The following is a 72,089-nucleotide window of genomic DNA, read 5'->3' as shown; positions in this document are numbered from 1 at the left end:
GGGCCGCACCCTCCTCGTCTCCTCTCTACCCCGTGTGCCACGACCTCGTCCGTCGCTCGACGTTGCCACCTGACCCACGCGCCGGATGCACCCAGTGCATGCGCCCGCGCCCACCGGCGGTGCTCTGTCCGCTGCTGTTGCGGCCCACGCGCTGCCTGCGCCCCACCTCGGCGCCTCGCCCCGCGACCATCTCCGCCTTCCCCTCGCCGCGCCGGGGGTGCGCCTTCGCCACCGCACACGCGCCCCACGCCCGTGCCTCTGCACGCGGCCGCTCACCCCGTTCCCCCCCCCCCCCCCCCGCACGCCGCCCTACGCGGCCGCCATCGGCCGAGGCCATGGCCTCGACGACCCTGCTGGGTGCCTGCGCCCGTAACCCGCGCGCCCGAATCGCTGTGGCCCCTTGGGCCACTGACATGTGGGGCCCGGCCCCAGAACGTTTTAATTAAAAAAAAGAGAAGAAAAGAATTTTAAAATAATAATAATAATAATAATAATAATAATTAATTAATTAAGGAATTGATTAAGTTAATTAATTATAATTAGATTAACCTAATCACTAATTAACCTAATTAACTGTTAGTTAATTAAAACAGAGTATGACGATCGGGACCCACACGTCAGTTGACTGCTGACGTCATGCTGATGTCAGCGGGCACTATTCTGGATAATGTTGGTTAAATTAAATAAATAAATCCAAAAAAATGATTTAAATCTTTTAAAAATTAATATAAAATAAACCGTAAATCGGATGGAAAAACTTTGTACATGAAAGTTGCTCAGAACGACGAGACGAATTCGGATACGCAGCCCGTTTATCCGCCACGCATCCCTAGCATAGCGAACACGCAACTTTCCCCCTCTATTACACCGGTCCGAAAACGCGAAACACCGGGGATACTTTCCCGGATGTTATCCCCCTTCACCGGTATTACCTACTACCGCGTTGGGGCACCTCTAACGTCGTAACTTGACATGTCATGCATCGCTATGCATCTGTTTGCTTAAATATTTATTGTTTCTTCCTCCTCTTCTCTCCGGTAGACCACGAGACCGACGTCGCTGCTGGGGCCCCGACCGACTACGCTGTTGACGACCCCTCTCTCTTGCCAGAGCAACCAGGCAAGCCCCCCCTTTTTGATCACCAGATATCGCCTACTCTTCTCTATACTGCTTGCATTAGAGTAGCGTAGCATGTTACTGCTTCCCGTTAATCCTATACTGATGCATAGCCTGTCCTTGCTACTACTGTCGTTACCTTTACCTGCAATCCTAATGCTTAGTATAGGATGCTAGTATTTTCATCAGTGGCCCTACATCCTTGTCCGTCTGCCATGCTATTCTATCGGGACGTGATCACTCGGGAGTTGATCACGGGTATATTACTTACTTTCTACAGGATACATGTGGTGACTAAAGACGGGTCGGCTTATGGAGCACCCGCGAGTGATTCATGGATTGGGGGCTGAAAGGACCTTTGTCCCAACGGCCCTCTGTGTGGATCTTTGAGGCGGAGCGACAGGGCAGGTTCCGACCACCTAGGAGAGAGGTGGGCCTGGCCCTGGTCGACGTTCGCGGATACTTAACACGCTTAACGAGATCTGGGTATTTGATCTGAGTCTGGCCATTTGGTCTATACGCACTAACCATCTACGCGGGAGTAGTTATGGGTATCCCGGCGTCGTGGTATCAGCCGAAGCCTTCTTGACGTCAGCGACGGAGCGGCGCGCGCTGGATTGGACTGGAACGCCACTAGGCTAGGTCTGCTTCCGGCCGCCCACGCAACGTGCAGGTGTGCTAAGGGCGATGGGCCCAGACCCCTGGGCGCTTAGGTTTAGACCGGCGTGCTGACCTCTCTGTTGGTCTAGGTGGGGCTGCGACGTGTTGATCTTCCGAGGCCGGGCATGACCCAGGAAAGTGTGTCCGGCTAAATGGGATCGAGCGTGTTGGGGTTGTGGTGCACCCCTGCAGGGAAGTTAATCTATTCGAATAGTCGTGATCTTCGGTAACAGGACGACTTGGAGTTGTACCTTGACCTTATGACAACTAGAACCGGATACTTAATAAAACACACCCTTCCAAGTGCCAGATACAACCGGTGGTCGCTCTCTCACAGGGCGACGAGGGGAGGATCATCGGTTAGGATTATGCTATACGATGCTACTTGGAGGTCTTCAGTCTACTCTCTTCTACATGCTGCAAGGCGGAGGCTGCCAAAAGCGTAGTCTTCGAAAGGATTAGTTATCCCCCTCTTATTCTGGCATTCTGCAGTTCAGTCCACATATGATACCCTTACTCCATTTGATACCCATGCACATATGTAGTGTAGCTCCTTGCTTGCGAGTACTTTGGATGAGTACTCACGGTTGCTTTCTCCCCCTTTTTCCCCCTTTCCTTTCTTCCTGGTTGTCGCAACCAGATGTTGGAGCCCAGGAGCCAGACGCCACCGTCGACGACGACTCCTACTACACCGGAGGTGCCTACTACTACGTGATGCCCGCTGACGACGACCAGGAGTAGTTAGGAGGATCCCAGGCAGGAGGCCTGCGCCTCTTTCGATCTGTATCCCAGTTTGTGCTAGCCTTCTTAAGGCAAACTTGTTTAACTTATGTCTGTACTCAGATATTGTTGCTTCCGCTGACTCGTCTATGATCGAGCTCTTGTATTCGAGCCTTCGAGGCTCCTGGCTTGTAATATGATGCTTGTATGACGTATTTTATTTGTAGAGTTGTGTTGTGATATCTTCCCGTGAGTCCCTGATTTTGATCGTACACGTTTGCGTGTATGATTAGTGTACGGTCAAATCGGGGGCGTCACAAGTTGGTATCAGAGCCGACTGCCTGTAGGAACCCCCCTTCCACACTCCTTGGCCGAAGTCGAGTCTAGACATTACAAAACCCTTTTACTAACATGGTTGTGTGCCTTACGGGCCCACGTCGCCATCTGGGTGGTATTAGGATCTTTTACTCCTCGACCTTTACCCTGGGACTCTGAACTCTCTTCTACTCGGGTTAAACGAATTTACTAACTCTGACACTAGGATCCCGTTACGACATTCACCCCAAAGTTGGATAAGCCCTAGTTATTCTTTAGAATTGTATTTAAACATTATCCACATTGTCATTTGACTCCTGTGAAAACATCTGTGTTTTCAGATGGAACCCACGAGGCAGGTCGTGCGCCACACGACGGCCATTGGTACCTCGGGATCACCTGCCGTGCTAGCTGAGATGATGACCTATCTGGGTTATCGCTGGCACCCTGAGTACACCGTCTATGAGGAGTATCAGGACTTCAACCAGGAGCAGTACCGTGCCATCGTCCACCTCTACTCTCGAGAGTATGACTCCACTACCGTGCTGCACACTGCTCATGGTGTTGGAGTGACTATCGATATGGCGGTCCACGATGCTGCTTATGCTGCTCTGACACGTCTCCGTGGCGAGTATCAGGAGTTGGACACCTCCCCCTTCAGGCACATCGCTATCGCATCCGATGTTGGTGCGGAGGGTTACTACACTGCTGCCTACTCCACTGTCACCCGAGAGCCCTTCTACCATCAGAACCTGGTTCTGCATGCTGATGGGCTGGATCGAGCTAACCGAGCTCTTCGCCACGAGTTGTACACCACTCGTCAGCACCTCTACCGTGCTCTGACGATGTTGCACCCCTTCGTCGGATCTGGGGAGCTGTCGCGTTCTGCTATCTACCCAGCCAGAACCGTGATGCCCCAGGGTGTCAGTTGGCCAGAGGTGGGAGGCTACTCTCCCGCACTTGGTCCTCTTCTGCCACCTGAGCGTCAGGTTCTGCACCAGAGTACCCGCGGACCCCAGGTTGCCGACGTGGTGTACCCGATGCCACACTACCAGCTTTCAGGCTACAGCTACCTCCGCAGTACCGCGTGGGACTGATGTAGACTTGCTTGTTAGTGTTAGATGCATTCGCCGCGAGCCTGCGTGCCGCCTGTGATGTCTTAGTCTATGTACTGAACACTGTGTAACGAACTCTATGCATGATCTCTTTTGTAAGATATGCCGACTACTATGTGGTATCTATCGGGCTGCTTTCGTTGTGCATGTTTCATCATGAATGATTCTTGTTTTTACAATTCCTCAATGTTGAACTACCCCTGTTAAATATTAGCAGGATGGTTAGACCAGGTGGTCGTGGTCGTGGTGGCAACGCCCCACCACCGCCTGAGTACATGGCTGGTATGATCCAACAGCTTGAGATGAATCGCCAGTTCATGGAGAATATGATGGCTCAGTTTCCTCGCCCCAATATGAACCAGCAGCCAACCCCAGTAACTCTGCAGGATTTCATGTGCCTGAACCCAACAGTGTACCACAGCTCAACTCAGCCTCTGGATGCTGATGACTGGCTCCGTGACATCACCTATGAGATGGAGTCTGCTGATGTAGCCCCTGCCAGCTATGTCACCTTTGCTTCCTTCTTCCTGAAGGGACCCGCAGCTCAATGGTGGGACAGCCACAGGCGTACACTGCCAGCTGGAACAATCATCACCTGGCCAGACTTCCAAGCTGCCTTCCGTGCTCGCTTCATTCCTCAGGGAGTTACGGACCGGAAGAAGCGTGAGTTCCGCAACCTCACCCAAGGCAACAAAACTGTGGAAGCTTATCAGCGGGAGTTTCTGGACTTGTCCCGCTATGCTGAAGAGGACATTGCAACTGATGCACGCAGACAGGAGAAGTTCCGGGATGGCCTTCAAGCTGACATCAAACTCGCACTTCTAGTGCATGATTTTGCTGATTTCGCCACTCTGGTGAACAAAGCCATCAATGTCGAAACTGGTCTGCAGGAATACCAGAGCTCTCACAGGCGCAACCGTGACACGGGCTCATCTTCGGGCCCGTCCTCGCAGAAGCGCAAGATATGGATTCCCAATAGCTTGTACCAGCCGGATGCACCTACCCCAAGGCAGACCTATGCTGCACCTCGTCTGCCTACTCCTCCGACTAGGCGGCCAAGACTCCCAGCTCCACCACCACAAGCTCCTGTTCCCACTCCCAATAATGGATTGTGCTTCAGGTGTGGACAACCAGGGCATCGTGCTAGGGAATGCAACTAGAACCCGAATCAACTGGCCCTTCCAGCAACTGGCCGTGGAAGCAACCAGCCCCGCAGCAACAATGCCAAGTCTTATGGTCGTGTTCATGCCAACCACGTTGATCTGAGCGAAGCTCAAGACCAGCCTGCTACTGTGATGGGTACCCTCCTCGTAAATTCAGTACCAGCATCCGTTTTATTTGATACAGGTGCATCGCATTCATTCATGTCAGAAGGTTTTGCATGCTTGCACGACATTAAATGTGAGAACATGGATGCTTCACTATTAGTACACACCCCTGCGGGCCAATGTCGAACCTCCATGATTTGCAACGAAGTCCCTGTAGAAATCGAAGGGCTGGAATTCCTTGTCTCTCCCATCGTACTGAAGTCCTGTAGCATTGATCTCATTCTGGGAATGAATTGGTTAAAAGCGCATACTGCTTCTATAGTTTGCGCCACTAAGGTCGTCCATTTGCTACACCCTTCTGATGAAATAATAGCTTATCGAGCTCATCTAGTTCAGAACGCCGAGGCACGACTTTATGCCTTGAATGCGTTGAACGCTGCACCACTCGAGGGCATTGAAAACATTCCCGTCGTTCGTGAATTCCAAGATGTCTTCCCAGAAGAACTTCCAGGGATTCCCCCTGCTAGAGCTGTCGAATTCATCATCGACTTGAAACCCGGCACCACCCCTATAGCTAGACGACCCTACAAGATGCCGCCGCATGAACTCCTTGAGCTTAAGGAGGAAATCGACAAATCTCTTGTCAAAGGTTTCATTCGCCCAAGTTGCTCTCCTTGGGGAGCACCTTCTCTCTTTGTTAGGAAGAAGGATGGGACAAACCGATTGGTCCAAGACTACCGTCCTATAAACCAAGCTACCATTCAGAATAAATACCCTCTTCCTCGGATCAATGATCTTTATGATCAACTGGCTGGTTCATCAGTGTTCTCCAAACTCGACTTGAGGTTGGGTTACCACCAGATCCGTGTTCGTGAAGAGGACATCCCAAAAACTGCCTTCGTGACTCGGTATGGATCATACGAGTACACCGTCATGTCATTCGGTTTAACGAATGCTCCAGCCACCTTCTCTCGTCTGATGAATTATATATTCATGGATTACCTCGACAAGTTCGTCGTGGTTTATCTGGACGATATCCTTGTATTTTCCAAGAACGAGGAAGAACATGCTGGACATCTGCGTCTTGTGCTAGAGAAGCTTCGAGAACATCAACTGTATGCTAAGTATTCCAAGTGTGAATTCTGGCTCCCCGAAGTAACCTATCTTGGGCATGTCATCTCCAAAGATGGTATTGCCGTCAACCCTGAACGAGTTCAGGCTATTCTCGATTGGACTCCTCCGAAGAATGTGAAGCAAGTCCGAAGTTTTCTCGGTCTCGCCAGCTATTGCCGTCGATTCGTCGAGAACTTCTCCAAGATTGCCAGGCCTCTGACTAATTTGTTGCATAAGGGTGTCAAGTTTGACTGGACAGACAAGTGTCAGGAAAGTTTCTAGGCGCTCAAAGACAAGTTGACTTCTGCCCCCGTGCTTGCACCACCTGATACTAAGAAGGACTTCGTCATTTACTGCGACGCTTCCCGCCAAGGATAGGCTGTGTCCTAATGCAGGAGCGCAGAGTGATTGCTTATGCCTCTCGTCAATTGCGCCCTCACGAAGAAAACTACCCGGTTCACGACCTCGAGCTTGCTGCTGTCATTCATGCACTGAAGCAGTGGCGACATTACCTTCTCGGTAATCGTTGCGAGATCTTCACCGACCATCAAAGTCTGGAGTATCTGTTTACTCAGCCAGATTTGAACCTACGCTAGCAGAGATGGATGGAGACTGTTGCAGACTTTGACGTGGATATATCATATACCCCCGGCAAGGCTAATGTGATGGCTGATGCCTTGAGCCGCAAGTCTTACTGCAACCACCTCCAGGTTCATAAAGTTCAGCCCTCGCTTACCGAAGAATTTAGAAGGCTGAACCTCCATATTGTTCCTCCGGGATCACTCGCTCCCCCTCCCGAAGATTTCCCCAAACGGAACCTCCATGTTGTTTCCAAGGGTTCTCTCAATACCCTGGTTGCGAAACCAGATCTTGTGGACACCATCAAATGGATACAGAAATGTGACGATGAAGTCCTCAAGATTAAGCGCGGCCTCAAAAGGGGAAATCCCTCATTCTTCACGATCGCCGACGATGGCGCCTTGTATTTCAAAGGCCGCCTAGTGGTACCATGTTCGAAGAGAAACCTGGATAAGACTAAAAGAGTTATGCAAGAAGCTCATGATACGCCTCTGTCCATCCATCCTGGTAGTACAAAGATGTATCAGGATATTCGTCAAAGATTCTGGTGGTCTAATATGAAGCAGGACATTGCTCGTTATGTTGCTGAGTGTGACATTTGTCGCCGAATCAAAGCAGAGCATCAAAAGCCTGCTGGAACTCTGCAACCTATCTCTATTCCTGAATGGAAATGGGACCATGTTGAAATGGACTTCGTCACTGGATTTCCCAAATCGCAGAAAGGTAATGATGCTATTCTTGTCGTCATTGACCGGCTTTCCAAAGTTGCCCATTTTCTGGCGGTCAAAGAGGCAATCACTGCTAGTCAGCTTGCTACTCTCTACATGGCCAGAATTGTTTCACTTCACGGTATCCCACTGGTTATCAGTTCAGACCGTGGCAGCTTATTCACTTCAAGGTTTTGGGCGAGTTTCCAAGAAGCTATGGGGACTCATCTGTCGTTCAGTACTGCGTTCCATCCTCAGTCACAAGGGCAAGTTGAACGTGTCAACCAAGTTCTCGAAGACATGCTTCGAGCTTGTGTAATCTCATTCGGCAAGAAATGGGAGGAATCTCTTCCATATGCCGAGTTCTCTTATAATAATAGCTATCAAGCTAGTCTGAAGATGTCCCCCTTCGAAGTGCTATATGGACGTAAGTGTCGAACCCCTCTGAACTGGTCAGAAACTGGGGAACGTCCACTCTTTGGTCCGGATATTATTCAACAGGCCGAAGAACAAGTTCGCATTATTCGTGAGAATCTCAAGGCTGCTCAGTCACGTCAGAAAAGTCAGTATGACCGTCATCACCAAGACATGGTCTATCAACCTGGCGAAAAGGCTTATCTTCGAGTTACACCAATGAAGGGTGCTCACCGCTTCGGGATCAAAGGCAAGCTAGCTCCTCGCTATATCGGCCCCTTCACTATTCTCGAAAGGCGTGGAAAGGTGGCATATCAACTGGAGCTTCCGCCGAACCTTTCTCAGGTTCACGATGTGTTCCACGTGTCGCAGCTTCGACGCTGCTTCAAGGACCCAATCCGAGCAGTGGATCATGAAGTGCTTGAATTGCAACAAGACCTCTCCTATAAAGAGCATCCAGTCCGCATTCTCGACCAAGCTGAACGCCGCACACGTCAGAAGGCGATCAAGTTCCTCAAGGTCCAGTGGTCGAATCACTCTGAAGACGAAGCCACCTGGGAACGCGAGGATCGTCTTCGTGATGAATACCCCGCACTGTTTCCTTCTACCTCCTAAATCTCGGGACGAGATTTCTTGTAGTGGAGGAGTTTTGTAACGCTTGGGTAATCAAGCTACAGTAATCCAACGATAATCATGCCACGTCACCCCGGTTACTATTGATAATCTACCGTTAGGCCAAAACCGAGTCAAATTCAAACATTAAAATAAAGTTAAATTATAAAACTTTTCAAAATTTAAAACAAAAATGTTCGGGGTGTGCAAATAAATGCCTAGGAATTTATGGTGTGGGATCCATGCCTTTATAAAAGACCTAAATACTTAAAATGGATCAAACAGAAAAAAAAAACAGAAAACAAACAAAAAAATATATAAAAGGCCCCCCCCCCACTGGGCCAGACGGCCCAGCCGGCCAGGCCACCACCGGCCCAACTGGGCAAAGGCCCAGCCGGCCACCCCCCCCCCATAACCCACACCCCCGAAACCCTAACCCCACCCGTCGCCCCACTCACCCCCCCACTCCCCACCTCTCCTCTCGCCCCCACTCCCCCCCCGATCCAATCGGGATCGGGCCCGAACCCATCGCCGCCTCCCCGACGCATCACCGGCGCCGCCCCGCCCGTCGCTCGCCGTCGTCCTCACCCTCCCTTCCTGGACGAAGGCCCCCTTCTCGCCGCCCACGCCAACCCCCGCCGTCGCCGCCTGCCCTCGCTCAAGGGCCCGGCCCCGTGCCCCTGACGCCATTCCGGCGCAGCCCCGCCACCTCATCACCATCGCCGGACCTCCCCACGGACTCCTCATCTCCTCCCCGTTGGACTGCCTCCCCGCCACCGTTGCCGGAACCGTCCCCGTCCTCTCCCCGCCGGACCACATCGAACCTCGCCGCCACCTCTGCTCGCCAACGCCGGTGAGGGCCGCACCCTCCTCGTCTCCTCTCTACCCCGTGTGCCACGACCTCGTCCGTCGCTCGACGTTGCCACCTGACCCACGCGCCGGATGCACCCAGTGCATGCGCCCGCGCCCGCCGGCGGTGCTCTGTCCGCTGCTGTTGCGGCCCACGCGCTGCCTGCGCCCCACCTCGGCGCCTCGCCCCGCGGCCATCTCCGCCTTCCCCTCGCCGCGCCGGGGGTGCGCCTTCGCCACCGCACACGCGCCCCGCGCCCGTGCCTCTGCACGCGGCCGCTCGCCCCGTTCCCCCTCCCCCCCCGCACGCCGCCCTACGCGGCCGCCATCGGCCGAGGCCATGGCCTCGACGACCCTGCTGGGTGCCTGCGCCCGTAACCCGCGCGCCCGAATCGCTGTGGCCCCTTGGGCCACTGACATGTGGGGCCCGGCCCCAGAACGTTTTAATTAAAAAAAAGAGAAGAAAAGAATTTTAAAATAACAATAATAAAAAAATAAAATTAATTAATTAATTAATTAAGGAATTGATTAAGTTAATTAATTATAATTAGATTAACCTAATCACTAATTAACCTAATTAACTGTTAGTTAATTAAAACCAGAGTATGACGATCGGGACCCACACGTCAGTTGACTGCTGACGTCATGCTGACGTCATGCTGATGTCAGCGGGCACTATTCTGGATAATGTTTGGTTAAATTAAATAAATAAATCCTAAAAAATGATTTAAATCTTTTAAAATTAATATAAAATAAACCGTAAGCTCGGATGGAAAAACTTTGTACATGAAAGTTGCTCAGAACGACGAGACGAATTCGGATACGCAGCCCGTTTATCCGCCACGCATCCCTAGCATAGCGAACACGCAACTTTCCCCCTCTATTCACCGGTCCGAAAACGCGAAACACCGGGGATACTTTCCCGGATGTTATCCCCCTTCACCGGTATTACCTACTACCGCGTTGGGGCACCTCTAACGTCGTAACTTGACATGTCATGCATCGCTATGCATCTGTTTGCTTAAATATTTATTGTTTCTTCCCCCTCTTCTCTCGGTAGACCACGACCGACCGTCGCTCGCTGCCCCGTACGACTACGCTGTTGACGACCCCTCTCTCTTGCCAGAGCAACCAGGCAAGCCCCCCCTTTGATCACCAGATATCGCCTACTCTTCTCTATACTGCTTGCATTAGAGTAGCGTAGCATGTTACTGCTTCCCGTTAATCCTATACTGATGCATAGCCTGTCCTTGCTACTACTGTTGTTACCTTTACCTGCAATCCTAATGCTTAGTATAGGATGCTAGATTTATCATCAGTGGCCCTACATCCTTGTCCGTCTGCCATGCTATACTATCGGGCCGTGATCACTCGGGAGTTGATCACGGGTATATACTATATGCTTTATACATGATACATGTGGTGACTAAAGACGGGTCGGCTTGTGGAGCACCCGCGAGTGATTCACGGATTGGGGGCTGAAAGGACCTTTGTCCCAACGGGCCTCTGTGTGGATCTTTGAGGCGGAGCGACAGGGCAGGTTCCGACCACCTAGGAGAGAGGTGGGCCTGGCCCTGGTCGGCGTTCGCGGATACTTAACACGCTTAACGAGATCTGGGTATTTGATCTGAGTCTGGCCATTTGGTCTATACGCACTAACCATCTACGCGGGAGTAGTTATGGTATCCCGGCGTCGTGGTATCAGCCGAAGCCTTCGTGACGTCAGCGACTGAGTGGCGTGCGCCGGATTGGAATGGAAGGCCACTAGGCTAGGTCTGCTCCGGCCGCCACGCAACGTGCAGGTGTGCTAAGGGCGATGGGCCCAGACCCCTGGGCGCTTAGGTTTAGACCGGCGTGCTGACCTCTCTGTTGGTCTAGGTGGGGCTGCGACGTGTTGATCTTCCGAGGCCGGGCATGACCCAGGAAAGTGTGTCCGGCCAAATGGGATCGAGCGTGTTGGGGTATGTGGTGCACCCCTGCAGGGAAGTTAATCTATTCGAATAGTCGTGATCTTCGGTAACAGGACGACTTGGAGTTGTACCTTGACCTTATGACAACTAGAACCGGATACTTAATAAAACACACCCTTCCAAGTGCCAGATACAACCGGTGGTCGCTCTCTCACAGGGCGACGAGGGGAGGATCATCGGTTAGGATTATGCTATACGATGCTACTTGGAGGTCTTCAGTCTACTCTCTTCTACATGCTGCAAGACGGAGGCTGCCAGAAGCGTAGTCTTCGAAAGGATTAGTTATCCCCCTCTTATTCTGGCATTCTGCAGTTCAGTCCACATATGATACCCTTACTCCATTTGATACCCATGCATATGTAGTGTAGCTCCTTGCTTGCGAGTACTTTGGATGAGTACTCACGGTTGCTTTCTCCCCCCTTTTCCCCCTTTCCTTTCTCCTGGTTGTCGCAACCAGATGTTGGAGCCCAGGAGCCAGACGCCACCGTCGACGACGACTCCTACTACACCGGAGGTGCCTACTACTACGTGATGCCCGCTGACGACGACCAGGAGTAGTTAGGAGGATCCCAGGCAGGAGGCCTGCGCCTCTTTCGATCTGTATCCCCAGTTTGTGCTAGCCTTCTTAAGGCAAACTTGTTTAACTTATGTCTGTACTCAGATATTGTTGTTTCCGCTGACTCGTCTATGATCGAGCTCTTGTATTCGAGCCTTCGAGGCCCCTGGCTTGTAATATGATGCTTGTATGACGTATTTTATTTGTAGAGTTGTGTTGTGATATCTTCCCGTGAGTCCCTGATTTTGATCGTACACGTTTGCGTGTATGATTAGTGTACGGTCAAATCGGGGGCGTCACAGTGGCCACGAGGGTCATGAGCACGCCCAGGGGGATGGGGCGCGCCCCCTGCCTCGTGCCTCCCTCGGGCACTGTCTTGCGTGGATTTTTCTTCCCAAAAATCATATATATTCCAAAAAAATCTCCATCAGTTTTTATCCCGTTTGGACTCTGTTTGATATGGATATTCTGCAAAACAAAAAACATGCAACAAACAGGAACTGGCACTGGGCACTGGATCAATATGTTAGTCCCAAAAATAGTATAAAAAGTTGCCAAAAGTATATGAAAGTTGTAGAATATTGGCATGGAACAATAAAAATTTATAGATATGATGGAGACGTATCAGCATCCCCAAGCTTAATTCATGCTCGTCCTCAAGTAGGTAAATGATAAAAAAAGATAATTTTTGATGTGGAATGCTACCTAGCATAATCTTGATCACATATCTAATCATGGCATGAATATTAAGATACGAGTGATTCAAAGCAATAGTCTATCATTTGACATAAAAACAATAATACTTCAAGCCTACTAATAAAGCAATCATGTATTTTCAAAATAGCATGGCCAAAGAAAGTTATCCCTACAAAATCATATAGTCTGGCTATGCTCCATCTTCACCATACAAAATATTCACATCATGCACAACCCCGATGACAAGCCAAGCAATTGTTTCATACTTTTGACGTTCTCAAACCTTTTCAATCTTCACGCAATACATGAGCCTGAGCCATGAACATATCACTATAGGTGGAATAGAATGGTGGTTGTGGAGAAGACAAAAAGGAGAAGATAGTCTCACATCAACTAGGCGTATCGACGGGCTATGGAGATTCCCATCAATAGATATCAATGTGAGTGAGTAGGGATTGCCATGCAGCGGATGCACTAGAGCTATAAGTGTATAAAAGCTCAACAAAAGAAACTAAGTGGGTGTGCATCCAACTTGCTTGCTCATGAAGACCTAGGGCATTTTGAGGAAGCCCGTCATTGGAATATACAAGCCAAGTTCTATAATGAAAAATTCCCACTAGTATATGAAAGTGACAAAATGAGAGACTCTCTATCATGAATACCATGGTGCTACTTTGAAGCACAAGTGTGGTAACTGATAGTAACATTGTCCCTTCTCTCTTTTTCTCTCATTTTTTATTTTTTTTATTTGGGCCTTTTCTATTTTTTATGGCCTCTTTTCTTTCCTTTTTTTTATTTTTCGTCCCGAGTCTCATCCCGATTTGTGGGGGAATCATAGTCTCCATCATCGTTTCCTCACTGGGACAATGCTCTAATAATGATGATCATCACACTTTTATTTTCTTACAACTCAATAATTACAACTCGATACTTAGAACAAAATATGACTCTATATGAATGCCTCTGGCGGTGTACCGGGATATGCAATGAATCAAGAGTGACATGTATGAAAGAATTATGAATGGTGGCTTTGCCACAAATACGATGTCAACTACATGATCATGCTAAGCAATACGACAATGATGGAGTGTGTCATGATAAACAGAACGGTGGAAAGTTGCATGGCAATATATCTCGGAATGGCTAGGTAGGTATGGTGGTTGTTTTGAGGAAGGTATATGGTAGGTGTATGATACCGGCGAAAGGTGCGCGGTATTAGAGAGGCTAGCAATGGTGGAAGGAAGAAAAGTGCGTATAATCCATGGACTCAACATTAGTCATAAAGAACTCATGTACTTATTGCAAAAATCTACAAGTTATCAAAGCAAATTATTACGCGCATGCTCCTAGGGGGATAGATTGGTAGGAAAAGACCATCGCTCGTCCCCGACCGCCACTCATAAGGAAGACAATCAAAAAATAAATCATGCTCCGACTTCATCACATAACGGTTCACCATATGTGCATGCTACGGGAATCACAAATTTTAACACAAGTATTTCTCAAATTCACAACTACTCAACTAGCACAACTTTAATATCACCATCTTCATATCTCAAAACAATTATCAAGCATCAAACTTCTCATAGCATTCAACACACTCATAAGAAATTTTTTACTATTCTTGAATACCAAGCATATTAGGATTATTTAAGAAAATTACCATGCTATTTAAGACTCTCAAAATAATCTAAGTGAAGCATGAGAGATCAATAGTTTCTATAAAACAATTCCACCACCGTGCTCTAAAAAAATATAAGTGAAGTACTAGAGCAAAACTATATAACTCAAATGATATAAGCGAAGCACATAGAGTATTCTAACAAATTCCAAATCATGTATGGCTCTCTCAAAAGGTTTGTACAGCAAGGATGATTTTGGTAAACTAAAAATCAAAGACTCAAATCATAAAAGACGCTCCAAGCAAAACACATATCATGTGGTGAATAAAAATATAGCTCCAAGTAAAGTTACCGATAGAAGTAGACGAAAGAGGGGATGCCTTCTGGGGCATCCCCAAGCTTTGGCTTTTAGGTGTCCTTAGATTATCTTGGGAGTGCCATGGGCATCCCCAAGCTTAGGCTCTTGCCACTCCTTGTTCCATAATCCATCAAATCTTTACCCAAAACTTGAAAACTTCACAACACAAAACTTAAAGTAGAAAATCTCGTGAGCTCCGTTAGTGGAAGAAAACAAAAGACCACTTCAAGGTACTGTAATGAACTCATTCTTTATTTATATTGGTGTTAAACCTACTGTATTCAAACTTCTCTATGGTTTATAAACTATTTTACTAGCCATAGATTCATCAAAATAAGCAAACAACACACGAAAAACAGAATCTGTCAAAAACAGAACAGTCTGTAGTAATCTGTAGCTAGCGCAAGATCTGGAACCCCAAATATTCCAAAATAAATTTCTGGACGTGAGTAATTTATCTATTAATCATCTTCAAAAAGAATTAACTAAATAGCACTTCCCAAATAAAAATGGAAGCAGTTCTCGTGAGCGCTAAAGTTTCTGTTTTTTACAGCAAGATATCAAGACTTTCCCCAAGTCTTCCCAACGGTTCTACTTGGCACAAACACTAATTAAACACAAAAACACAACCAAAACAGAGTCTAGGTAAATTATTTATTACTAAACAGGAGCAAAAAGCAAGGAATAAAAATAAAATTGGGTTGCCTCCCAACAAGCGCTATCGTTTAACACCCCTAGCTAGGCATAAAAAGCAAGGATAGATCTAGGTATTGCCATAATAGTAAGATAGATCATTAAAACTCATTTCATATTCTCTATGTTCAGCAGCAAGTTTTCTTTGAGGCAAGCAAAAGTAATCAAAAGGGCTAAATTTAATGGGACAAAAGTCCCCAAGATCAACCTTGGGAGGTATAGGTTCCTCCTTTGGTCCTTCGTATTGCACAACCAATTCATCATTATAAGCATTCTTTTGACAGAACTTTGTGAGCCTATATTCAAGAGAATATCCTAGTTCATTATTTCGAATGGCCAAATCATCATTAAGTTCAGAAATTCTATCAACTAAAACATTGGTAGGAACCCTTTTTCTAAGATTTTCATTGAAAGCAACATAGTCTAGAGATTGAAAACGCATTATTTCTTCTTGATCAAAAAGGATAGCCTCTATGGGAGGATAGCAAGCGTCCACCCTATAATGCGCAAAGATTTCTTTGGCCTCTTTTATTATGAATCTAAACTCATGAGCCAAAAAGAAAGTAGCGGCACGCTTAACAGAAGAATGCTCAATATTAGAAAATTCTAGGAAAATCCTTTGTATGCAAGGATGCATGTGCATAAATTGTCTTTCAAGTTCAACTACAAACATGGCAATAGCGTCCGCAAGACTACTAGTTCTATGAAGGATAGAACTACCCATAGAAGGTAAAGCACCGGCACAAGTAAAGAAATCTTGAATAACTCCTTTTCCAATAATATTACCACTACCAACACGGAATTTTTTGTATGTAAGATGGGGGGTTCTTTAGCAGGAGCATCAGAATTTTTCATGATATTATTATTGTCCATATCGACAATAATTTCCCCAATTTCAGACATAACGGCAGAAGGTGCAAAGGGCAAAAAAAGGAAAATAGATAAAGAGAGGGAGGATAGAGAGAGAGGGCGAATAAAACGGCAAGGGTGAAGTTGGGGAGAGGAAAACGAGAGGCAAATGGCAAATAATGTAATGCGGGAGATAAGGGTTGTGATGGGTACTTGGTATGTTTGACTTTTGCGTAGACTCCCCGGCAACGGCGCCAGAAATGGCTCGTTGTCGGGAGTCAAATCTTGAATTGCGCGAACCTTCCCGGCAACGGCGCTAGAAATTCTTCTTGCTACGTCTTGAGCACTGCGTTGGATTTCCTTGAAGAGGAAAGGATGATGCAGCAAAGTAGCGTAAGTATTTCCCTCAGTTTTTGAGAACCAAGGTATCAATGCAGTAGGAGGCTACGCGCGAGTCCCTCGTGCCTGCACAAAACAAATAACTCCTCACAACAAACGCGATAAGGGGTTGTCAATCCCTTCACGGTCACTTATGAGAGTGAGATCTGATAGATATGATAGGATAATATTTTTGGTATTTTTGTGATAAATATGCAAAGTAAAATAAAAGTAAAGTAAAAAAGCAAAGGAAATAACTAAGTAACGGAAGATTAATATGATGAAGATAGACCCGGGGGCCATAGGTTTCACTAGTGGTTTCTCTCAGGAGCATAAGTATTTTACGGTGGGTGAACGAATTACTGTTGAGCAATTAAAAGAATTGAGCATAGTTATGAGAATATCCAGGTATGATCATGTATATAGGCATCACGTCTGAGACAAGTAGACCGACTCCTGCCTGCATCTACTACTATTACTCCACTCATCGATCGCTATCCAGCATGCATGTAGAGTATTAAGTTCATGAAAACAGAGTAACACCTTAAGCAAGATGACATGATGTAGAGGGATAAATTCATGCGATATGATAAAAAAAACCCATCTTGTTATCCTTGATGGCAACAATACAATACGTGCCTTGCTGCCCCTACTGTCACTGGGAAAGGACACCGCAAGATTGAACCCAAAGCTAAGCACTTCTCCCATTGCAAGAAAGATCAATCTAGTAGGCCAAACCAAACTGATAATTCGAAGAGACTTGCAAAGATAACCAATCATACATAAAAGTTCATAGATAATCTTGATCATAAACCCCCAATTCATCGGTCTTAACAAACACACCGCAAAAAGAAGATTACATCGAATAGATCTCCACAAGAGAGGGGGAGAACATTGTATTGAGATCCAAAAAGAGAGAAGAAGCCATCTAGCTAATAACTATGGACCCGAAGGTCTGAAGTAAACTACTCACACTTCATCGGAGAGGCTATGGTCTCCTGGATCATGTTCAGTGAGAAAATCACGTTCCCGAAGGTTTCATTCCGTTTAGACTCCGTTTGATATTCCTTTTCTTCGAAACCCTAAAATAGGCAAAAAAACAGCAATTCTGGGCTGGGCCTCCAGTTAATAGGTTAGTCCCAAAAATAATATAAAAGTGGATAATAAAGCCCAATAATGTCCAAAACAGTAGATAATATAGCATGGAGCAATCAAAAATTATAGATACGTTGGAGACATATCAATACCCACCGCGAGCCTCAACACTCATCGGACCGCATACATTAGTATGTATTATTTCCAATAAGTCAGTTGCTCGCTCCATTGTTCCGGAGAACGGAGTCATAGTCATCTTGCCCATGAGGCATGGTTCGCAAGCATCAAGTGATTCATAATCAAGTGATTCCAAAAGCCCATCAGCATGGAGTTTCTTCATGTGCTTTACACCAATATGACCTAAACGGCATGCCACAAATAAGTTGCATTATCATTATTAACTTTGCATCTTTTGGCTTCAATATTATGAATATGTATATCACTACGATCGAGATTCAATAAACCATTTATATTGAGTGTATGACCATAGAAGGTTTTATTCATGTAAATAGAATAACAATTATTCTTTGACTTAAATGAATAGCCGTATTGCAATAAACATGATCCAGTCATATTCATGCTCAACGCAAACACCAAATAACATTTATTTTAGGTTCAACACTAATCCCTAAGGTAAAGGGAGTGTGCGATGGTAATCTTATCAACCTTGGAATCACTTCCAACACACATCATCACCTCACCCTTAACTAGTCTCTGTTTATTTTGCATCTCCCGTTTCGAGTTACTACTCTTAGCAACTGAACCAGTATCAAATACCAAGGGGTTGCTATAAACACTAGTAAAGTACACATCAATAACATGTATATCCAATATACCTTTGTTCAGTATGCCATCCTTCTTATCTACCAAGTATCTAGGGCAGTTCCACTTTCAGTGACCATTTCCTTTGCAGTATAAGCACTCAGTTTCAGGCTTGGGTCTAGCTTTGGGCTTCTTCATGGGAGTGGCAACTTGCTTGACATTCTTCTTGAAGTTCCCTTTCTTTCTCTTGCCCTTTTGCTTGAAACTAGTGGTATTGTCAACCATCAACACTTAATGCTTTTCTTGATTTCTACCTTCGCTGATTTCAGCATCGCGAAGAGCTTGGGAATTACTTTCGTCATCCCTTGCATATTATAGTTCATCACGAAGTTCCAGTAACTTGGTGATAGTGACTAGAGAACTCTATCAATCACTATTTTATCTAGAAGATTAACTCCCACTTGATTCAAGCAATTGTAGTACTCAAACAATCTGAGCACATGCTCATTGGTTGAGCTATTCTCCTCCATCTTGTAGGCAAAGTACTGTCAGACGTCTCATATCTCTCGACACGGGCATGAGTCCGAAATACTAGTTTCAACTCTCGGAACATCTTATATGTTCCGTGGCGTTCAAAACATTTTTGAAGTCCCGGTTCTAAGCCATAAAGCATGGTGCACTAAACTATCAAGTAGTCATCATACCGAGCTTTGCCAAATGTTCATAAGGTCTGTCTACTCTTGCAATAGGTTCGTCACCTAGCGGTGCATCAAGGACATAATTCTTCTGTGCAGCAATGAGGATAATCGTCAGATCACGGACCTAGTCCGCATCATTGCTACTATCATCTTTCAACTTAATTTTCTCTAGGAACATATAAAAAATAAAACAGGGGAGCTAAATGCGAGCTATTGATCTACAACATAGATATGCTAATACTACCAGGACTAAGTTCATGATAAATTTAAGTTCAATTAATCATATTACTTAAGAACTCCCACTTAGATAGACATCCCTCTAATCATCTAAGTGATCACATGATCCATATCAACTAAACCATGTCCGATCATCACGTGAGATGGAGTAGTTTTCAATGGTGAACATCACTATGTTGATCATATCTACTATATGATTCATGCTCGACCTTTCGGTTTCAGTGTTCCGAGGCCATATCTACATATGCTAGGCTCGTCAAGTTTAACCCGAGTATTCAACATGTGCAAAACTGGCTTGCACCAGTTGTATGTGAACGTAGAGCTTATCACACCCGATCATCACGTGGTGTCTCAGCACGAAGAACTGTCACAACGGTGCATACTTAGGAAGAACACTTGTACCTTGAAATTTAGTGAGAGATCATCTTATAATGCTACTGTCGAACTAAGAAAAATAAGATGCATAAAGGATAAACATCATATGCAATCAATATAAGTGATATGATATGGCCATCATCATCTAGTGCTTTTGATCTCCATCTCCAAAGCACCGTCATGATCACCATCGTCATCGGCTTGACACCTTAATCTCCATCGAAGCATCGTTGTCGTCTCATCAACTATTGCTTCTACGACTATCGCTACCGCTTAGTGATAAAGTAAAGCAATTACATGGCGATTGTATTTCATACAATAAAGCGACAACCATATATGGCTCCTGCCAGTTGTCGATAACTGTGTTACAAAACATGATAATCTCATACAATAAAATTTAGCATCATGTCTTGACCATATCACATCACAACTGCCCTACAAAAACAAGTTAGACGTCCTCTACTTTGTTGTTGCAAGTTTTACGTGGCTGCTACGGGTTGAGCAAAAACCGTTCTTACCTACACATCAAAAACCACAACACGGTATAGTGATTGATTTTTGATCTTCAGAAAGAACCCTGCTCATTGAATCCGATTCAACTAAAGTTGGAGAAACTGACACCCACCAGCCACCTGTGTGTGAAGCACGTCGGTAGAACCAGTCTCGCGTAAGCATACGCGTAATGTCGGTCTGGGCCGCTTCATCCAACAATACCGCCGAATCAAGAATCAACTAGTGACGGTAAGCAAAATGTATATACCCACGCCCACAACTCCTTTGAGTTCTACTCGTGCATATAACATCTACACATAAACCTGGCTCGGATGCCACTGTTGGGGAACGTAGTAATTTCAAAATTTTCCTACGCACATGCAAGATCATGGTGGTGCATAGCAACGAGAGGGGAGAGTATTGTCCATGTACCCTCATAGACTGTAAGCGGAAACGTTATGACAACGCGGTTGATGTAGTCGTATGTCTTCACGATCGACCGATCCTACTACCGAAGGTACGACACCTCCACGGTCTGCACACGTTCGGCTCGGTGACGTCCCACGAACTCACGATCCAGTAGAGTGTCGGGGAAGAGCTTCGTCAGCACGACGGCGTGATGACGGTGATGATGAAGCTACCGGCGCAGGGCTTCATCTAAGCACTATGACGATATGACCGAGGTGGATTATGGTGGAGGGGGGCACTGCACACGGCTAAAAGATCAATGATCAACTTGTGTGTCTATGGGGTGCCCCCCTCCCTCGTATAAAAAGGAGTGGAGGAGGGGGAGGGGGTCGGCTGCCTAGGCGTGCCCCAAGGGGAGTCCTACTCCCACCGGGAGTAGGATTCCCCCTCCTTCCCTAGTTGGATTAGGAGAGAAAGAAGGGGAAGGAAGGAGGAAGGAAAGGGGGGCGACCCCCCTCCCAATTCGGATTGGGCTTGGGGGGCGCCCCCTCCTTTGCTTCCTTCTCCTCTCTCCCACTATGGCCCAATAAGGCCCATATACCTCCCGTGGGGTTCTGGTAACCTCCCGGTACATCGGTAAATGCCCGATCTCATCCGGAACCATTACGATGTCCAAATATAGTCATCCAATATATAGATATTTATGTCTCGACCATTTCGAGACTCCTCGTCATGTCCGTGATCATATCCGGGACTCCGAACTACCTTTGGTACATCAAAACACATAAACTCATAATACGATCATCACCGAACTTTAAGCGTGCGGACCCTACGGGTTCGAGAACTATGTAGACATGACCGAGACACGTCTCCGATAAATAACCAACAGCGGAACCTGGATGCTCATATTGGTTCCTACATATTCTACGAAGATCTTTATCGGTCAAACCACATAATGATATACGTTGTTCCCTTTGTCATTGATATGTTACATGCCCGAAATTTGATCGTCGGTATCTCAATACCTAGTTCAATCTCGTTACCGGCAAGTCTCTTTACTCGTTCCGTAATGCTACATCTCGTAACTAACTCATTAGCTACATTGTTTGCAAGGCTTATAGTGATGTACATTACCGAGAAGGCCCAGAGATACCTCTCCGACAGTCGGAGTGACAAATCCTAATCTCGATCTATACCAACTCAACAAATACCATCGGAGACACCTGTAGAGCACCTTTATAATCACCCAGTTATATTGTGACGTTTGGTAGCACACAAAGTGTTCCTCCGGTATTCGGGAGTTGCATGATCTCATAGTCATAGGAACATGTATAAGTTATGGAGAAAGCAATAACAACAAACTAAACAATCATCGTGCTAAGCTAACGGATGGGTCAAGTCAATCACATCATTCTCTAATGATGTGATCCCGTTAATTAAATGACAACTCGTGTCTATGGTTAGGAAACATAATCATCATTGATTCAACGAGCTAGTCAAGTAGAGGCAAACTAGTGGCATTCTGTTTGTCTATGTATTCACACATGTACTAAGTTTCCGGTTAATATAATTCTAGCATGAATAATAAACATTTATCATGATATAAGGAAATATAAATAACAACTTTATTATTGCCTCTAGGGCATATTTCCTTCACATGCCCACTTCCCATCCCTCTCCCCATGAGTGAGCTCGGGGAAGGAGACACTGCCGGCGAGCCACGTGGTTTAGGTCAGGGGCTTAGGGTTGTGTAGAGAGGGGGATCTCAACGAGCGGCAGCGCAGGAAAAAGAAGTGCAGGAGATGCAGTTTTGCGAGCGAGCAAAGGGAGGAGGTGCGAGCGATCGGGATCGCGTGGCTAGGGAGTCGTTTGGTAGTTTTGCAATTTGCCACACGGTTGCCACATACATATTTCGTTTTTCTTTAGCTTGTCTTTTTTTCCTATCTTCTTAGGCCTTCTATAATAAGTTGTTTAAAATTGGATGTCATGGACAATATACTACTCCCTCGTGCATAAATATAAGATATTTTGGATATTTTAATATAAACTACATACAAATTGAAATGAGTAAACAAACACACTAAAACGCGTCTATACACATCCGAATCAGGAAAAAAAACAATAAAACATTATATATTTGTGAAAGAAGGAAGTCCGTATAGGATTCTTTTGTTTTTGTTTTTGCGGGTGTGTATAGGATTCATCCAACCCAAAGATTAGAATCAATGCTTAACTTGGAGTCTGGCATTTTAAGTGAATTTATAGTGTTTTTCTCTCCAACCAATGGTAGACTAGAGAGCATCATGTTTTCATCGAGAAAAATTTAGAGCTAGTTTGGTTGGTGGCCTGGATAACATGCCTGGAAAATTTTGATGCCTGGCCCGGGCCTGAGTATTTGGAATTTTTTACGTGGCCAGGCAAGTAGCATTTGGTCCATGACCTGGCCTGGTGGTGTATTCCCTCTTTTATATCCTGCTGATTGCCTCATTTTTTGTAGCCTTGCCTGTGACAAGTTCAAGCTAGCACGTCCAGGCACGCCCAGGCCAGGTCCAAGCGACATTTACTCGATGTCTGGTTCAGGCTAATTAGGTTTGCAGGCTAATCATATTCTTCAGGCCAGGCTCACCACTCCTCATGAGGCCACCAACCAAACAGGAGCCAGGCAGCTCACAGGGAGAGTCCAGGCCAGGCGTCTCAAGCCGTGGAAGGAAACCAAACTAATCCTTAGACTATGTACCAAGTGGCTATGTTTTATCCTTTGATTACCGGAAATCCCTAAAAACCTTTATTTAGGGGGGCGGGGGGGGGGGGGGGGAGGGGATATCCCCTAGGAACTTGCTTTTTATTGTTTTGTAAAATTGTCTAAACGATCCTTAGAATAGTAATGACGCCTTTTTTTGAGATGTTGTATTGTTTTATTTATTCAAACGTCTATGTAATTTTTGCATTGGATACGGGGAGATGGCCTGTGGTGATGTGTAGAGAACTACTTCCTTTGTCCCATGATATAGGACGTTTTTTGACACTACACTAATACAAAAAAAACGTCTTACATTACGGGACATAGTAGTAGTTTTTGTATTTAGGCAATATGGAGTTTTTTTTGAGAAAAATGTAAAGTCCAGTTTTTTGTAGGTGTTAGAGCATCTCCAGTCGTCCGGGCCCCCAGGGCGTCGAAAAAGAGCCTCCTGGGAGCGAGCCGGTGCTAGATTGGCGCGTGGGGCGACCTAGCTCCTAGTCGTCGGCCCAACGGTCGCCCCGGGTGCGGTGATATTGTGTACAAAATATATGCAAACTCGGCGACATTTGCACGAACTCGGCGAAACTTCATTCAAATTTGTACATAAAATATGAAAACATGCAAACTACGACTGAACTACGCCTAAACTACGCCTAGCCGCCACCGTCCGCCGCCGCCGCCGTCTACATGCCGAGAAATCTGTAGAAGCGGGTGTAGTCGCCGCCGCCGTCGTCATCGTTGCGCGGCTGGCTTGGGCCGGCGACGTCGCTGCTACAGTCCTGGCCAGGGTCGGCGAGGCGCGCTGGCGCGCTAGACGGCCCGGCCACGTCCTCTTCGTCGCTGTCGAGGACGATGACGCCGCGCTCCTCGCGCCCGTGGCGTCGGGCCTGGAGCTCCGCGTACGCCCGGCGCTGGCGGCGGACCTGCTCACGGACGTAGTCCTCCTTCGCTCACTTGAGAGCGGACTCGTCGTCGGGGGCAGCCATCTCGACGTGTTCCGGCTTCCTCGGGAGCAGCCACGGCTCGGGCTTCGACCGGACCAGGCGGAGGGAGCGCCTCCCCGAAGCCGGACCAGGCGGGGAGGGCCGGGCACCCTCGTTGATGATGAGGGCACCGCTACGGGTGCGGCGCCCAAGCGGCGTCTCCTCCGGCTCGGGCTTAACGGGGCGGAGCGGCGCGGCCGGTGAGCCAGGGCCCGACGACGAGGACGACCCCGGCTCCATCCGCCGCGGTGTCCAAGAGCTACCACGGCGGCGGGAGAAGGTCGGCCGCTGCGGGTACTCGAGGTGCGGCACGTTGCCGGTCTCGTTGTGATCGAGGACGGCCTCGAGGGTGCGGCCTGGCACGCCCCACCACTCGCGTCGACCGTTGGCGTTGAAGCGGGCATGGGGGATGACGCCGTTGGTGGCGGCGATTTGCTTGTCGCGGCAGCGTTGGAAGTACATGGTCCAGAGGGCGTGGCTGTCAGCGGCGTAGCGCGGCTCGTCCCTCTGCGTCTGCATCAGGGAAGAGCGGATGCGGGCGATCTCGACACACCGCGCCACTCCTTCGGGCATCGGTGGCACCGGTACGCCGCCGGCGCTCAGGCGCTACGTCCCCAGCACCCGCATGTCCGGGGACGCCGGATACTCGGCCTCGTAGAGCAGGCACACCTCCCGCTCTTGGAGGTGGCAGCGGCGGAAGCCGTTCGCCGCCGCTCCGTCGCCTGGGTACCTCTCGGCCATGTTTCTCCTCGGCGGTAAGAGAGGAGTGTTGCTATCTACGCCGGAGAGGGGGAGAATGAGAGCCGTGGCGTCCACCGGTGGGGAGGTCGCCTTTTATAGCCGTAACGGGGCGGTGACGGGCTGCATGCCGGGCGACGCGTGGCTGGATGCGCGTCGCGGCGCGTTCACTACGCCGCCCGTGAGAGGCATCAATAGAGGCTTACCGGCGCGACAGCGCGGCAGCCTTCGCATTGATTCCCGCAGGAACCGAGGCGATGAGGGCGACGAAGCAGCGTCTCGCTGACACGACAGGCCCATCTGCTTTCGCGCCAAAACCAATCGCCCCGGCGTCCCCGGGCGCCCCCCAGCGCCGGGTTCGGTCTGAATCCGCCGGTGCTAGTTTCGGCCCAAACCGGCGAAAAACGGGCTCCTGGGGTGTGACTGGGCCGATTTTTCGACGCCGGCGCGGCAAAAACGCCAGGGGAGAGCCTGCTGAGGGCGCGACAAAAACGTCGGGGGAGGGCCTGCTGGGGACGCGGCTGAGGAAATGTAGAGTCTCTAGTAGGGATTTTTTTCCTACTAGTAAACGTGTACGTGCGTGTCGATCAAAGCAGCCTCTCAGATTTATGTGAGTACTGAATTCTTAATTCATATTTTCTAGAAATTTAGGGAAAAAGAATATCTATAGTGCCCGCATCTCTAAAGGTCAAGTTTAATACAAACCATCATTTATCTTTTGATGATGGCATTTGAAGTTCAAGAAGACCAAAATGATCTTATAGTAAAGATTTCAGGATATCTAATTTTTCTTGTCTGAACTTGAAGGACTTATAATAAGTATAGGTATTGTCCAAGTGAACATGGAAGAGATGCAAAATTTTAATAAAGATAGAAAAAAATAGTTGTCCTGGAAAAACTAAACCTCACTTCCTCTTGGGTTCGGGCTACATGTTATCTTCACAAGTTGAATTGTTGGGCTCGACTACAACGCCATCAGTGGGAACACAGCGAGCTAAAGAGTTCGCCAGTAGTCAGGACTATTTTGCTCCTATTCTGAGTTTGTCTCATCTCATGTAGTGCAACATTCTGAACAAAAATGAAGAAATGGAATTTAACATTTTTGTATGACACAGATTGCATGCAACAAGCTACCTTTTTTTTTCTAAGCTAAGCTTAGTTCTGGAAGGATTAAACATGATTTAAACTTTTCATATGAACATCCTAACTATGGAGAAAAGTCTAGTGTTCTAGAATAACAAACTGTGCAATAAGTTAAAAAGCCCTAAGTCATGTGCTACAATAATAATTGGTTAGCTAACCAGGAAAGAGAAAATAAAAACACGTGAAATTTAGGAAGACGAAAGGCAGACAAAATAAATTTCTAATGAGATGAATATACCCTCAGAAAAATAAACCGTACCAATATCATGACGGACACATAAGTAACTTGCAGACTAAAAATGAAGGAAATGCATAATGTGATGCAACTATGAGTACATATTCCATTTGAAGCAACCTCACGTCAGTTAACTCACAAAAATGGTGTGGGGGGGGGAGCATGCGTGCCGTATTTGCCTGCTGAACTTAAGCTCCTCTTCTATCCATTTTAGAGCACCATTCTTAAAATAAAACAGGGTTATTGTTTATGCATAAAAATCTGATCGTGACACCAGCCGAGGGGGTGTTTAAAAATTAATTGAGGAGCTATTATCAATATAAAATAGAAGAAAAGAGAGAAATTTATTGTTAGCAAATTATAATTCAGTACAATGTAAACTCATCATAGTCTGAATCCTCTTTTATTCGGCCACTATTAACAAAAAAAAGTAGAGCTATTTTTAGTTGCAACTATTAACAGAGGCATTGTTAGACCACAAATTAAATCATCTTATTGTTTAACATGTATGGCCGCAAGCCCTACAGTAAAAGAAAAAAAAATAGTTGTTGCATCTAATTGTTGGAATTGCATGTATGCATAGAATAGAAAAAAAATAGCAAATCTTTTTTGCAAAAAGTGCACTGGTGATGGGCATATCTTTCCCCGATTGACATGTGGAAATTGTCCAAATGCACTGCCCAGTTCGTGCCAACAACTGTGAATCAAAATTGAAATAATAGACTTACCTGATTGAGCATCAAACGACAGAGAATACTGCTGCAAATACTCCACGAGCGCAGCGCAGAGCATCGCGTCATACATGATTTATCTAGTTACGGCTGGTGTAGGAACTTATGTACGAACTTATTCTGAATCTTCTGAAATCCAAAGGCAGACTTCAAACAAACTTCTTCAGATCTAGAAATCTAAAAAGCCCGACCAGTCCGAAAAAAGATACTACTGTAACTACAAGAAAAATCATATATGTATCAGTACAGAGGGAGCTCTGTTTACGACAACACATGAAAAATATAGTGCTATCCCTGTAATACCATCTATGACAACCATATTTTGAACATAAAAATGAATGATAAAGGGATCTGCATAAAGTGATACAATGATGTAGGAGCATGGAGAAAACTAAAAATATCTAGGATCTTCAATCTTGCAGGCACACATAGCGTTGGCCTTGTTTCCTGAAGGTCATCGTCCTAATTAGGAACATTTAGCTTCAGGCCTTCGGCTCTTTATCTCAAATCATTTTCTTTAGTAAATATTATGCAAATAAACCCACACCGAACAAAACTGAGATAAAGAAAAACAGATTTTATTTGATGCGCATAAAATGGAATGCCAGAATAATCAAATGCATCATCTAAAAATAGGTGCTTACCAAAGACCAGTAGCCCCAAATCAATTCTGTTTTGTATATCACTTAATCTGGTATATCCAGATGCATCTCACTTCCAGGCAGGTTAGCCCCAATACAGGCGTCGCATCCATGGACCATGAGCAAATTATTCTCCACCATCTCATTTCTAGATGGATTACATCCCAGGTCGCTGGAGTCCTATTAGTGATGGTGCAAATTGGCCATGAGCTGGCAGCCTGGCACGACGACGGACGGCAGCTGCGACCTCGTTAATCTCACATGTATAGTTTGGCGATTACCAGAAGCTGTTAGAATAAATTCGAGATACGCGGACGATCCACCGAGAAACAAGCAATCACAGACAATAACGACACCGAGATTTGTTAACGAGGTTCGGTGAACTCGCCTACTCCTTGGGGCAATGACTACGGGCGCTCCTCCCTGAGATACCGCAACACCGGCCACCCGGGCGTCGGCACAAGCCGCCGGCACCCCCTTGCGAGCCTGTCGCTATCTAGTCGTCATAGGTTACAACGTGGGGTGCCTCCTCATATATAAGAGGCCAAGGATACAACGTGTCCGACTCTGACACTACAAGTATCCTACCCACACTACAACACCAAGTCCAAGCGTAACCCAACTAGTACAAAATATTCGACACAAAAACACAACAAACTCCACCTTGACGAATATTCTCCATCACCTTGAATTTGTCCATGCGTCAAACTTCCATGTACTCCGGACTTGTGTTGTCTTCTTCGTAGCTTACTGAGAGTTACTCGACAAGTCTGCCCCAGACCCGCCGCCGCCATGAGACCCCGCTGCTACTCCCGCAACTCTAGTCTCCGTGACTCCACCTGCAATAGTGCTCCCTTGCAGCTTGTAAAGATGCGAAGCCGTCCTCCCTCCAATCATCACGGTCACCTCATCTTCCATGATTCTCATGGTCTTCCTATCCCGATCACAACGGAATACCATACCACCATCATGAAGAACACCAAGCGAAATTAGATTCCTCCTTAGCCCCGGCACATGCCTGACTCCCCGAAGCATCCGCTCAACTCCGTCAAACATCTTGATTCTGATGTCACCTACTCCAGCGACACGATAACATGTGTCATCGCCCACATAGGCTAAACCAAACTCACCAGACTTGTAAGAAGAGAACCACTCCCTGTTGGGTGTCGCATGAAAAGAGCAAGCTGAATCCAACATCCACGCTTCACTTTTGGTTGACCGCCTGTCTGATACTATGAGAACATCACTATTGCTATCTGAGTCATCACCATGAGTTGCCTTATTAGCACTTGCCCCACCATTGAGTTCTGGACAGTCCTTTCTGATATGTCCCCACTGCTTACACTTGTGACACTGTATATTCTTTTTCTTTTTCTTGTTCTTCCCAGCCTCATATCCCTTCCGCCACTGCTCACCCTTGACTAGCAAACCTTCACCATGAGAGACTTCCACCACGTTCTTCTTTCTCACACTACTAGGGAAAACCTTATACACAGAATCTTAGCAGCAACGCGGTCTAAAAACAGACGCTACTGCTAATAGCAGCAACGAGCTTTAGAAAAGAGCGCTGCTAATGACTGAGTAGCAGTAGCGCTCTAGGTGAAAAGAGCGCTACTACTATAATTTCCACGGTGTTGCCTCCAGGCTAGATATAGTAGTAGCGCCCTTCCCGTGGACGCGCTACTGCTAAAGAACTTAGTAGCAGCGGTTTTGCTCAAAACTCGCTGCTGGTAAGTATGACCGCAACTAATTAAGTTTAGTCCCATACTGCTAAGCGAACAAGGTGTTTACCACCTTAAATATGTTGCTTCTCAATCTATCTCGAGCACTTGGTCTTCATTGAACTATATGTGTATGATTTGTGGTTGCAATATGAATCCTCGCCTGTACCTATACAGGTACAGTGAGGATTCATGTTGACTATTTAGATTATACACAAAAAGATCAATGATGACCAATGTATATTTTTGATGTTTTTACTAAACAAAAGAAATAACTGCTTCCATTAGCAGTAGCGGTTTTTCCCAAAACGCGCTGTAGATAAGTTAGCTATAGCGCGTTTTCTGTACGTGCGCTACTGCTAGTTCGAGCTAACCACCCCCCGCATCAAAATTTCGCTAAGTCCTCCTTTCCCCCCCACCGGCCTGTTCCCCTACTCCCTATCGCCGCCGCCCGAGCCCGAGCGTGCCTGCGCCCTCACCGCCGCCGCCGCCGCCCGCCCTCAACCTCACCGCCGCCGCTCTCGACCACACTGTCGCCGCCCTCGACCTCACCGCCGCCGCCCTCGACCGAGCCCGCCGCCCAGGACTGCCGCCCTCCCGATCCCGAGCCCGCCCTCGCCGCCCCTCCGTCGCCGAGCACCTCCCCGCCACCGTCTCTCCCTCTGTAAGCCCCCCACCCCTCCCCAACCCCCTCTCTCTTTGCTTAGTTAGTAGATGATTTTAGTAGTAGTAGATGTTAATTTAGGGTTCATAGATAATGATTTTTAGAAGTAGTGGATATTAATTACTAGTAGTGATGGTAAACTAGTTGTATAATTAGCAGTAGTACATGTTAATTAGTAGTAGATGTAGTAGTTAGATGTTAATTAGTAGTAGTAGATGTGCTAGTTTCTTTCTATTTATAGTAAGTTTATATATAGTAAGAACTATTTGAATTAATAGAACTAGTTTAGTTTTAGTTGAACTAGTTAAGTTTTAGTTGAACTAGTATAGTAAGTAAATTAATAACTAGTTGAACTACTTCATTTTTAGAAAGAACTACTTTTTTTTCTTTTTATACTAAGTTTATATTTAGTAAGAACTAGTTGAATTAATAGAACTAGTTGAATTAATAGAACTAGTTGAACATGCCATATTTGGTGTTATTTTTTAGTTTAAGCAATTATTTCATGTTTTTGTTACACCTCCGAGTGGCCTATGTTTTGCCGGAGTGTTGATTAATTTCTGTTCCGGCAAATTTCAGGCGCTCGATATGTCCTTTTTTAGCAAAGGTCATGCCGGATTTTTCCGTGAATTCTGGCATGACTTGTGCTAGAATATGTGGGAAATATCGAGTGGTCTGGATTTTCTTTGAAAAATAATGATCTAATTTAGGTTTTTTAGTACATATATTTAATTGTACAAATTTAATCTTTGAATTATGAACGTAGGAAATGTCAAAATTGGTTGTCAAAATTGGGAAGCACTTTGCAAAATGTATGGTTTTTATGAGGGTATGATTGTCACCATGGATCTTGGTCATCCTGACATCGAGCAAGACAATATGGACATTTGGGTCCTTGTTGATACGCTTCTGATTCTACCGCAATGTGAGTTTCTCAAACATAGTTATTAACTAATTTATATTGTTTATTTCAAAATAGTTGACAGCTTATTTCCATTGACAGCTTATTTCGAATCTTCAAAGAATGTGCAGAAGATGGTAGACAAAACCCACTACACTAATGGCTCCGAATTAACTTATAAGGAGAAAAATCATCTGATTGCTTATTGTACTTTTTTTGAGAATTACAATACCTATTATCGAACTCCTCCAAATTATGGTGAATACGTGCCACTAGTGCACGTGTTGAACCACGATAACTTCTATGGAGATACCCTGGTAAGATATTTTACTATTACGACATCCGTGCATTTTTTGCATACTTCTAAAACTAGTACATCATTGCTAACTACGAAGTTATTACTATGTTTTTCAACAGAAAATCCTGATGGATTGTGTGCCTCATCTGATGTATTACAATGGTCGCCTTGAAGTTCTGAACGTACAGTCAGGTCATCCTACGGATTTCACCTGTGCATATCGAATTTCTAAAACCGGTGAACACATGCTAATCAAAGAGTGGAAAAAATGTTTGGACATTCGTAAGGAGGTTTTTGGAAGCAACATTAAGCGAAAGGCAAGAATTGGAGACAGGATAATCTGCATTCTCCATAATGGAGAGCGAGGGGCTATCTTGTTTTTTGCTATTTTACCTTGGAGAATATAGTAGGTCCTAAGAGAATGTAGTAGGTCCTATGAGGTACAATATGTTTATTATGTGATACAATGTGTTAGAGTTGAAGATATCAGGAGTACTTGTGATTACGACTAGTGACCAATGATATGATGATGATAAGTTGTTAATGATATGATGATGATGATGATGATATTTATTATATCATTGGGTGAAAGAACCGCGGATTAGTTTCAAGTGGATGTCCGTCCACTTGAAACTAGTCCACACGGTTCTTTCACCCCGTGATGTAATAACTCATGATGATGTAAAAACAATTTATAAATTCATGTTGTATGAAAATTTGTGTAAAGGTGTATGAATACAACATGAAATAAAAAAAATGAAATATGAAATAATAGTAGCAGCGCGGGCAGAGAGAAGCGCTACTACTAATTACCAGCAGCGCTCCTCCTGGAACTCGCTGCTACTAAGTCGATTTAGCCGTAGCGTGGGTGGAGGCACGCTACTGCTATTCGTTAGCTGTAGCGCCTTATCAGTAGCGCACCACCCCGCGCTACTGATAGGTTTAAAACCCGCGCTGCTGCTAGCCTTTTCCCTAGTAGTGTCATATCATAAGATAGCAATGCCGCAGTAATATCCTCATTCTTGACGGTCTCCTTGCCATGCGTCAAAGTAGTGATCAAATGATCATAGGATGATGGCAACGAACAAAGAAGCAGAATTGCCCTATCCTCGTCGTCAACCGTCGCACCCAAGCGTGCTAGATCCATCACGACTTGATTAAAGGCGTTCATATACTCCACAAGATCTGACCCCTCCTGCATCCTCACCCCATACAACTTTTGCTTCAGATACACCTTGGTCGTCGCAGTCTTGGACATAAACTGACTTTCCAGCTTCTCCCAGATCTTCTTCGGCGAATTCTCATCCATCACATGATAAATAACCTGGTCCGACAGACACAACCGTATAGTCCCGGCTGCTTTCAACTGTAACTCCTCCCAATCATCCGCCTCTATCTTAGCTGGCTTGGCTTCCTGCAACAACGCTTTCAAGCATCCCTGTTGTGCCAACAAATCTTTCACCCTTGTTTGTCATAACCCAAAGCTTCCAGTTCCGTTGAACTTCTCCATCTCAAACCTGGTATCCGATGGCGCCATGGTTCTTTGTATGGCTAACCCTGCGAAAAATTATCTAAGCTTTGTACGCGATGCCCCAAAGTACGCAACTGAACCTCCGGTCCTCCACGTACTACTAGCACTTCCAACCAAAAAAATCTCTTCACGTGTATAGCTCCTGTCCTGGCTCAACTCCTGATGCTAAGCTAATTTGCTTTGCCTTGCCCTTGCTAATTCCGATGGATAGCACAACCAGCGATGGCCTTTTCTGCCGATTGGATCTGTTGCTTGCCTCGTCTCGAGTCGTGAGGACCTGCCCTGCCGCTGCTTTTAACCGCGCGCAGACGTCCGCCTTGTACACGAGTCCCACCAGGACTCGGTCCTGTTTTGGTCTCCAAATAAAATCTCGTGACTTGTTGTTTCCGATTGCATCACATATATCGCTAGAATCTGTACGCCCAGCCACCGCTTGAGTCCTCAGCCTGCACGCGACGTTCCGCCGCTTGGGCTGCAACCTTGCCCGACTCCGAGTACGTCGGCTCGGCGCCCACGCGATCATGACACTCGCCGACGACTAATTCTTTCACGATATTTTCACCTCTAAATCAATATGATCCGCCTCAATTTCAAACCTTGCTTTGATATCATTTGTTAAAATAAATCCGAGATACGCGGACGATCCATCGAGGAACAAACAATCACAGACAATGACAACACCGAGATTTGTTAATGAGGTTCGGCGAACTCGCCTACTCCCCGGGGCAATGACTACGGACGCTCCTCCCCGAAATACCACAACACCGGCCACCCGGGCGCCGGCACAAGCCGCCGGCACCCCCTTGCGAGCCTGTCGCTATCTAGTCGTCATAGGTTACAACGTGGGATGCCTCCTCATATATAAGAGGCCAAGAATACAACGTGTCCGACTCCGACACTACAAGTATCCTACCCACACTACAACACCAAGTCCAAGCGTAACCCAACTAGTACAAAATATTCGACACAAAAAAACAACAGAAGCGGCTTCAGTGGTGGCCCATCTTCTCAGCCGCCATGGAGGAAGCCAAGGGAACGACCAGAGATGGGGAAGCGGTGCTGGGGTAGAGCTCTTGTGCTGGAAAAGGACAAGAATAGTAATTCAAGTTACCCAGAAAACTGTATGTATACATCATATATTTGTCATGCTTACGGTCACAAATTTCCTATATACACAAGGATACTTCAAGAGGAAAAAACTATCATCTGTTAATTCATGGAAGTACCTAAGCAAAATCCCTATTGATGATCCACTTCCTGTTTGAAAATGGTGATAACCAAAGTTTATATAAAGTACTGAAATTTCAATAAGTGTGCTTAGTATAGGTTATGCTGACATACCTGATTTCTGTAGGGGTAGGGGTACACGAAATAGGCAGTAAGCAAGACGTACTTCCCTTCATGACACCAGCCGGCCCTCCCTTGAATCCATACATGGTGCTGCCTTTGGCACGCTCCCACGGGTAATCAGATCCACAACACCAACCATGACAAGTCAATGACAAGAATTATTCAGCAAACACCGCAAAGCAACAAAATCTAACAAGATATATCCTCAGATTTTTCATCAGAAAAGAGACTGGCACAGTGCACTAACAGCTCTTTAATTCAATTATGAACACCTATTTTCACTCAATTGGTCTCAGCTAGTGCTAAACGAAACGAACGTGCGGTTGAAGATCACTCGCACTTATCAAAAATGTCGCAGATCACATTGTGCCCCCCTAGAACCTAGTCACCAGAAAGCACGGCGCCGATCTTGAGCACCTTCGTTGCAACCGGCTTGGCCCAAGGCTGGTCGTACAAGCTGGGAACAGTTTGGCGATCTCATCTGCGACAGATCAAGTCATGGTGGCGATCTCATCTGCGACAGATCAAGTCATGGCCGTCAAATCCCAAATTCAAAGCAGCCCAAACCGCAATCTTGCAGTCCGAGATCCGGGAGCGGCGCATCCCAGGAAACAGGGCGTTCATTACTCACCGAGTCACCGGGGCTTCCCACGGCGGTGGTGGCGGGCCCATCGGCGTCCATGAAATGGAAGCAGACGACTAAGGGGAGGGGCAGCGTGTGCCGATGCGGCTCATCTGCACCTCGATGTACACTTACGCGAGGTGACCGAGCACGGATGCTTTGGGGGTCGCTCCCCCGTTGAAGGCCGCCGCCGCCGCCATGTGATGCGATGTGCCGGTGAGGAGTTGCGGGCGACGGCGTGAGGTGAGGGGTGAGCGGCAGAAGCGGGCGGGGGTCTCCAGCAGCGGGCGGAGGCCAAGCTGTGCGGCGATGGTGGATGAGGGGATCGGCGGGGCGGCGAACGGTGCGGGAGGATCGGTGTGCGGCGGCCCGCCTGTGTTGTGGCCAGCTGTGGCGAATGGCTGGCGTCCGTTAGGAGGAGGAGGGGGTGAGAGGTCGTGCGGGCGTGCGTTGGCACTGTTTTTTTTTCGAACGTGGGCAGAGTTAGCGATTGATCGAGCGTGACTTGTTGCGTGGTTGGTAGCGTTAAACACAGAATGATTAAGAGCCATTAGATTTTGATGATGAATGGATGTGATTGTTTGGATCCATCCCTCTTTTTTTCTATAGTGGTAGTAGATAGTAGATAGTAGATTTTCTTTTTTTTAGACAAAGTAGATAGTAGATAGTAGACTAGTGGGAAACCGGAGGGCCGGAGACAACCGCAAGCCCAAGAGCCTCAGGGCCTATGATGCGCAAGCGGTTACGTTTTCGCCATCCATTTCGAAGCGGAGGCGCGCGCCTGCGGTTCCGCCACCAGTTGCTGCAGCCTCAAAAAGAAAAGAAAAAAACAGTTGCTGCGACTCATCCCCACCCCGCTCCGCTCGCCCTTCGCCACCGCGACGGCAACCGCCGATGGCTCCTCGTCCCCGTCCCCCTCATTCCCGGCCTGGTAACCACGCCGTGTTCCTCCTCCTCGCCGCGGCCGCCCTGGTCGAGCCCGCCGTCGGGGTGGAGATCCTCTCCAAGTCCCGCCTGGAGCGCTGTGCCCTGGACTCGGGGGCCGGCGGCGCCCTCGCCTGCGACCGCAAGCTCGTCCTCAACCTCGCCGTTCCCAGCGGCTCCGTAAGCCTATCCTCCTCTCGAGCCCCGATGGAGTCGTGCGTTTTGTTTTTTTTACTGACGATGTGTGTGTTCGGGGGCTCGATTCAGAGCGGCGGCGAGTCGTCGCTGGTGGCGCAGGTGGTGGAGGTCGAGGAGAACGATGCGCAGGCGATGCAGACGGTGCGGGATCCCCCCGTCATCACCATCAACAAGTCCGCCGTCTACGCGCTCTACGCCCTCAGCTACATGAGGGTAAAGCCCCTCTGCCTGTGCCCCCGGCCCCCCCCCCCCCCCCCCCCTGACTAGCAGACCGGAGTCTGGTTTTTCTTATGAATAGCTAGTAGGAATAGGATGCCACTTTCCACTTCAAGACTTAGAGCCAAACAGCCTCCAGCCATCATACAATGCTGCCCGTTCCCATCACTTTGCGGCCCTATCGTATCGTAGCGTTGCTGAAATGTCGTGTTCTAGGTTTTGGAATGGACACATCATAGATAAACAGGGAGTCGACGAAGCGGGTTTCCTAAATGTTTTAGAGCTATCGAAATATTGGAATGCCATTCAGTATGTTCTGATATTGCTAGAGTGGGACCGTTTATGCTTACGTGTTTTGCATCTCCTCATTTGTTATAGCAACCCCATTTGCATCTGAAAATGTTTTTAGCATTTTGTTGTCTGATTGTTTTTATATGCGGCTTGTTGCACTGAAAAGTTAGCCGTATCACTGATATCAACTGTTACCTACCAGTAACACTATACTCTCTAACAAATCATGTGAATTCGGAGCTGATTTATTGTCTGTGCTTGTTTCTTCAGGATGTTGCTTATAAACCAGAGGAAATGTTTACCAAGACACATAAATGTGAGTCAGATGCTGGTGCTGATGTTGTTGGAGTTTGTGAAAGGTAAAAAAAAAACTTTGGGACTCGATCCAGTTGATAGGTTGTCATCATCATTCGTCAATATTTCTGGGAGGGATTCCAATTGGCAGGTCTTCGTAATCACAGACCCACCATTTCAGTTTTAGACAGCTATAATCTGTGCTGTAGCACTTTTGGTGCGAGTTTATTACAATAGTATACCATTTCCTCTCATGGCCATTCATATCTTCAGACTTTCCCTCGATTTCTGCATCCTTCTTTATACATATTTTCAATGCCGTATAAACTAATGATGTCTATTTCATGAATATGGCTAGGTTATGGGATCAGAACGGTCACGTAGTTGAGCATACAGAGGTGAAACGCACTGGCCTTTGTCATCCTTATTATCTCAGTGTCTTGAGTAGTAACAATATTGAACCAAACAGTTTTTGACCAAATAAACCGCGGATCTGATTGCTTTGGGCATTTTTTTCCTCGCCTACGCATAGCTTTGGTCTTACATGACTTTGCTAGGTGCCCGTGTGTTTTTGTGTATGTGTGTTGGTGTTGGTTGTGTGCATCATAGCTATGCAGAGGCCGGGTGTGTCCTCATAGTGTTTGTATCCTCTTGATGCTCCATTTTGAGCCAATACAATCCACCCTTTGTTGATTTCTTTTTGAGAAAAATAAAGGCACATATGAATTCTTTTCAACGTGCTTGTGCTCTGCATGTCATATACTCGTTTAGTTTGTGTTATTGTATTTTACATGTAGCTATGATCTACTATCTCATAAAAAAATGATATACTATCTCATGATTCTACTGTTTCCTCTCTTTTCCACGGTAAATTTAAAGTTTCCTCTACACTTTGACATTGCACTAGCCGGTTTGCTGTCCATGTGGGCCTAATCGCCGTGTTGGTTCGTCATGCGGATCAATTTGTGAGTTAACAAATTGATATTTTTTTACCATTTCTGCATTTTCAGTATAACATTGTGTCACACCTTTCACATGCATCTTCCTTGCAGTTGATAAAATGATTAAAGGCAAAGCTAATACGGCTCACTGTGTACGTTTTCCAGGTGATTGGTATGGGCATTACTTGTGAGATATCTTTGTAATATTTATAAATATTGTCTTAAGAACTCCACCTGCTGAGTTCACTAAAAGAAACTTGAATTGGCACGATATCCTAATATCTTGTACTTCTTATTTCGGTCTGACATGGTCGTAGTACTTCCTTTTCGTTGCTAACATCATCAAGTAGGTAGTAAACATTTTGGGGATTAATGGTGATCTAGTTTATTTATTTATTTTTAAGTAGAATCTTAGAGAGTATATGCTCATGCCAAACTTATATGCTGCTCACATCATTCCATGTTTTTTTAATCATTATTCAGGTCAAAATTTGAGTAAATCTGTGTATCACTCTATCTCCATTGCTTATAAACAGGTTTCATGTTTTTGGAATTAAGAGAAGTTCACTTGGGTTCAGCATCAGAGTACAAGTAAAGAAAGGCTCTTCTGTAACGGTAGGCACTAAAATTCTGCACTGTTACTTGTAAGGCTAGTATAGAATACAGACTCTTGAAGAAATTACCATGATTATGTACATGCTGACAATATGTTGGCACAAATAGGCACAAGCAAAATCAATCATCCTGATGATGATATTATTTTTCACATGCCTTTGCTATCCGGAGTTCTATCAAGTCTGGGGACCTTGGCTTACTGCGCTTTTATTGTTCGATCTTGTGCCCCTTTAAGGACTAATATTCTGAATATTCTATTTATTTATCAAATCAAAGTAGCGTCCAAATGACTACTTTTCTGTTCTTATATCTAGTTTGCTGTTTTGGACTTTGAGTATGCAAAGCACTCACGCAACAGCAGTATGCCTTTATCAATTAAACACTGCACTGCAGGAGGTTATTGTTAGTCCAGAGAATAGTACAGTTGTTTCTAAAGATAACTTTCTGAGGGTAAATCTCATTGGTGACTATGTTCGTTATACAAGTATCCCAGCATTTGAAGACTTCTGTCTTGTGACTCCACGGAAGGTATTCAGCAAATTATGATACGTGTATTTCTCTCACGTGACTTCATAATTATCTTCTATATCTGAAATATTGAAGGGTGGTGGTGACGGTCAACCACAAGTCCTTGGCGACGAGTTCTCCAGGTGGATGCTGTTGGAGAGAGTCCGGTTTACATTAGATGGTCTTGAGTGCAACAAGATTGGTGTTGGGTATGAAGCTTACAGAAACCAGCCTAACCTCTGTGGATCACCATTTGGGAGCTGCTTGTACAATCAGCTTTGGAATTTCAAGGAGGTAAGGTTGTGCATTAGCAAGTGTCAAGTTTTCTTTTGCAAGGATAAGTGTCAAGCTTCTTGTTCCTGAAGCACAATCTGCTAATATTGTAACTGTTTAGTCATGAGTTTTTATTTCACCATTTTTCTTCAGTCTGACGACAATCGAATAAACAGAAACCAAGAGCCCCAGTATATTGTGCAGGGAAGATTTGATAGGATCAACCAACACCCGGTTATATTCCCACCATTTATTCTTGAGTCCTGTTTTTATGCTGGCATTGGATAAAGCATTTGATACATACCCATCACAGAATGCAGGAGCTCATTCATTCTCTATTGGAATCACAGAAAGTCTGAATACTAATTTGCTGATAGAGCTGAGTGCTGATGATATAAATTATGTATACCAGAGGTACTGATAATAATTACGCAATTTTATTTTGCATTTACCTTGCACTGATTTGTCAATTTCAGGAGTCCAGGGAAAATAATTGACATTAATGTCCCTACATTTGAAGCCTTAAGCCAAGTTGGTACTGCCAAGGTCACAATTAAGAACATTGGCAAACTGGAAGCTTCATATAGCTTGACGGTATGCATCGCCAAGGAAATTATAATTTTCTTTGCAGGGAAGCAAATGCCTTTTGATATATTTTTAGACAATTGTCTACCTTTTGATAGTTCATTAATTGCATTAATTTTCTTTTCTCTTAAGATAGATACGTCCATGAACTGATTTCCTACCCATCATTCTTGTTGTCCTTGCATGAATATCCTTTCTATTCCCTGCATACCTACATGGACGCACCCACATCGTTCGACTGAGATATATTTGACTAACATATTTCACATTTACTTTGCTTATAAAACGGTTGGATTAAAAATTTAGTCAATGATTTACTTGGCCTCCTCAGTTTTCCTGAACTCTGATGACTGCCTTACTCCTTTTACAGTTCGTCTGCTTAAGTGGCATCAGTTATGTGGAGGTATATTTATTGTGGTATCGGTGTTTTCTGTTTTTATTTGATTGACGAGCTGCAACACATCATTTCAGTTAATTATTCATCAGCACAGTTTCCTGCTTTGGTTATTTTCTCATTCAGTTTGTTCTCATGAAGCTACCCTGCAATTTCATTTGCAGGAGCAATTCTTCATCATGAAACCTGGCCAAGTGCTTATCCGCTTATTCTATTTGCGTTCCTCATCAGACCAAGCATCAAAATATCGCTGCTCGGGTGAGTTAGAAACCAAAGACAGCTCATCATTGTCCTTACATCCAAAGTCCTATTTTAGGAATGAACATGGGATTTGTTTGTGGTCGATTGCAGCTATTTTGAAAGGGTCAGATTTCAGTGAACTTGACAGAGCAGAGTGCCAGTTCTCTACTACAGCCACAGTTCTTTGACAATGGAACACAGGTTCTGAAATGTTTGTTCCCTTGAAGTGATCCTGTTAGGATTCATTAGCTTTTGTTTCCTGTTAAAACAAGCGCAGGGAGATAGTTAGAGTTGCCTACAATGTTTCATCCCAATCTTTGATGTCAGTGTATCTCTTGCCTTGATAAACTTTTGTCAGAGTATCACAGATCTGTGTTTTCGCACGATCCAGATCCCCTTTTTACCATGACAAATAATTGTGTTGTGCTGTTCCAATCTCTGAGCTACATACATTGCTTACTGCCCTTAAAACCCATGTAGATCGGCCCACCGAAGCAGCATAAGAAGGGTGGCATCAGGGGTTTCATTGAAGCCATCGAAACCTTGTGGCGCAACACATGGGACAGCGTGATCGATTTCTTCACCGGCAGATCATGCAGGTAATAATGTTTTCGGTAGTAATTCGGATCCGGCTGTGCCTCTTACTCTTTCTGATCATTTTAGCTCATCTATCTATTCCACTCCCTCTGAAACAGCACCAAGTGCACGAGCTTCATGCTGATGGTAACAAACCTAACGGGGAGACGTACTGGACTGGACTTCCGGCGGCTGCCGGCGACTGGCGTGATGCCGATCCCCTTCTTCCCCTCTTCTTCTCCTTCCTCTCCTCCACCCCACCTTCTTCCCTAGCTGATCCACTCTTCCCTGCTCTGTCGCTACTTCTATCTCTGTTTCCTTTCTCTCAGATCCCTCTCCTTTCCCCTTGTTCCTGCCGGATTCAAGCCGGAGGCGATCTTTCTGACCGGATCTGATGCGGCGTCGTTCGATCCGACCGGATCCAGGGCTTCCTTGTCTCCTCCGCAGAGTCCATCCCCAGCCTTTGTTGTTCTTTCTACCTTTCCCGTCTTCCACTCCTCCAATCCCCTTGTTTTTGTTTTCTGTTCCTCTCAACTTGTCCCACTTATAATCTTCGATTCAAGTTTCCCAAAACCTGTTTTGCTGGATCTGCTTTTGCGCAATCTTTTTGTCTGGTTTAAGCCCTCTCTCTCGCGCAGGGGTCAGCAGTGCATCGTCCTTAAGGATCTTGGGTGCCATGAAAGCTATAGCGTGGAATTGCCGAGGCATGGGCCGGAGCCTCCGCAATGATCGTATGCTATTTCTGGCTAATCTGATCCGTTCTACTAAAGCGCAGGTAACTTTTGTTTCTGAAATAAAATCTTCTAAAGTGCGATCAATTGATCTAGTTAATAGATTTGATGTTGCCAACAGTTTTGTTGTTCCTTCGAGAGGGGCCTCTGGAGGGCTCTGGCTAATGTGGAATGATGATCTCAAAGTCACTATTCATGCTGCTTCCTTCCACTATATATTAGCTACTGTACTTCATGTAACCACTGGTGTCCAATTTTGTTTGGTCTGTATATATGGTGATCCCTATCATAGACAAACTACTGCCATTTGGAGTGAGATTTCAACTTTTGTGTATGATAATCTGGGTCTGCCCATGATGTGTATGGGAGACCTTAATGACATCTTGTATGATACGGATGGTTGTAACGGCAATGTTAACTATTATCGTATGAATGTTTTCCGCTCTCTTGTTAAAAATTGTGGATTCTATGATATAGGTTTTAGTGGTCCTGCGTATACTTGGCGTAGTAAACAACACACTTCGAAACCTATTTATAGACGCCTTGATCGCTGCTTGGTTAATTCTGAATGGTGCATGCATTATCCTAATACTAAAGTCCTCAACTTGCCTATTATTCTTAGTGATCATGCCCCCATTCTAGTGTCTACTGAAGGTACTTTTGTTAAACCTAAGCAAACATTTAAGTTTGAAAATTGGTGGCTGCTGGAGGAAGATTTCGCTAGTTTTGCTAAATCTGCATGGAATAATTGCTCAGTTCACTCCTTTGCAGCCAAAACCTCTTATTTGGCAGGTTCCTTAAAGATGTGGTGCAAGAAAAAAAATCCTCTCCAGCAGGATCTTCTTGACCTAGAATCGAAGATTAATCAAATTCAACAACTTCCCTTGCAACCGCAGAATCATGCATTGGAAAGTTCTCTTATTTTCAGGTATGAGCAAACTCTTTCTAAGCTTAACCAATTCTATAAGCAGAGAAGTAAGAAAGGTTGGGCTACTGCTGGAGATCGTAATACTAAATTTTTCCATCAAGCGGTGGTTAAACGTAGGAAGAGGAATATTATTTGTTCTGTTAAGGATGAGAATGATATGATCCATTTCAAATCTAGTGCTATCACTAACACTTTTGTTAATTATTTTCGTTATATTTTCTCATCTCCCGATAATAATGCTGATAGGCCTTATCTTGATACACATTGGCCTAGTGACTCTCTGGATCCTACCTATGCTCTTCCTGATAAACATGAGGTTTTACAGATTCTCAAAGAAATGAAATTGAATGCTTCTCCAGGGCCAGATGGGTTTAATGTTGAATTTTATTTGGCGGCCTGGGACTGGATAGGAGATGAAGTCACTCAACTTGTCATTAACTTTTACACTACTGGTATTTTGCCTCCACATATTAATGACACTAACATTGCTCTTATTCCGAAAAAGCTTGTGCCTCAAGTTCCCATGGACTATCGCCCTATTAGCCTTTGTAATGTTGTTTACAAAATCATTGCGAAGTCGCTTGCTAATAGGATCAAGCCTCATCTTCCTGATTATATCGATCCTGCTCAACAAGCTTTCATTGAGGGTAGACGTATTAGTGATAACATCATTATTGCCCAGGAGATTGCCCACTCTTTCTCTCTTAAATCTTGGAAACACAGTGCTTTCATGCTTAAGATAGATCTAGCCAAAGCTTTTGATCGTCTAGAATGGAATTTTATTGTGTCTGCTCTTGCTCGTAAAGGGCTGCATGGTCACTTCATTAATTTAATTCATGCATGTGTTTCTTCTCCTACGTTCTCTGTGCTGATTAATGGACAACCCTCTCACAAGTTTAGGAGCTTTCGAGGTATTCATCAGGGCTGTCCGATGTCTCCTTTTTTGTTTGTTATTGCCATCAATGAATTATCTATTGCTCTCAACGAAGCTCTTGCTGCTCATCATTTGCAGGGTATTTCGCTTGGACCAAATTGCCCTTCTATCCACTCTTTGTTATTTGCAGATGACTTGTTGGTTTGTGGGCAAGCCAGTCTTCAAGAAGCTCGCACTATGGCTCATCTTATTAATCATTTTTGTTCTATCTCAGGTCAAACTCCAAATTGGGCCAAATCAGCCATTCTTTTCAGTTCTCATGTTCCTCAAGCTATGATGCAGGATATTAAGCAGATTTTCCCTGTTTCTAATCTGGATAGCAATTTCACTCATCTTGGTCATCCACTTGTTCTTCCTGCAAAAAGAAGAGTTGCTGCATATAACTTTGTTCTAGACAAATTTCTGAATAAGTTGCCCATTTATAAAGCTAACATGCTTTCTCATGCTGCCAGACTTGAATTGATTCGCTCGGTTTTCTCGGCTATCCTTGTCTATTACATGGCTAATATCTTGTTTACGAAGAAATTCATTGCTAAGCTTACTGCTGTTATTAGGAATTTTTGGTGGACAGGTGTTCGAGAAAATGACTCAAAAAAGAGTCTTTGCCTTAGAGCATGGAAGGACATTTGCAATTCAAAAGATGAAGGTGGCTTAGGTGTCAGAAATTTAAAAGCTATTAATGAGAGTCTTCTTATTTCTGCTGCCTGGAGGTTAGCCAAGTTCCCTTCTTCTCACTTGCATCTTGTGCTTAAGGCTAAGTACTTTCATGATGCTTCTATCTGGACAGCTACTGCTATTTCTCCCAAATCAGCTTTCTGGACCTCTATTTTGAAATTGTTGCCTAAACTTAAAGCTCATTCTTTTTATCAGTTATCTCAAGGTAATATTTCAATTTGGAGCACACCTTGGTGCACTCTTTGGAGCTCGGTTCATGATCATCTTATTGCTCAACAACCTGGTTTTATATATCCTTCTTTAGTTAAAGATCTTTGGCTTCCAGGTCAAAAAAGTTGGAATCATGATCTTGTTTTCTCCCTTTTCCAGCAACCTTTGGCCTCTCTCATTGTTCAAACTGAAATTATTGATGACGAAAGTCCAGACTTGCTTTGTTGGGATCTTACCCCTAATGGAATTTGTTCTTCTAAATCTGCATATAAACTCTGTTTACAGGAGATTCATGCTAATCCCAGAAATGCGCCTGCTACTCTTCCTTTGGATTTGTTAGATTTTCTCAAATTAATTTGGAAACAGAAGGATTTGCTTCCTAGGGTCAAAACTTTCGCCTGGAGATTACTTAGAAAGGCCTTGCCTACGGGTTTGCGAGCTGGTCGTTTTTCCATTCATATTTCTAAAAATTGTTGTCGTTGTGGCCAGCAAGAGGATGAGTTCCATCTATTTTTTCTGTGTAACTTTTCCCGTGCGGCTTGGTTTTCCTCTCCTTGGTTCCTTCGATCGGATGCTTTAATTCAGGGCCATTCCACTATGCATTCTGTTCTTTTTGACTTGCTTCGTATGGGACATCCTCATGGTTCTATTTCTAGTGTTTTAAATTTTTTGTGGTGTCTCTGGAAGGCTAGAAATGATTTTCTCTTTGATAGAAAAAAGGCTCTTCCCCACCAAGTTCATATTGCAGCTCTTGCTTTAGCTTCTGATTGTTATGATAATCTTCCATGTTTACCTTCGAAGCAGGATCAAGCTCATAATCAATTGCCTCCTAATCAGCTCCCTATGCAAGGTAGAACGCTTAAGACAAATCTGTTAATTGTTGGCCCTAAGATCTATTCTGATGCTGCTTATAGGACCAAGAAAGTTCCAGGTTTGTTGCAAGGAGAGGTTGCTACAGGTGTGGGAGTGTACATCTCTATGCCCTTCAACCAAAAGGAAATTAATGTGCAAGTTCAAGCTTCGGCTTCTCCTACTTCTACTCCTCTGCAAGCTGAAGCATTGGCTCTTTCTTTTGCTGCTCATCTTGCTTCTCAATTCAATATTGCGCAGCCCACTTTTCTTTTGGATTGTCTTGCTTTAGCTTTGGCTGTTGCCTCAGGTAATATTTGTGATTCTGCCACCCCTTGGAATATTAGAAAGTCTTTGGCTAGCTTTTTCAAATGTACATCTAATTTGCAACCGCGCGTGTTTCATATTTCTAGAGAAATCAATGGTATTGCTCACAATCTTGCGCAACAGGTTTTTTCTTCTGATGGGCACACTCAACTCTCTTGTTTTGCTGCTACTCATTCTCAAGTTTCTTGTCCTGTGTTGCCCCTTCTTTCAAATTTCCAGATTCAGGGTTTTAGAATTCATACTATACATTGCTACTAACAACCTTGTTGTGCATGGATCTTCTGCTTCTATTCACAGTGTTGCTGTGCTGGCTTCTATACTCTCTCTCTCTCTCTCTTTTAGGATGCGCCTTTGCCAGATTAAGGATGGTCTTTTTCAACCTGCTGGTTTCTCACAGGAAAAGGAATCCTCTTCCATGTTGTGCATTTTGCAGAGTTTGCCAAGCTGAGGCCAGTTGACGTCTTAAGCTCTGCAGGATTAAATTTAGAGGCTTGTATTACACCTGCATTTGGGTGCTTCAGTACACTTTCAAGTCATCTTTGTTTGGCACACTTGTTGTTTTAGTCTGTCTGTTGTCTGTCTTTCTGTTCTTCTGATCATGGTGTTCATCAGTTGGGGTTTCCCTCTCTGTCTTTCAGGATAGTTCCTCAGCTCATATAGCCTTAGACTCTGCTTCTCTTTCTTTCAATTTCTTGGCAGGTCTATGTAATGCTTGATGTACTCTGTCAATGAGCTGAATGAAATTGGCACCTGTTGGTGCCTTCTCTTGTTCAAAAAAAAAAAGTGCACGAGCTTCTTGGACCTGAGCTGCCACATCCAGTACATATGCATCGGCTGGCTCGTCATGTTCGGCCTGCTGCTCACCACGCTACCCGCTGGTCCGTAAGCATTTCGTATCGTCAGGTGGCTATTTTTCTTCATGTTCACGACGCCGATGCTCATTTTCTCCGTGTTTTGGGGGTTGCAGTCGCGGTGCTGCTGTGGCTGCTCCACCAGAAGGGCATGTTCGACCCGCTGTACGACTGCTGGGAGGACGTGTTCGGGCCGCCGGAGGCCGCGCACCCAAAGCACCGGGGAGGCCCAGGCCACCACACGCACGCCCACGCCCACGCCCACCACCACCACCACCACCACAGTAAGCACCCGCACGCGCACAAGAAGCGCAGCAGCGGGGCGCCCGGCCAGCACCACCACCACGTTCTCCATAGGCACGCGGCAGCCGACGGTGGTGAGCGGCACAGGGACGCCGGGCACAAGCACCACCGCCACGGCAAGGCGCCGCAGAGGGAGAGGGATGACGGCCGCGGCGCGGAGTACAAGGAGCAGCGTGGGCACCATGAGAGGCACGGCGGGCGCGAGGGCCGCCACCACTCCCGGGCGGCGTAGAAGACGGACGGTTGTGATCAATTGGCTCAATGCCGGTCGATGTATGTAAGACACTTAAAGGAAATTAGGAACTCGTTGCGACTTGTGTGATTCATGTTGTTCATTTCTGTTTGCCGTTGTTACGTTGTCCTACAGAACAACTTTAGTTCTTTTGACATGAGCATCCGTGACAATCGACCGCACATCAAATAAACACAGAGATGTGCATAACAGGCGCGAGTAGAATTGGTGACAAACCAACATCTCAATCAGATAAAAATTTCACATCAGCACAATCACAACTCACAACAAGCACAGATTATTAATTTCACATATTATTGTCTACTTGGCGGCACCGGGATTGTTCCATCCCGCTCACTAGCTCAGGGCCTTATTAACTCAGAGCGGCGTGAAGAAGAACACATGAATCACTTCTTGGGCGGTGGAGTGAGCGCCGCCTTGAGCTTCTGCACGGTGGGCAGGTCGGTCTTGAATGACTTGGCGAGCACGGCATCATCGACGCCGGTGCCGAACACAGTGACAGGCACGGACACGGTGCCAGGCGCGGAGCTGCCGAACGCAGAGAGCGCCACGGCGGGGCTTTGCCCCGGGTTGGACTGGTAGTGCACCAGGCCCTTGGGGAACACAAACATGTCGCCGGCGGCCAGGTCCTGCGTGTAGAGCTTGCCGGCCGTGTCGACGAAGCCGACGGAGAGCGCGCCGTCAAGGACGAGCAGCAGCTCGGCGGCACGGGGGTGGGTGTGTGGCGGGTTCACGGATTCGGAGGGGAACTTGAGCATGGCGTAGGCTACGCTTTGCCCGTTGAGCGCAGGGAATTCCACCATGGTGGCCTTGGTCACCGTGAAGTTCTGCGTCCCCGGCATCGGCATCGGCATGGTCATGTTGCTGAAGCCGGTGTAGGTGAAGAAGTCGCCGGTGATGTTCATCGGTGGCATGCCGATCATGGAAGTCGGCACTACGAAATCGCTGAGGATGTCCGGGTCGCCGGCCACGGCGGCCAACGGCACCAAGGCCAGTGCAACCACCACCAACACCAAGGAGTAGTAGCAGTTGATGGACGCCATTGGAAATGGATGTAGCAGCAAGCTAAGCTAACAGTTTAGCTTTGCTAACCGATTGATTAAGGCTGTGGTTGTGAGATGCTGTGGTTGAACGACTTGCTGTGTTAATTTATACGGAAGAGGTGGGCTAGTGATGTGATGGAGGGTTTGAGAAACCAAGGACGATGGATGCACATTGTGGAACAGCAAGCTGTAACCAGCTAGCGTTAATTGACAGTTTGACACACATCTGAGGAAGAATTAACTGGCCGATGTTATGCAATTCTTGGTGTCTCCAAGCATATGGATATACCTGCAATGCAGCGCGGAATTTATTTTTGCTTCCATTATAATGAAAACTTTGGTGTGTGTCCCTCAAGAAAGAAAAAAGACTTGGGTGTGTGAGTGTGTCTCATCCCCAACTTCATTAATCTGAGAAATTTAAAAATGTAACAACAAATATATGCATGTAATTTTTCCAAAGTCCAAACACAAAAGTCTAACCTATGTATGCACTAGCAATTTACAATAACTATGTTTTTCTTTAAGTCTAGAATATGTAATGTATGAACAAACCAAACTAGCAGCGAGTCGCCAATTGAACCAATCCGAATCAGGCCATACAGCAAATGATGACATCATTGAATATGTCAATTAATCAACATGTTGCACGTAATGATTGTGAAATCATACTAACTAGAAGGATTAGGCACGCTTTGCTGCGCCGTTTATGTTGTTGTGATTTCATAGTGATCAAAATTGGGTTGACACGTGGGGAAGATAGTGAAGTGTTTTTTTATATAATACAATGTTTTGATGTGTTTTTTGGCAGTATGATTTTTGTGTTAAATGCTAATCAACCCATACGTGGAAAAGTTTTCAGTGTTGGTGGACGCATGTACTATATTAGTGTTGCAGTGCACGTGTTGGCGCTGGTTTGTTAGTTGGGAGGGTGTGTGGGACAGATGTGTTTCTATAGAATGGTTGTTTCCAATTAATTTGACAAGTTGTTGGTCCAGTCAAAATCGTGAATCAAATCCGAGTGGTTGTTTCCAATTAACTTGAGAAGTTGTTGATCCAGTCAAAATCGTGAATCAAATCCAACATTAAATACCTCAACTGAATGAGAGAGCTCCTGAGAAATCGTTGACCCGGTAGAAATCGAGAACCAGTGAACTCCTCAATTGAACGGGAGAGCTCCAAAATTAGGCAGCAGGGTGCATTAGATAGATGATAAGAGAATTAAAGACAGAGCCCCTTAAATCATTGACCTGGTCAAAATTGGTGACCCAATTTCAAATTAAAGACCTCGTTGAATGTGTAACACCTCTGGAGGGCTCTAAAAATTAGGGAGCATGGTATATTAGATGATAAAAGAATTGAAGAGAGAGCCCCTTAAATCATTGACCCGGTCAAACGGTGATCCAATTCTAAATTGAAGACCTCAATTGAATGTAAGGCCTTAACAATTAGGGAGCATAATGTATTAGATATATTGTGCAATTATTGTATACATACACGCTGTTGAAAGTATTTAAAAATATGATGTATTAATTTATAGTAGTAAAAGGTTTATATTCAAATGCGAATCATAGTTTTATATAAGGATTGAAATGCACTCTCAAACTAATTGCACGATCTGATACGGGAAAAACAATAATGTTAGACCTACAAAGAATCTACAAAACGTTTAACTTTCCAAACTAACTCTCTCTTGAATGGGGCTTGCTGACTACCAGAATAGTAAAAACTTTGTGCATAAAGACGCAACGAACAATATATATTGTAATGCAAAGATACAGTTAACTATTTCAAAAATGCGTTTACAAAACTATATAAAACTCCGAGTGGATTCAGTGGGACTCGTACCCTCACCCTATGGAAAATTTTGGTTGACATGTGGTCACCAACTCACCATTCAATCCTCCTGTAACGAATCTGTCTCTCCGGATATGTGATTCCAACAACACGCAATTAGTAGATTTTAGGATCTCATTTGACAACGCTAAGGTGCCGGCAGCAACACCCTTGAGAAGCGTTTGCACTCCTCTGGACAATGTTGACAAGCCGACGAGATTAGAGTTTGGTTGCGCACGTCGTCTCTTTGGGGAGGTGACCGAGACATGCTAGCCTTTTGGCACTCTGGTGACCTCCTACCCTACCCAACAAGCCGTTGACATTTTTGGCGACTCCATGAGGGTCTTGTGAGCCTGAGTCTCCTGAATCTGTATGATCAGGATATGCAGTGCTTTGTGGTTCCATCCATAACCCGGTACAACACCGTCTTCTTCTTATGGTTGTCGGTCCCTCTAGATTGACATCACTGATGTATCATAATAGAGTTTGATGCCTTTCCGGTTGCATGCCAAGGCCAGTCGACTTTGCACACGTTAAGAAAGGAAGTAAGCCCTGCCCAAATTTCATAAGGGCGACACTCTGTGCCGGTTGACGGCTGAAAGGATCGAGAAGAGGGGTCTAGAGGGGGGGGGATTAGACCCTTAACTAGTAAAAGTGGTAGTTTTTAGTTTCTTCAAGTTAAGGTTGAGTTTAGCACAAGTTAAAGGGCATCCAATACATTTCAAGTATGCATGACAAGAGTATAAGCAACGAAAAGAGTAACACATGCAATTTGCAAGAATGTAAAGGGATGGGATTGGAGTGTGCAAACGCAATGGAGACGCGGAGAATTTTTTGCGTGGTTCCAATAGGTGGTGATATCGTACATCCACGCCCATGAACGGTAATGGTTGTGCGAGTTCACGGAGGACTCCACCCATGAAGGGTCCATAAAGAAGCAACATTGTCTATCCCACCATGGCCATCGCCCACAAAGAACTTGCCTCACTCGGATAGATCTTCACGAAGTAGGCGATCTCCTTGCCCTTACAAACTTCTTGGTTCAACTCCACAACATGTTGGAGGCTCACAGGCGACACCTAACCAATCTAGGAGACACCACTCTTCAAAAGGTAATAGAAGGTGTGTTGATGATGAACTCCTTGCTCTTGTAATCTAAATGATAGTCTCCCCAACACTCAACTCTCTCTTCATAGATTTGGCTATGGTGAAAGGATTTGAGTGAAAGGCAACTTGGGGAAGGCTAGAAATCAAGGTTCAAATGGTTGGAATGGAATCTCTTGATCTCAACACATGAGTAGGTGGTTCTCTCTCAAAAAATGAATGGTAGGAGTGTAGGCATGTTCTGATGGCTATCACTCAAATGGACAAGGGGTGAAGGGGTATATATAGCCTCCACACAAAATCCAACCGTTACACACTTTTGACTCATCTCGGTGGCACCTATTTGGAAACTCGGTGACACCGATCTGTTCAAAAATATGAATGTTAGGAATCTCAGTGGGACCGACTGGAACAACTCGGTGGGGCCGATGTGCTAGGGCTTAGGGCAAACTTCATCTTGATGGCGCCGATTGCATCAACTCGGTGGGACTGAAATGAAGCAATAAGCAACAGAGAATCTGCCATGCCAACTCGGTGAGATCGATTGCATGAACTCCATAGGACCGAAGTGAATGCAACAGATCACAGAGCGCTGGCAAGGCCATCTCGGTGGGATCGAGATCCGTATCGGCGTGACCGAACTATTAAGGTTTATGGCAGTGGCTATGTCAAATGAACTCGGTGGCTCCGGGTAGAAAGAATCAGTGGGGCCGAGTTTGGAATTTAGGTTTGGACATATTTGGATAGAGAAAGTGGCTGAGGGTTGATGTGGCTTGAGACTGCGTCGGTATTTCCCCAAAAAGGAAGGGATGATGCAGCACGGCTACGGTAAGTATGTTTTCCCTCAGTTACGAAACCAAGGTTATCAATCTAGTAGGAGAACCAAGCAACACTATGTAAACCATACCTGAACATAAAGAACAAATACTTGCAACCCAACGCATAAGAGGGGTTGTCAATCTAAAATAAGTAAAGAAAAAGTGCAACAATGTATTTTGGGGTTTTTGGGACAATAGATTTGAAAACAATATGATAAAAGATAGACTGAGGGGCCGTAGATTCCACTAGTGGCTTCTTTCAAGAAAATAACATACGGTGGGTAAACAAATTACTGTTGAACAATTGATAGAAGAACAAATAATTATTACGATATCCAAGGCAATGATCATGAATATAGGCATCACGTCCAAGATTAATAGACTGACTCCTTTCTGCATATACTACTATTACTCCACACATCGACCGCTATCCAGCATGCATCTAGTGTATTAAGTTCATGGAGAAACGGAGTAATTCAATAAGAACGATGACATGATGTAGACAAGATCTATTCATGTAGGAATAGACCCCATATTTTTATCCTTAATAGCAATGATACATACGTGCCTTGCTACCCCTTCTGTCACTGGGTGAGGACACCGCAAGATCCAACCCATCACAAAGCACCTCTTCTCATTCAAAAAAAAATCAATCTAGCTGGCCAAACCAAACCATCTAGCTACTGCCTACGGACCCGTAGGTCTATGGTGAACTACTCACGCATCATCGGAGGAGCACCAATGAGGATGATGAACCCCTCCGTGATCATGTTCCCCTTCGGCAGAGTGCCGGAACAGGTCTCTAGATTGGATCTCGTGGTTCTGGAACTTACGGCGGTTGGAATTGTGTTTCGTCAACTCCCCTAGGGTTTCTGAAATATTTGGGTATTTATAGAGATGAGAGGCGGTGGAGAGGACCTTCGTGGGTCCCACAAACCATCAGGGCACGTTAGGGGCCTCTGGCGTGCCCTGGTATCTTGTGGACCCCACGGGCCTCCCCTCTGGTGCTTCCTTGGCTCCCAAGTTTTCTTCTGGTCCAAAAAAAATCTTCAAAAAGTTTCGCTGCGTTTGGACTCTGTTCGATAGGGATATTCTGTGAAGTAAAAAACAAGCAAATAACAGCAACTGGCACTAGGCCCTATTGTTGGAAATATGCCCTAGAGGCAATAATAAAATGGTTATTATTGTATTTGCTTGTTCATGATAATTGTCTATTGTTCATGCTATAATTGTATTAACCGGAAACCGTAATACATGTGTGAATATATAGACCACAACATGTCCCTAGTAAGCCTCTAGTTGACTAGATCGTTGATCAATAGATGGTCATGGTTTCCTGACCATGGACATTGGATGTCATTGATAACGGGATCACATCATTAGGAGAAGGATGTGATGGACAAGACCCAATCCTAAGCCTAGCACAAGATCGTATAGTTCGTCTGCTAAAGATTTTCTAATGTCAAGTATCATTTCCTTAGACCATGAGATTGTGCAACTCCCGGATACCGTAGGAATGCTTTGGGTGTACCAAACGCCACAACGTAATTGGGTGGCTATAAAGGTGCACTACGGGTATCTCCGAAAGTGTCTGTTGGGTTGGCACGAATCGAGACTGGGATTTGTCACTCCATGTAAACGGAGAGGTATCTCTGGGCCCACTCGGTAGGACATCATCATAATGTGCATAATGTGACCAAGGAGTTGGTCACGGGATGATGTGTTATGGAACGAGTAAAGAGACTTGCCGATAATGAGATTGAACAAGGTATTGGGATACCGTCGATCGAATCTCAGGCAAGTACTATACCGGTAGACAAAGGGAATTGTATACGGGATTGATTGAATCCTCGACATCGTGGTTCATCCAATGAGATCATCGTGGAGCATGTGGGAGCCAACATGGGTATCCAGATCCCGTTGTTGGTTATTGGCCGGAGAGTTGTCTTTGTCATGTCTACATGTCTCCCGAACCCGTAGGGTCTACACACTTAAGGTTCAGTGACGCTAGAGTTGTAGAGATATTAGTATGCGGTTAACCGAAAGTTGTTTGGAGCCCCGGATGAGATCCCGGACGTCACGAGGAGTTTCGGAATGGTCCGGAAGTCTAGTTTCGGCCACCGGGAGAGTTTCGGGGTCACCGGTATTGTACCGGGACCACCGGAAGGGTCCCGGGGGTCCACCGGGTGGGGCCACCAGTCCCGGAGGGCCCCATGGGCTGAAGTGACGTGGGAACCAGCCCCTGGTGGGCTGGTGCACCCCCCTTGGGCCTCCCTTGTGCCTAGGGTTGGAAACCCTAAAGGGGTGGGGGCGCCTCCACCTGGCTTGGGGGCCAAGCCACCCCCTAGGCCGCCGCCCCTCCCATTAGATGGGATCTCTAGGGGCCGGCGCTCCCCAGGGCCCCTATATATAGTGGAGGGGAGGGAGGGAAGCAGCACCCAAGCCCTGGCGCCTCCCTCCCTCCCGTGACACCTCTTCCTCCCCGCTTCCGCTTGGCGAAGCCCTGTCGGGATCCCGCTACTTCCACCACCACGCCGTCCTACTGCTGGATATCCATCAACTTCTCCTCCCCCCCTTGCTGGATCAAGAAGGAGGAGACGTCTCCGCTCCGTACGTGTGTTGAACGGGGAGGTGCCGTCCGTTCGGCGCTAGGCTCATCGGTGATTTGGATCACGACGAGTACAACTCCATCAACCCCGTTCTCTTGAACGCTTCTGCTTAGCGATCTACAAGGGTATGTAGATGCACTCCCCTTCCCCTCGTTGCTAGATTACTCCATAGATTGATCTTTGTGATGTGTAGAAATTTTTTAAATTTCTGCTACGATCCCCAACAGTGGCATCATGAGCTAGGTCTATGCATAGATTCTATGCACGAGTAGAACACAAAGTAGTTGTGGGCGATGATTTGTTCAATTTGCTTGCCGTTACTAGTCTTATCTTGATTTGGCGGCACTGTGGGATGAAGCGGCCCGGACCGACCTTATACGTACACTTACGTGAGACAGGTTTCACCGACTGACATGCACTTGATGCATAAGGTGGCTGGCGGGTGTCTGTCTCTCCCACTTTAGTCGGATTGGATTGATGAAAAGGGTCCTTATGAAGGGTAAATAGCAATTGGCATATCACCGTTGTGGTTTTGCGTAGGTAAGAAACGTTCTTGCTAGAAACCCATAGCAGCCACGTAAAACATGCAACAACAATTAGAGGACGTCTAACTTGTTTTTGCAGGGTATGCTATGTGATGTGATATGGCCAAAAGGATGTGATGTATGAGATTGATCATGTTCTTGTAATAGGAATCATGACTTGCATGTCGATGAGTATGACAACCGGCAGGAGCCATAGGAGTTGTCTTAATTTATTTATGACCTGTGTGTCAATGAAAACACCATGTAATTGCTTTACTTTATTGCTAACCGTTAGCCATAGTAGTAGAAGTAATAGTTGGCGAGGCAACTTCATGAAGACACATGATGGAGATCATGGTGTCATGCCGGTGACGATGGTGTTCATGCCGCGCCTCGAAGATGGAGATCAAAGGCGCAAGATGATATTGGCCATATCATGTCACGTTATGATTTGCATGTGATGTTTGTCATGTTTACATCTTATTTGCTTAGAACGACGGTAGCATAAATAAGATGATCCCTCGCAATAATTTCAAGAAAGTGTTCCCCCTAACTATGCACCGTTGCTAAGGTCCGTTGTTCCGAAGCACCACGTGATGATCGGGTGTGATAGGTTCTAACGTTCGCATACAACGGGTGTAAACCAGATTTACACACGCAATACACTTAGGTTAACTTGACGAGCCTAGCATGTACAAACATGGCCTCGAAACACGGAAGACCGAAAGGTCGAACATGAGTCGTATAGTGGATACGATCAACATGAAGATGTTCACCGATGATGACTAGTCCGTCTCACGTGATGATCGGACACGGCCTAGTTGACTCGGATCATGTATCACTTAGATGACTAGAGGGATGTCTATCTAAGTGGGAGTTCATTGAATAATTTGATTAGATGAACTTAATTATCATGAACATAGTCAAAAGGTCTTTGTAAATTATGTCGTAGCTCACGCTTTGGTTCTACTGTTTTAGATATGTTCCTAGAGAAAATTTAGTTGAGAGTTGACAGTAGCAATTATGCGAACTAGGTCCGTGAACTGAGGATTGTCCTCATTGCTGCACAGAAGGGTTACGTCCTTAATGCACCGCTCAGTGTGTTGAACCTCGAGCATCGTCTGTAGATGTTGGGAAACATCTGACATACACGTTTTGATGACTACGTGATAGTTCAGTACGTAATACTAACGGTTTAGAATTGTGGCACCAAAGATGTTTTTGAAACGTCGCAGAACATATGAGATGTTCCAAAGACTGAAATTGGAATTTCAGACTAGTGCCCACGTCAAGAGGTATGAGACCTCTGACAAGTTTCTTAAGCCTGCAAACTAAGGGAGAAAAACTCAATCGTTGAGCATGTGCTCAAATTGTCTGAGTACTGCAATCGCTTGAATCGAGTGGGAGTTAATCTTCCAGATGAGATAGTGATGGTTCTCCATACTCACTGCCACCAAGCTATTGGAGCTTCGTGATGAACTATAACATATCAGGGATAGACATGATGATCCTTGAGCAACTTGCGATGTTTGACACCAAGAAAGTAGAAATCAAGTAGGAGAATCAATTGTTGATGGTTAAACCACTAGTTTCAAGAAGGGCAAGGGAAAGAAGGGATACTTCATGAGACGGCAAATCAATTGTTGCTCTAGTGAAGAAACCCAAGGTTGAACCAAACCCGAGACTAAGTGCTTCTATAATGAGGGGAACGGTCACTGAAGCAGAACTACCCTAGATACTTGGTAGATGAGAAGGCTGGCAAGGTCGACAGAAGTATTTTGGATATACGTCATATTATTGTGTACTTTACTAGTACTCCTAGTAGCACCAGGGTAATAAATACCGGTTCGGTTGCTAAGCGTTAGTAACTCAAAATAAAAGGCTGCGGAGACTAGCTAAAGGTGAGATGACGATATGTGTTGGAAGTGTTTCCAAGGTTGATGTGATCAAACATCGCACGCTCCCTCTACCATCGGGATTGGTGTTAAACCGAAATAATTGTTATTTGGTGTTTGCGTTGAGCATAGACATGATTGGATTATGTTTATCGCCACACGGTTATTCATTTAAGGAGAATAATGGTTACTCTGTTTATTTGAATAATACCTTCAATGGTCTTGCACCTAAAATGAATGGTTTATTGAATCTCGATCGTAGTGATACACATGTTCATGCCAAAAGATATAAGATAGTAATGATAGTACCACGTACTTGTGGCACTACCGTTTGAGTCATGTTGGTATAAAACGCATGAAGAAGCTCCATGTTGATGGATCTTTGGACTCACTCGTTTTTGAAAAGATTGAGACATGCGAACCGTGTCTATTGGTAGATATGCATAAAGAAACTCCATGCAGATGGATCGTTTGGACTCACTTGATTTTGAATCACTTGAGACATGCAAATCATACCACATGGGCAAGATGACTGAAAGGCCTCGTTTTCAGTAAGATGGAACAAGAAAGCAACTTTTTGGAAGTAATACATTTTGATGTGTGCAGTCCAATGAGTGTTGGGGCACGTAGTGGATATCGTTATGTTCTTACTTCACAGATGATTTGAGTAGATGCTGAGTATATTTACTTGATGAAACACAAGTCTGGATTATTGAAAGGTTTAAGTAATTTCAGAGTGAAGTTGAAGTTCGTCGTGACAAGATGATAAAATATCTATGATATGATCATAGAGATGAATATCCGAGTTACGACTTTGGCACACAATTAAGACATTGTGGAAATTGTTTCACAACTAATACCGCCTTGACCACCATAGTGTGATGGTGTGTCCGAACATCACAACTGCACCCTATTGGATATGGTGCATACCATGATGTCCCTTATCGAATTACCACTATTGTTTATGGGTTAGGCATTCGAGACAACGCACTCACTTTAAATAGGGCACCACACAATTCCGTTGAGACGACACCGTATGAACTATGGTTTAGAGAAACCTAAGCTGTTGTTTCTTAAAAGTTTGGGGCTGCGATGCTTATGTGGATAAGTTTCAGGCTGATAAGCTCGAACCCAAAGCGGATAAATGCATCTTCATAGAATACCCAAAAACAGTTGGGTATACCTACTATTTCAGATCCGGAAGCAAAAGTGATTATTTCTAGAAACGGGTCCTTTCTCGAGGAAAAGTTTCTCTCGAAAGAATTGAGTGGGAGGATGGTGGAGACTTGATGAGGTTATTGAATCGTCACTTCAACTAGTGTTAGCAGGGCACAGGAAGTTGTTCCTGTGGCACCTACACCAATTGAAGTGGAAGCTTATGATAGTGATCATGAAACTTCGGATCAAGTCACTACCAAACCTCATAGGTCGACAAGGATGCATACTAATTCAGAGTGGTACGTAATCCTATCTTGGAAGTCATGTTGCTAGACAACAATGAACCTACGAGCTATGGAGAAGTGATGGTGGGCCCAGATTCCGAAGAATGGCTCGAGGCCATAAAATCCGAGAGAGGATCCATGTATAAAACAAAGTATAGACTTTGAAAGAACTACTTGATGGTCGTAAGGCTGTTGGGTGCAGATGGATTTTAAAAGGAAGATAGACAATGATGGTAAGTGTCACCATTAAGAAAGCTCGACTTGTCGTTAAGATGTTTCCCGACAAGTTCAAGGAGTTGACTACGATGAGACTTTCTCACTCGTAGCGATGTTAAGAGTCTGTTAGAATTATGTTAGCAGTTACTGCATTATTTATGAAATCTTGCAGATTGGATGTCAAAACATTGTTTCCTCGACGTTTTTCTTGAGGAAAGGTTGTATGTGATACAACCAGAAGGTTTTGTCAATCCTGAAAGATGCTAACAAGTATGCAAAGCTCCAGCAATCCTTTTAAGGACTGGAGTAAGCATCTCGGAATTGGAATATACGCTTTGTGAGATGATCAAAGATTTTGGGTTTATACAAAGTTTATGAGAAACTTGTATTTCCAAAGAAGTGAGTGGGAGCACTATAGAATTTTTGATGAGTATATGTTGTTAACATATTGTTGATGAGAAATGATGTAGAATTTTTGGAAAGCATACAGGGTTATTTGAAAAGTGTTTTTCAATGGAAAACCTGGATCAAGCTACTTGAACATTCAGCATCAAGATCTATAAGGATAGATCAAAAACGCTTAATAGTACTTTCAAATGAATACATGCCGTGACAAGTTTTTGAAGGAGTTCAAAATAGATCAGCAAAGTTCTTGGCTGTGTTACAAGGTATGAGCATTGAGTAAGACTCAAGACCTGACCACGACAGAAGAGAGAGAAAGGACGAAGGTCGTCCCCTATGCTTTAGACATAGGCTCTACAGTATGCTATGATGTGTACCGCGCCTGAAGTGTGCCTTGCCATGAGTCAGTCAAGGGGTACAAGAGTGATCCAGGAATGGATCACATGACATCGGTCGAACTTATCCTTAGTAACTAGTGGACTAAGGAATTTTCTCGATTATGGAGGTGGTAAAAGAGTTCGTCGTAAAGGGTTACGTCGATGCAAACTTTGACACTAATCCGGATGACTCTGAGTAGTAAACCGGATTCGTATAGTAGAACCGTTATTTGGAATAGCTCCAAGTAGCGCACATGGTTCTGAAAGGTTCAGACTCATTGACTAATAAACCTCTCTCACAAGCAAGATATGAACAAACCCCATGGGTGTTGGATTCATTGCAATCACATAGTGATGTGAACTAGATTATTGACTCTAGTGCAAGTGGGAGACTGTTGGAAATATGCCCTAGAGGCAATAATAAAATGGTTATTATTGTATTTCCTTGTTCATGATAATTGTCTATTGTTCATGCTATAATTGTATTAACCGGAAACTGTAATACATGTGTGAATACATAGACCACAACATGTCCCTAGTAAGCCTCTAGTTGACTAGCTCATTGATCAATAGATGGTCATGGTTTCCTGACCATGGACATTGGATGTCATTGATAACGGGATCACATCATTAGGAGAATGATGTGATGGACAAGACCCAATCCTAAGCCTAGCACAAGATCGTATAGTTCGTCTGCTAAAGCTTTTCTAATGTCAAGTATCATTTCCTTAGACCATGAGATTGTACAACTCCCGGATACCGTAGGAATGCTTTGGGTGTACCAAATGCCACAACGTAACTGGCTGGCTATAAAGGTGCACTACGGGTATCTCCGAAAGTGTCTGTTGGGTTGGCACGAATCGAGACTGGGATTTGTCACTCCGTGTAAACGGAGAGGTATCTCTGGGCCCACTCGGTAGGACATCATCATAATGTGCACAATGTGACCAAGGAGTTGATCACGGGATGATGTGTTATGGAACGAGTAAAGAGACTTGCCGGTAACGAGATTGAACAAGGTATCGGGATACCGACGATCGAATCTCGGGCAAGTACTATACCGGTAGACAAAGGGAATTGTATACGGGATTGATTGAATCCTCGACATCGTGGTTCATCTGATGAGATCATCGTGGAGCATGTGGGAGCCAACATGGGTATGTAGATCCCGCTGTTGGTTATTGGTCGGAGAGTTGTCTCTGTCATGTCTACGTGTCTCCCGAACCCGTAGGGTCTACACACTTAAGGTTCGGTGACGCTAGAGTTGTAGAGATATTAGTATGCGGTTAACCGAAAGTTGTTCGGAGTCCCGGATGAGATCCCGGACGTCACGAGGAGTTCCGGAATGGTCCGGAGGTAAAGATATATATATATATATATATATAGGAAGTCTAGTTTCGGCCACCGGGAGAGTTTCGGGGTCACCGGTATTGTACCGGGACCACCGGAAGGGTCCCGGGGGTCCACCGGGTGGGGCCACCTGTCCCGGAGGGCCCCATGGGCTGAAGTGACGTGGGAACCAGCCTCTGGTGGGCTGGTGCTCCCCTCTTGGGCCTCCCTTGCGCCTAGGTTTGGAAACCCTAAAGGGGTGGGGGCGCCTCACTACTAGGAAAAGGCCTACTAGTGGCGCACCAGTTTTGCCTACTAATGGCACACTACTGGTGCACCACTAGTACCACGCCACTAGTATTATATACTAATGGCACACCACGCCATGCGCCATTAGTATAGACCAACATGCGCCATTAGTATGCCTCCCAGGGGGCCATATTTACCCATGTGCTTTGGCATACTAATGGCGCACTGTGGGGTAATACGCCATTAGTATCCTTTGGCATACTAATGGTGCACTGTGTAGTGATGCGCCATTAGTATCCTTCGGCATACTAATGGCGCACTTTGAGATGATGCGCCATTAGTATGAATATTAGGTTTTATTTTTTTTACTTTTCTGATTTTTGCACAGGTTACAAAATATATTATTGGACAGAATATAGACAACACCACACAGCAACAACAGATTCATTGAATACAATAGAAGATTAGTCTCCGAATACAATTCATCATATTAGTCTCCGAATTCAAAAGACCGAACAAAGATAGAACATTACAAGTCTCGAGACCGCGAGTAGCGAGTTTGTCTTCACATTACAAGTCGATATCGATCATCTAAACTACCATCACATAGAAGAGAGCTGCGGTCATCATGATGAGCATCATCGCGATGAAACTGATCTTCATCCGGTTCCTCCAACGCTCCCTCCTCTCTCCCGCTAGATAGCGGGCGTATCTAGATTCCGCCTCCGCCCTAGTGGTGTACCCTTTGTAACTATTACCGCTGAAACGGTGAACCTGTCTCCGACACTCCTCCCAGTCGTCGTAGACTCCGGGAACCTTACCCTTGTACACGACATACGACGGCATCTCTATGCACAAGCCAAACAACAGACAATACATGAGCAATATATAAGTATGCAACAAAAGGATCGGAAGAGAAAAGCAAGACATTAATAGCACGGTTCATGGTCCTACTAATAAATAGCATCGATTACATCTAAGTTGAACGACTGTCCAAACCAAAGAGACATACAATTCATTAAAGTTTAATTACAACATGAGCCAATCAATGTTTCAGAACTACTCATAGCATCGCTACTTGTGACTCAACTCATGGGACCGAAGCGTGGATGAAGCCGCCGTCTGTCGTGATGGTCATGAAATCGCGGGCGTTGTCAGCCTGCATTTGTAGCGTTGTGTCTATCTCACTGTTGGACGGTTGATATCTGAGGTAGAACTGCCCCGAGGTATGAAGGACATCTTGATGGATGATTTCCGCAAACTCCGATTGGATGCGAAAGAATTCTTGTCTGATGTCCGCGTCCTGGATTGCCGACAAGCTCGCAGCCCAATCTTTGAGATTATCTGGTAGCAGAAGGTGATGATGGTCCCGTACGATCGCCCGCATGTGATGGAGGGCATAGTAGGCATCCTTATGACCTCCAGGCGGCTGCTTGATGCAGCAGAACTTAGTATTATGGGCGAACACGTGCCTGCCGTACCTATGAACTGGCCTGGTGAAGGTGCCTCCAGATTTGGCGTAGCCGGGGAGAACATCATCAAGAACTTTCTTGATATTTGTGTAGTCTATCTTGGAGTCACGGTTCGGGTCGTGGCCATGGAATATTTCGGGCTTAAGAGGATGAGTGTGCAATGTGTGTCACTGCACAGAACACGGAATGTTAGGAAAAAAACGATCGAAATCTACGAAATCATATGGTACGGGGCGGTTAAGGGATGACTTACTCGGGAAAGTATGACACGAGGAAGTTATCCTTATCTGGGTTTGCCAGAATGACGCCTTCGAGGTGTGAACTCGCGACTTGGCGGTCCCCAGCGCTGCCCAAGAGCTTGGCACACATGTAGAAGGGTCGACTATCACGATGTCCGGGGTCTTGTCTCTAATGATCCGCATCTCCATACTCAGCGAAAACTGCCGAACGAAGTTGTAGTGCAGCGGATGAAGGTTAAACATAGCAAAGATGTCATCAAACCGCAGGACGATCGTACCCCCGATGGTGCCATCCACAAAGCCCTTGCCCTCTGGCACCTTGGCCACGAAAACCGGGTATGCCACATCATTCTCTCTGAGACGCCGCTTCTCCAAAGAAAGAACACTGTCATGCAGACTCCGCATAGCACCGGTTGCAGCATTGAGCATATTTGTCGGTAGCATCGCCCTACCCGCCACATGCACCCTCCTCGAGATATCCTTAGGTGAAGGTGGCCCGTCCTGAGCACGGATCGTACTCGGTGCCGGCTGGCTCTCACCGGCGCCCTTTTTAGCCTTTCATTTCCGTCCCTTCTTCTTGATCTGCTGTAGTGGGACCGAGTTCTGCTCACAGACCGCCTTCTTGAGCGTGTTGGGGTTGATAATATTTCGCACCTCAGCTATCTGAGGCTCGGTGAAGGCGGCAGCTGGAGGCGTCTCCTGAGAACTAAATACCAGACGATGCCTGTTGCAATTGGGTTTCTCCGCCGTACCAGCTAGATCACGGTCGTCTTGGTTGGGTTCTTGAGAAGGAGGCCCGCAGAACTCATCACCGTACCCATGTTTGGCAAAGTACTTATCGACGTTGGTAAATGTACCGTCGTCGTTGTCATCGTCGTCCGGATCCTGTGCCATATGCATGTCCGGATCCTGTGCCATAGGGATGTCCGGCATGTCCGGTAGCGTTGCGGCATTCTTGCCATGGCTTGGCGCCGGCACGACTGGCGGTCTTGTTTGTGGGGTGGTGTCCCCCGCCCCCAAACGAATCTGGCTCTTTGGCCAAAGCAGGGGCCACCTTATGCAGGCGCTGAGATTCATCTCATCTTCTTCGTCGGCCCCAGCAGTTCGAATCGGAGGTAACAGCTCGTTGCAGCCTGGCAGCACCCGAACCACTTCAACCCTATACACTGTGGGTGGCATCGGATTACCGTGGAACACGGGGTTGCCCGGTTGAACGATTCTGCCCTTGGCAACATCGACCAACTCGCCGCCCACGAAGTGCAGGAGAGTGCAACGAACATCGGCGGCGCCCTGCGAAAACATGTAGGGCGTTAGGGATGCCCAGTCAAAGGCAAGGAGATGAAGTCATCAGCCGAGAGGCTTAGTTACCGTGATGTCGTCGAGCTCGGCTAATGTCGAGGCACCGCCAACGGCGGGCGTGCAACTGACGGAGGGGCCGCTTGCTGGCGAGGTGCCAACCGGCATACACCCGGGTGCATTAAGCTCCAATGCCCGTGCCGGCGCCGGAGACACGAATACCGCCTCCGCCGGAGACACCAATAGCGCCGCCGGAGACACCAATGGCGCCGCCTGCGCATTGTGCGAGTTGCTGGCCGTGAAGCTGGGAACCGGGGGAGGCCCCTGTTGGCCGCCCGCAATCCACGTCGTCAGCCCATGAATCAACGTAGGCACCATGGCGTTGAGCGTCGTTCCCAGTTGTTGTTGCACTTGCTCTTGGATAATCTCCGGAATCCGCGCCACGTGTGCCTTGAGTGCTTCAACCTCGCGCGACTGGCTTTCCGAGCTGGTCTTTTTCTCCTTTCGCCCACCAGCGGTATAGTATGACGACCATTTTGTGGACAAGCCTTTGTCGGCCACACGACCAGCTGACGTCGGCTTACTAAGCTTATCCTTGTTTTTCATTACGTTCAACGCCCTATTTAAAGGGGTGTCGAAAGGGGAGCTCTGAGACGACCCCGCGCTACTGCTTTCATTGTCCTGTGGAAGGAACGTGAACCATCTAGAAATATTGGGGATTAATTAGAATGCAACCATATGGAGCTAATTACGCGGGGGTGTATTCCTTACCAGAACAAGCTCAAGCGCCCTGGTCTTCGGATCCGTGGTAAGCTCCTTTGTTACCGGGTCCTCCTTGTACCGGGCCCTGAGAAAGTTCCTGGTCTGCTTGTCACGGTATTTCTCGAAGCGGGGCGGTAGGCCTTGCTCGGCACGCTCCGCGTCCTCCTTGTCCCATATAGGCTCTGCCACTCTGTAACCGCCGGGACTGAGTTGGTGGACCCCTAAGTTCAACTTCCGCATTTCTTTCCCCCACTGACTTGATTCGGAGGTTGCGCTGCTCTCGCACTTGATCTTGAACTCCTTGTAGTCATCTTCGCTCATCAAAGGATATTTCGCCTTGATCTTCTCATAACTATCACCTTTTTCAATCATTTCCTTCACCGTGCCTTTCAAGTAGACAGGGCCGTGCTCATCCTCGTGAGGGCGGCACTATTCACTTCATTCCCTGAGAGGCGTGTGTTTGCAAACTCAGCGGGGAACTTGTATCGTTCGTGCAGCTTCGTGAAGAGGAGGCTGCGCAAATTCCCTCGGTCCTTATGCCTTAGGTTCTCGGTGTTGATCGAGATGGTGCTCCGGAGAATGCACCCGAGCTGAACCGAGTACCCCTTGACTACTTGTTTAGGTGCCGTCGGATGCCCGTCGGAGTTCACTTCAGTAAATTCCTCCTTGACGGTGCCGAGCACGCTCGGGCGCCGGTCCTTCCGTTGCCTCTTCGGTTGGCTGCCATCTGTGCGTGCGCCTCCATCATCGGTGGTGGCATCCTCGGCGGCACCATCAGTGGTGTCATCCCCGACGCCACTAGTGGTTGTGTAGTCAGGATCGGTGTCTTCCGTGGTGTCCTCATAGCGGTGAGGTTCTTCCTCCAACTCCTGGGACAGCTCCCAGAATTGCTTGCCGCCCGAACCGCCGACCTCATCATTGTGGGCCATGTTTCGCTCTACGAAAAAAGTTTGGTCAAAAAGTTGGTTATTGTCAAGGAACAATATCATGGTCTCATCATTTAGGGTTTGTCAACACTGAGGCATCCTAAAAGCTAAGCTTTTATCATTTAGGGTTTGTCGACGCCGAGGCACCCTAAAAGCCTAAGCGTACATCATTTAGGTTCTCATCGACACCGAGGCACCCTATAGAAGCCAAGGTTTCATCATTTAGGGTTTGTCGATGCCGAGGCACCCTAAATGCCGGAACAGAAGTTAATCGACATTCCGGCAAACTCAAGGGCCTCTCGGGGTACCTGCAAAATCATCACGACACGATGGTCGGAGACAAAACCCAGCAAACTGATTATCTTAGCTCCGATCCAAGCTCATCTGCCCCGTGTGGTACAAACCCCCTACCAGCTGCGAGAAATATTACGAATTCGGTAACAAGTTGCTAACACTAGCCCTTCTGAACAGATGTAGGGCATTCAAGAGTGAGGCATCAGTTACTGTATGCTTAGACAATTTAGTTACTCTGCTCATATTTCCATGGACACCCCAGAAAATAACATGCTTAAAGGACGAATAGATCACGGGCACTGGAATATACAACAGCAGTGCATCAAACAAGCAGACAATATATGGAATTCTAGCTTTACCAAAAAATTGAGCATGGCATCTACAGGTTACAAAAAAATGAGCATCTTCTCTGCATTTATAAAGCATTAGGATAGTGAAAGTATTACTCACTTTGATGGAATTCTAGATTGTGATGATCTGACAGTGACAAATGTTGCAAATTGATTGAAAGCACTGTAAAAAATCTACTCTGAACAGTGCTTGCAAATTCAGTAACTTAAACTGAGATACAAAAATTTGAGTGAATACTCCACTTTTTTTAGTGAGCAGTACTCCACTATTCAATTTGATCTGGTATTAATCTTAGCTTGATCTTTTCATTATCTCTGAATTTCAAAATAGAGTCTACATACTGCAAAATTTGGCACTACATCCAGTTTGGCACTACATAAACCTCTAAATTCAGAGCACTACATCATCCAGTTTAGCACTACACGCAGCTCTAAATTCAGACTAAATCAAATCTTACATACTGGACTACATCAACTGCAGGAGTCCACTCTAAATTCAGACTACATCAACAGCAACTACTTTTTTTGCGGGAATCAACAACAACTACTTGACCAGGATTTGGAGTAGTGCATTGCAAATTGAACTTACTACGAGTTCCTGGAGGAGGGGCAGGACGGGCTCCTCGTCGGGGTCGGCGCCGCCGCCGGTCGAGGAGGAGGCGAGGGGCTTGGAGGAGTCGGAGGAGACGGCGAGTGGGGGACCCGGGCACCTTCGCCGCCGTATGTGGGCGCGCGAGGGGCGGGAGTAGCCGGAGCACGAAGCCAGGGCGCGAGGGGCGAGGTCGGTGAAGAGAACGACGACGGTGCCGCAACGGGGGCGCGGGGGCGGTGGGGGTGGAGTCCGGCGGGGGGGGTGGGGGGCGCGGGGGGCAGGGGTGGAGTCCGGCGGGGGTCGGGGCGGCGGCGTCGTGGGTCGGGGCAGCGCGCGGGTGGATTTGGCGAGGGAGAGAGGGACGAAGGGGATCTGGTGAGGGAGAGGGAGGAATTAGGTAGGGGGAAGCTTACTAATGGCGCACCCCCCGTCGGTGCGCCATTAGTAATCTTTTTTATATATAGCAATGGCGCACTAGCAGGAGGTGCGCCATTAGTAATCTTTTTTTATATAGCAATGGCGCACCAGCAGGAGGTGCGCCATTAGTAATCTTTTTTTATATAGCAATGGCGCATCAGCCAGAGGTGCGCCATAAGTAATTTTTATTATTTTTTGTTGTATCTAATAATTTTAAGAAAATGAATATGAATATGAAACAGTAATGATTTTTTATAAAACAGTAATAATTTTTTTAAAAATATCATCAAATTTGTTATTTGAAAATATTTATGAATATGAAAAAATATCATCAGATTTATTATTTGAAAATATCATCAAATTTGTTATTTTAAAATATAATCAAATTTGTTTTTTTTGCAATTTTAGTTGCATTTATTTGTGACGGTGGAGCGGGCCGGGAGGGTGCGGGGGAGGGTGCGGTGGGTCGTCGGAGGGGGATCAAGATCTGGCGAGGTGGGATAGCGATCGAGATGGAAGGGGATCGAGATCGAGTGTCCATGAAATTTAAAAACATTCATGAGTTCAAAAAGTGCCCATGAAATACAATCGAGAAATGAAGGCTACAATTTAAATACAATCGATCTTAGCTAGCTATCTGTTCACAATCTTCTTGCCCTTATTTTTCATAAATGGAGTTCTTCTCTTGAACGGACGTCCTTTAGGTAGGGTGATCCTGCTTCTTCTTGTGGTGTATGCTGCTACTTCATAGTCGTCGTCATGTTCGATCTTCGGGTCGCCGTACTTGTCGAAGTCTTGCTCATCTGCTACTCCATCCATTCCGATTATCTTCCTTTTGCCTCTCCTCACGACAACACGACTGGGCTTTGACGGGTCGGTAATGAAGAAGCATTGGTCCACTTGGGAAGCCAGTATCCATGGCTCATTTTTCGCGGTGACGTTTGCACCCGCGGTCTTGGATTTGGCTTCAGGTATAACCATGATGGTGAAATACCGGTCTTTTTTAGGACGCTCTTGGCCCATCTGACACGGAACATCGGGACCTTCTCTCCAGCGTAGCTCAGCTCCCAGATCTCCTCGATCCTTCCGTAGTATCTGTCCTTGTCGTTACCGGTGTAGGATTCCATCGTTACCCCGGAGTTCTGATAACCATCGCTCTTCATGTCCTTGTCCTCGGTGTAGAATGTGTAGCTGTTGATATCATACGCCTCATAGGTCATCAGGTTGTGCTCGGCGCCCTGTGACAAGGCGAATATGAGTTGTTCTTCCGCGAAAGAATCCTCATGTAAAGGGTACGACAGAAGCTTCTGCTTGAACCAACGCGTGAAACATGAGTTGTGCTCTTTGATTATATCTCCGTCCATCCTCTGTTGGCCTCGGTCATTATACGTCTTCTCAATAAAGGTTTTGTGCTCTACCACCCAAGGATCGACCACGTCTATGTGTTGTAGCGCGACTAGGTTTGCTCTTTCAAAGTCGGCGAGTCGACCCTCGAAGTTGACATGCATTTCGCGGCGACCCTCACGGTGACCCCATCCAGCGAGCCTGCCGAGGTGCCTGTTGACGGGCAGACCAACGGGGTTCTCGATGCCTAGATAATTCATGCAGTAGGATATGCACTCTTCGGTCAGAAAGCCCCTGGCTATGCTTCCCTCAGGACGTGACATGTTGCGAACATATCCTTTGATGACACCATTCATCCTTTCGAACGGCATCATGCTGTGCAGGAACGTCGGCCCGAGTTGGATGATATCCTCCACGATATGGACCACCAGATGCACCATAACGTCGAAGAATGCAGGCGGGAAGTACATCTCAAGCCCGCATAGTATCACCACGATCTCTTCCTATAGCCTTCTGAGTTGCCTCACGCCAACCGACTTCCGAGAGATGACGTCGAAAAAGTTGCATAGGCCAAATAGCGTTTCATGGACGTGCGCGTCCATGATCCCACGGATTGCAACTAGAAGTATCTGCGTCATCAGCACGTGACAGTCGTGAGACTCCATCCCGCTGAACTTCTGCTTCGCTGGGTCTAGGTATCTGCTTATCTTCCCCGCGTAACCGTAAGGAAGTTTTACTCCTATGAGGCAGGTGAAAAACTGCTCGATCTCCTCCTGACTTAGAGTGAAGCACGCGGGAGGGTAGTCATTTTCGGTCTTCTTGGCCTTTTTGCCTTTGCGACGACTTTCTGTGTCCTGCTTCGCCTCATCATCATCATCATCATCATCATCATTATCGTGAAGCTCCTGCCTGATGCCCATTGATTTCAAGTCTGCCCTTGCTTTCGGCCCATCTTTGGTCCTCTCTGGCATGTTGAGCAGGGTACCAAGCAGACTCTCGCACACGTTCTTCGTGATATGCATGACATCAAGGCTGTGAGGCACACAGTGGATCTTCCAGTACGGAAAGTCCTAGAAAACAGACCTCGTTTTCCATACCTTCAGTAGCGGCTCTGGCGCCTTTCACTTCTTTCCCGGCTCTGGCGCCTTTTGCTTCTTTCCCGGCAGTGGGCAATCTTTCCAATTTTTCAACAGCTCGTCTATTTCCTCGCCGCTCCTCGTACGCGGGCATCTTCGGGGTTCGGTTTCACCATCGAACAGATCCTTGCGTTTCCTCCACGGGTCATCATCGCGAAGCCACCTTCGATGTCCCATGAACACAGTTTTCGAAGACCCGGGATCTCTATCTAGCTGGCGATATGTTGTGTCATCCATACACCTAACGCATCTAGAAAATCCGTGGACCACCTGCCCCGCGAGATATCTATAACCGAGATAGTCGTGCACCATCGTGAGCAGTGCGGCTCTCATAGGAAATATTCTTTCTCTGCGGCGTCCCACGTATTGGCTGGCGTTTTCCACAGTGTGTCTAGCTCCTCTTTCAGCAGCCCCAGATACAGATTAATGTCGTTCCCTGGTTGTTTCGGCCCTTCAATTAGCATACTCATGTGAATGTACTTCCTCTTCATGCACAACCAGGGGGGAGGTTGTACATCCACACAAACGCAGGCCAGGTGTGTGCTTCTCTGGCTGCCAAACGGATTGACTCCATCAGTGCTCGCGCCCAGCACGATGTTCCTTGGATCATTCCCAAATTCTGGGTCTTCGAAGTTCAACGCTTGCCACTGGCTCGCATCCTTAGGGTGACTCAGCATCTTGTCTTTTTTATTTATCTCCGGATCATTTCCGTCATCTTCCCGCTTCTTCTCCTCCCTATCCGCGTGCCAACGCAGGAGCTTTGCTACCTTAGGGTCCGCGAAATACCGCTGCAGACGAGGATTGATCGGAAAGTACCACACCACTTTTCGAGGAGCTTTCTTCCTCTTCTTGTATCGAGTGACGCCGCACACCGGACATATGGTAGACTCCGCGTGCTCATCCCGATAAATGATGCAATTGTTCAAGCACACATGATATTTCACGTGCGGTAAATACAGAGGACACACGATTTTCTTCGCCTCCTCGAAACTGGTCGGGCACTTGTTCCCCTTGGGAAGACGTTCGTGTCAGAATGACATGTTCTCGTCGAAGCATGCGTCGGTCATTTTGTGTTTTACCTTCATCTCCAGAGCCATGAGCATTACTTTCAGGCGGGTATCCTCGGGCCTGCATCCTTCATAAAATGGAGTAACCGCGTCTATCTCTAGTTGATCCAGCTTGGCTTTCTCGCGGGCGGCAGCTCTTGCGTTATCCGTCTGCTTGAGAAGCAGCTCTTGAATATGAGGGTCCTGCACCCAGCCTCCATCGTCGTCTGCTCCGGCATCTTCATCTTCATGATTGCAACGCCCTCGATGCGGCTATATCTCCCACGTGTCGAAGCACGACTTAGAGGCATAACCGCATTGAAAGCAATGTCGCAAGTGAGGTAATCTTCACACAACCCATGTAATACATAAGGGAAAGAGATACATAGTTGGCTTACGCTCGCCACTTCACACAATTACATGAATAAGGCATTACATCATCCAAATACAATCAAGGTCCGACTACGGAACCAAAATAAAAGAAGAACCCCAAATGCGACACGGTCCCTGATCGACCCCAACTGGGCTCCACCACTGATCAACTAGAACGAAACAACATAAAGGACAAGATCTTCATCGAGCTCCTCCTGAGCTTGGTTGCGTCATCTGCACGGTCTCATCGGCACCTGCAAGCTGGTTTTGGAAGTATCTGTGAGCCACGGGGACTCAGCAATCTCGCACCCTCGCGATCAAGACTATTTAAGCTTATGGGTAAGGTAAAGGTATGAGGTGGAGCTGCAGCAAGCGGCTAGCATATATGGTGGCTAACATACGCAAATGAGAGCGAGAAGAGAAGGCAAAGCACGGTCGAGAAACTATGATCAAGAAGTGATCCTAGAACAACCTACGTCAAACATAACTCCAACACCGTGTTCACTTCCCGGACTCCGCCGGAAAGAGACCATCACGGTTACGCACGCGGTTGATGCATTTTAATTAAGGTCAACTTCAGTTTTTCTACAACCGGACGTTAACAAATTCCCATCTGCCCATAACCGCAGGCACGGCTTTCGAAAGTTCAAATCCCTGCAGGGGTGTCCCAACTTAGCCCATGACAAGCTCTCACGGTCAACGAAGGATATTCCTTCTAGCGGGAAGACCTGATCAGACTCGGAATCCCGGTTACAAGACATTTCGACAATGGTAAAACAAGTCTAGCAACACCGCCCGATACGCCGACAAATCCCGATAGGAGCTGCACATATCTCGTTCTCAGGGCGCACCGGATAGGTCAAGCTACGAGTAAAACCAACCCTCGAGTTGCCCCGAGGTGGCCCCGCAGGCTGCCCGTTTCGGACCAACAC

General features: G+C 46.2%; 2 protein-coding genes across 2 annotated transcripts; one reads left to right on the top strand and one right to left on the bottom strand.

The window, feature by feature from the left end:
• The first annotated feature begins 35,750 nt into the window (after positions 1-35,750).
• LOC125507258 (protein HAPLESS 2-A-like) lies at positions 35,751-47,049 on the top strand. The gene is given in 20 exon segments (XM_048671899.1): positions 35,751-36,059; positions 36,147-36,290; positions 36,855-36,943; positions 37,237-37,276; positions 37,786-37,843; positions 37,931-37,991; positions 38,356-38,434; positions 38,828-38,962; positions 39,038-39,235; positions 39,368-39,448; positions 39,528-39,628; positions 39,691-39,808; positions 40,170-40,202; positions 40,358-40,451; positions 40,545-40,618; positions 40,620-40,634; positions 40,914-41,032; positions 41,129-41,134; positions 46,447-46,541; positions 46,631-47,049. Coding segments are annotated over 20 exon segments (2,169 nt in total). The 5' UTR covers positions 35,751-35,849.
• A 221-nt stretch (positions 47,050-47,270) lies between these two features.
• Positions 47,271-48,169, bottom strand: LOC125556495 (germin-like protein 9-3). Its single transcript, XM_048719222.1, has one exon. It carries the CDS (start codon positions 48,111-48,113, stop codon positions 47,457-47,459), a length of 657 nt encoding a protein of 218 aa, XP_048575179.1. The 5' UTR covers positions 48,114-48,169; the 3' UTR covers positions 47,271-47,456.
• Between the last annotated feature and the right edge of the window lie 23,920 nt (positions 48,170-72,089).

This window comes from Triticum urartu, chromosome 5 (genome assembly GCF_003073215.2).
Source record: "Triticum urartu cultivar G1812 chromosome 5, Tu2.1, whole genome shotgun sequence".
In the NCBI taxonomy this organism is placed as follows: domain Eukaryota; kingdom Viridiplantae; phylum Streptophyta; class Magnoliopsida; order Poales; family Poaceae; genus Triticum; species Triticum urartu.
Note: the sequence above shows the minus strand (reverse complement) of the source record. Positions and strands in the feature narration are given on the sequence as shown.

Excerpts from the sequence above, each read along its gene's own strand:
- LOC125556495 (XM_048719222.1), bottom strand. The coding sequence starts at position 48,113 with ATGGCGTCCATCAACTGCTACTACTCCTTGGTGTTGGTGGTGGTTGCA.